A 72,089-nucleotide genomic window follows, 5' to 3' on the forward strand; every position below is an offset into this window, starting at 1 on the left:
GACGCGATTGTGTCATTTTAGCTCCGCCCCCTCCTCTGAGACCCGAGGATTGCGGCATTTTATTGCCGCGATCCGGGGGTCAACGGGGGTCCCCCCTAAATCCGGGGGGACCCGATTTTCGGGAGACTCCGGCAACCCTGGGCAAAGGTGCTATACTCATACTAGCTAGTAGTAAGGAGATAAGGAGTTAGGACCTTATTCTGGTTTAAACGGACCTCCGCGCCTTCGCACGGGGGGACCAATTTTTCGTGACTGCGCATATGCAGCTGCTGTGACGCGAGCGTCAATGGCAAATAGATTATTCGCTGTTCCTTCACACACAACAGTGCGGCCGGGGGGGGGGGGGGGGGCATGGGGCGGTGGGACGGGGGATTCGCCTATGGAAACTACCAACGTTTCATGGGATGTTCTCATGGTAATGAGCGCTTCCAAAATCATTCGATGGTCGGCGAATGGATGATTGGATGATTATGCAAATCATCTATTTGCATGCCTGCGGTGGATCACAGCGTACGAGGGGGCGGGTTGGGCGTCCGTGCAGGTGGTGGGCAGCATCTGGTGGATTCGCAAGGCTGCAAAATTCGAAGCCTTGCTAGTCAATCAGAATAACCTCCTTAGTGCCTTATAAGAGGGACTGTCACTGTTTCTGAACATAAGGGCCCCCATACACTACAACAGTTTTGCATGATTTCATATATTGTTTGTAAAGTGGAAAATTGTATGTGTTTTCCATCCGATCCAATGCGTGGTCCCGTGAGTGTCGGATAGGACCCCCTAGATTGCTCTTACTGCACCATTGATTTATCGGAATTGCATGGAATCAGATGGTAAAAGGAGTGTTTTTGTGCATGCGATATATTGCAGGAAGTTTGACTGGCATTTCCAGTCCCTCTAGTTCAGGCATGTCCAAACTGTGGCCCTCCAGCTGTTGTGAAACTACACATCCCAGCATGCCTTGCCATAATTTTAGCATTCACTAATAGCAAAATTGTGGCAAGGCATGATGGGACCTGTAGTTTCACAAGAGCTGGAGGGCCATAGTTTGGACGGGTTGGGATCATTTGGTCTATTGCATTATGGTAGAAAGTCATTAGGTCGAATCCATTAGGTCGACATGCTAAAAGGTCGACATGATTCTAGGTCGACATGAGAAAAGGTCGACATGATTCTAGGTCGAAAGGTCATTAGTTCGACAGGTCATTAGTTCGACAAGGTCATTAGTTCGACATTGTCTATGTCGACATTCACAAGGGCGACATGGGGTTTTCACTGTTTTTTTTACCTGAATGTCAACACAGTCGACATGGACACAGTTTAAAGTGCACTGCATCCCCTCGCATCGCTCGCTGCGCTCGCTATGCGTCGGGCACGGTGCCTCGCTACGCTCGGCACACTATTTTATTCTCCCACCACGCCCTAGTGGATGGTAGGGCATGAAATACCGCCTGTCGGCACATGTTGGCTCAAAAAACAGTGAAAAACTCCATGTCGACCTTGTGAATGTCGACATAGACAATGTCGAACTAATGACCTTGTCGAACTAATGACCTGTCGAACTAATGACCTTTCGAACTAGAATCATGTCGACCTTTTCCCATGTCGACCTAGAGTCATGTCGACCTTTTAGCATGTCGACCTAATGGATTCGACCTAATGACTGTCTACCATAATGCAGTAGACCAAATGACCGCATCCCGTTTGGACATGCCTGCTCTAGTCCATCAGATATATCTTATTGTACAATTGTATGCCATAAGATATATCTCATGCAATCTATCTCGGCTTGCTCAATCGCATGACATATATAATAATTGTAATCATTTTATTTATATAGCACTCTTTCTGCAATAGGAATCAAGGCGCTTAACAGATAGAATGAATGTAATACAGTACAGGAACACTGAAGTACAGAAAAGCTTTTCATAAACAGTAATTAAGGGAATTAAGGAAATGCTTGAGTAAACAGAAAAGTCTTGAGTCTGTTTTTGAAGGATTCCTATCGAACTGTGCGGGGTTCCATAGAGTTGGAGCCTCATGCCTAAAATCTCAACTCTCCAGATGAATTAAAGGAGATTCTAGGTATCTGCAAAAATTACCCCAAAATACAAAATCAGATGGAATCTCTCCTGGGATGGTCCAGGGGGAGTGCAAGGGAAATCGCATCCGACTTCAAGGTCCGTCATATCGTTGTAGTGTATGGGGCCCTTAAGTTGTGTTTTATTTTGTGTTGACAAGGTGAAATATAAATGTGTCCCATTTAGTAATTCAAGGGTCTATTTATCATTACTAAAGAGCTCAAATTAGGTGTTTTTTTAACATTAATCAAAAGGAAATGCTGGTGTCAGCTTCCACAGAGCACCTTCGGCAGAAGCCATGTCCAGCATTCCATTTCATGAGGAAGCTAGAAATTGCCAATTGGACAAGTACAGCAAGGAGACCGGTCAGAGGGGAGAACTGTAAATGAAATAATGCTGCATCAATAAGATGAAGTATATTTTCCTTATAAATAAATATATAAAAATATAAATATTTTTCCCCATTCAAAGCAACAATAGGCGGCCCAGCTGCAAGGGGCATGTGCAACTCTGACTGGCCTGACACTGACAAACAAGCCTATTGTTGTAATGGTGACATAGGGCAGGCCTCCTTTAGTGTGAGGTATACACTTGAGAGGGGATGCAGTCAATTTACCTTCAATCAAAATCCAGATGGTCAAAATCCCGACGGTCAAAATACCAACAACCATTGACCTACTGTCAAAATACCGACAAGGTCAAAATACAGACATTTAACTTGTTCATACTTTACCATCTTAGTGGACATGGAGGGGGAATATAATAGTGTGCTGCGCGCAGTAAGGCACCGTGCCCGAAGCATGGCAAACGTAGCGAGCCATGCGAGGGGACGCAGTACTACGTTTGACTGTCCATGACGCACCGACATGTGCCGATAAAAGGAATTTCATGCCCTACCATCCACTAGGGAGTGGAGGGAGAATAACATAGTGTGCCGAGCATTAGGTTTTATGTCGACCTACGTCAACATACAGACCAACAAAATATGAATAACTTGTGTATACTTTTTGACCTGTGTGTATATACATATATATATATATTTGACCTTGTCGGTATTTTGACCGTCGGTCAATGGTTGTCGGTATTATGACCATCAGGATTTTGACCGTCGGCATTTCATACCGAATCCCTTGATAGATGTGAGGACCGATTTAACGATGTCAGAAGCTATGTACACCAATGATATTGTACATACTTACTTACCAAATGGCACGATATGTCTTTTCAGAAGAACCTATGTAATTGAAAGCATCATAAAATCTGGGAAGGCTTATAAAGTTTTTTGCTGGTACAATATTGTGCGGCCGTTTGGTCACCCTTAACCCCTTCCCGACATATGACGTACATTTACGTCATATGTCGGTTGCGGGGGAATCAAGCCAGCTCACGGAGTGAGCTGGCTTGAAAGAGAGCAGGTAATGGCTGTATATTACAGCCAGGTCCCTGCTCCCACGGCCACGAGCGGCGAGTTCGCCGATCGTGGCCGTTTAACCCTTTAAGCACCGCGGGCAAAGCGACCGAAGTGCTTAAATAGCTGATCGGAGGGGGGGCGCCCCCCTCCGGCGCCGATCGGGGCCCCCCGCAGCGAGATCGGAGGGTGCCGATCGGTTGCCATGGTAGCCAGGGGTCTAATGTAGACCCCTGTGCTGGCCGTGTCTGCATACCTATCATATCCTGCCTGAGGCAGGATGTAATAGGAAGTGCATAAAATCACTACGTTCAGCCATAGAGCTCTATGGCTGAACCTAGTACAGGCGATCGCGCCCCCTAGTGGTCAAGTACACTAGGGGGCCTTGTAGTAAAAGTAAAAAAAAAAAAAAAAATAAAGTTTAAAAAAAAAAAAAAAAAATATTAAAAGTTCAAATCACCCCCCTTTCCCCATTTCCCAAATAAAAATAAATAAAAAATAAAAAAAATAAACATATTTGGTATAGCCGCGTTCCTAAAATTCCGATCTATTCAAATATAACATTAGTTATCCCGCACGGTTAAAGGCGTAAACGGAAAATAATCCCCAACGCCAAAACTACGTTTTTTGGTCGCATCGCCTACCCAAAAAAAAATAGCTCAGAAAGTCGCCCATATCCCATAATGGTATTAATTAAAAAGTACACTTCAGCCCGCAAAAAATGAGCCCTCACCCAGGTCCGTAGGTGGAAAAATAAAAAAGTTATAAGCCGCAGAACATGGCGACGCGACGCAAATTCGAAAAACCGTAACATTTTCTATTTTTTTTTTTAGTGGTAAAATGTAACGAAAACTATATAAGTTTGGTATCACCGGAATCGTAACGACCCATAGAATAAAGATAACCCATCATTTTAAACAAAATATGAACTTCAAAAAAACCGTAACCAGCGCAAAATTGTGGAATGGCGTTTTTTTTTTTTTTTACCCCACATTGAATTATTTTCTGATTCCCCAGAATATTATACGGTATAGTAAATGGTACCATTACAAAGTACAACTTGTCCCGCAAAAAAAAAGCCCTCATGTGTCTATATAGCCGGAAAATTAAAAAAGTTACGCTTATTTGAACGCAAGGAGGAAAAAAAAAAAAAATTACCATAAAAGGCAATGTCGGGAAGGGGTTAAACACAACAAGATAAGAATAATATATTTGAGCACCATATTGCACATGCTTACAGAGGGACGGGCGATATACGGTAGAGTTTATTGGTTATTTGGGGGGATATATCATTTTGGGCAGGCCTATACAGTCTGCGACTCTCCAGCTGTTGTTGACCTACACATCTCGGCATGCATTGTCACAATTTTAACATTCCTTAATAACAAAAGCTAATAGCAAAACTGTGGCAGAGCATGCTGGGACTTGTAGTTTTGAAGAGTTCTGAAGAGCTGCGGGTTGACAAATCCTGTATCATACCTAGCTTAACAGTATCAGTATAAGCTTCCCCATTGTTAACACATTAGGGAGGGCAAGTTCTAGACCCCATGAAGGCTTGTTAATGAGGTTTTAGTTCTAAACCCCATTAAGGCCTTTTAGTGAAGTTCTACTTCTAGACCTGTTAGTGAGGTTCCAGATATATACTGGTTGATGACGGATGGACTAAGGAGCCAGGAGCAAAGCAAAGTAATTTATCATCTGGATAAATCAATATTCACTATAGATATGGAGAGCGCTCAGGTAAGAATAAGCAAAAATATTGTAACAGCCAATGCACAGCTCTAAAAAAAAAAACACAATTATCTATTAAAACTACAGTAGCATAAAAAAAAATAATAATAATGCAAACCCGGTATGTTTATATATTGTTGTGAATTACCAGTCCAGCGGTATTTTGGGTGTCCAACGCTATGCTCATCCTCCCCACTGTTATGTAAGATACACAGATGTTAATAAGTTCACTGCTTTGAAAAGATGTTTTCAAATTTGAGTAGTAATTCGTTTTCCATTAAACCAGGGGAGTCAAACTCAAATTCATCGGGGGCCGCATCAGCAGTTTGGTCACCCTCAAAGGGCCACTGTATAATAATAATGCAATGACACCACAGGCTGCTCCCGCTGTATAATAATAATGCAATGAAACCACAGGCTGCTCCCGCTGTATAATAATAATGCAATGACAGCACAGGCTGCTCCCGCTGTATAATATAACAATAGTAATGCCATGACACAAATTATTATACAGGGGGAGCAGCCTGTGGTGTCATTGCATTATTATTATACAGAGGGAGCAGCCTGTGGGGTCATGGCATTACTTTTATAATATACAGGGGGAGCAGCCTGTGGTGTCATGGCATTACTTTTATATTATACAGGGGGAGCAGCCTGTGGTGTCATGGCATTACTTTTATATTATACAGGGGGAGCAGCCTGTGGTGTCATGGCATCATTATTATACAGGGGGAGCAACCTGTGGTGTCATGGCATAATGCCATGACACCACAGGCTGCTCCCCCTGTACAATAATAATGACACCACAGGCTGCTCCCCCTATATAATATAAAAGTAATGCCATGACACCACCACCAGATATATTGTTTTTTTATGTAACTTACTGTATTTTATCCCTCAGGCTCCTTTACTGCTGCTGCGGCTCCAGTAATTTCAATTCCACTCTCTGCGCCACGGCCTGTCCTGCTGCGCCCCCCCGACTCGGCCTGCCTTCCTTCCGTCATCGTCATGACGTCCCCACCCAGCGTCTTCCACTGCCTTGATATGAGGGAACAGGCTGCCGGGCCCTCCTCCACGTAGCCGTGGAGGCCGGCGGCCATGTTCCTGTGGCCGCAGACATCTTAAAAGTCCACAGGAGCGGTTACGGGGGCGGGGCCACGACGGAGCGGGAGTGAGGAGAGGTGTGTGAGCTCCCCAGCAGGTGGAAAAATCCGTCTCCCTACACAGCGCAGTGCTGCCTGATTCTATCCCCAATGAAAGCTGCACAGAGCGGGGTGGACGAGAGGTGAGAGACGGGAGACTCACGGTGACTCACGGAGCCTGGAGGTGCTGGGTCAGACGTTCCTCCCGCCGGCGGTGTATGCGCTTGGTGGACGCCGGGAGCTCGTGGAGTTCACTGTCGTGACGTCGCATAGGCGACAGGACGGCCTGGTGCTCATCCGGGGGTATTGCGGGCAGCGAGCAGGCTGTGGAGTGACGGCGCTGTCTGGACGGCTCGGCGCTTTACAGGGGAGCCGTCTGTGCTGAGTGGGCTGCGATAGATTGTTGGAGCTAAAGCTGGTTAAGACGCCCAAGAGCTGCCCCGTGTCAGCCGAGAGCTGAGTGTAGAAGACGCTGATACAATTGTCCCATTGAAAAATCTCAGGACGATGGTATTTTGACGTGCTGCAGACTAAGTTTTTTGTCACGGAGAACAGGAGAGTCCTGATTATAGAATCATTCTGATCTACCTGGCAGCTACAAAAGGGACGCAGTTCTAAAGCTTGGTGCAGTATAAAAAAGGAAGGGGGAATATTTTTTTTTTGATTATTATTGCATCTGCCTTCTATGCTCCACACCAGTGATATATAACCTACGCTTTTTTCCTTCACTGAACATTTCGCTATATAGAATAACAACTGCTGATACCCCTGAGTAAAGGTGGACTCAGGACTTTGCCAAAACTGCCGGGTATATTCAGTGCTTGAGCCGGGCCCAGATCATACATATTGTCGCAGTAATATCATTGCCCTATCTACACAGCAATATGGGTAAGACAAGCAACGCCACTGCTGCTGCTCGTTTGGAAAAATTTGCGAGATCCCAGCCAGGCAATGCCGCACAGACTCCATCCTCAACTCCCCAGGCTACCCCGACGAAGCATAAGAGTCCTGATAAAGCTGCTGACCCTACGCTGCAGCAGGTACTTGACGCTATCACTAGTTCTGAACAACACCTGTCCAGTCAGATTACAGTTTTGCAATCTGACATTCTCTGTATGAAATCCGATCTCAAAGTCATTAATGAGCGTATGGAGGAAGCTGAGAAGCGCATATCCCATTTGGAAGATATAAATGCTCAATGGCTCAAGAAGGTTGATAACTGTGTCCAACAGACCTCCGAAATAAAAGCTAAACTTACAGAGATGGAAGGGAGGTTGAGGCGTAATAATCTTAGATTCGTGGGCTTGCCAGAGCACTCTGAGGGACAAGATCCCAGGATGTTTGTTGAAAACTGGCTGAAAGACTCAATTGGTAAAACTGCATTTACACCTCAATTTGCAGCCGAGCGCGCCCATAGAGTCCCACCCAGACCCCCCCCTCCGGGGGCACCGCCGAGAACCCTCATTGTAAAATTCCTAAATTTTACCGATAGAGATGCTGTGCTGCGAGCTATACGCATCAATGGACCTTTGCTGTTTAACGGGAATAAAATTTCTGTTTTCCCGGACTTTGCTCTTGAGGTACAGCGGGCGAGGGCTAAGTTTGGAGAAATCAAGAAGAAACTTCGAGAGCAAAACCTGAGTTACTCCATGATATTCCCATCCAAACTCCGGGTTGTGGATAAAGACTCTACACACTTTTTTTCCACCCCTAACGATGCAGCCCAATGGCTGGACACAAAATTCTCAGGAGCTAGGCAGATGGCGCATGTGTAGAAACATCTATGGAACTCTAAATTCTAATTAGCCTGCTGGGGAGTCTCCCCGTTCAGGGGTGGTCCTTTAGGTTTTTCAGTCCTCACATTGTGACTTTTTTTTTTTTTTTTTTTTTTTTTTTCTTCTTGTTAGTATATTTGTTATTTCTTGTTTTTTTTTTTTTTTTTTTTTTTTTCTTCTTCTTTTTTTTGGGTGGGGGGAGGTTGGGTGGGTTTGGGTCTAGGTATGCCTATGGGACGTGGGTGTACAGGGTGGGGGGAGAAAGGTAACCATTGTAAGATTGATGATCATAGTAACCAAAGCCGTATTGAATTTAATACTGTATTGCCTATACTTTGTGTATCTATCATGACTAAAGTCTTGGTTAAAATATCTATTGAATTAACATGGTAAAAATTTTGACCTGGAACGTCAGGGGCCTAAACAACAAGGTCAAGCGCTCATTGGTTTTGAAGCAGATTAAATCATATGGGGCAGATGTTGCCTGTTTAATTGAAACCCATCTGGTCGGGGGAAAACTGCTGGCACTCAAGCAGCGTTGGGTGGGGAGGGCCTTTCACTCTTCATTCTCAACAAATTCGCGTGGGGTCTCTGTACTTGTTAAAAAGTCCATTAACTTTGTAAGTAACCGAGTGGAGGTAGACCCAGGGGGAAGATACGTGTTTATTGATTGTGTTCTTAACTCTCTCCCATTGCAGCTGGTGGTAGTATATATCCCCCCCCCTTATTCTTCTGAAATTCTAATTAAGGCCGTTGCGTTTGCAGCGCATAATCCATCTGCCCCTATATTATGTACAGGGGATTTTAATAATATCCTCGATCCAGAGCTGGACAGATGGCGTAGTACCACAAATACAGGCTCAGGGGGTAATGCAGGGTTTTCCAACTTTATCAAGGATCTGGGCTGGATTGATATCTGGCGAGAGCGGAACCCGAAGACCCTGCAGTACTCTTGTTACTCTACAACACATCAGACATTCTCTAGGATCGATCTGATGCTGACATCTTGGTCCCTTTCTCCACTGGTCAGAAATATAGAGTATAAGCCTCGGGGAATCTCGGACCACTCCCCCGTGGTTCTGGAAGTCTCCGAGGGTCTGGATAGGGGCCAGGGATTCTGGAGACTGAACCCAGCATGGCTTCAATATATGGGACCAGATGACAGCATGAGGGACCTTATGGCAGAGTATTGGCTGCATAATCGAGGTTCAGCCAGTGCTGCGGCTGAGTGGGATGCCTTTATAGCATTTATGAGAGGTGGATTTAGGAAACGTATAAAAGAAATTAGCAAGAGCAATAAAGATCGGATACAGGACCTGGAGGATAAATGTCTCAGCTCAGAGTCTGAATATCTAGTTAATAAATCCCCGGAAGCCCTGCAGAAATGGCAAATTGCCCGCCAGGTTTGGCTGGCTGCTGTTCAGGAGGATAACGCTAAACTGATGTTGCACCGCTCCCTCTCGGCATATCAGCTATCTGATAAGCCGGGGCGATACTTGGCTTACTTGGCAAAGGCCGAGGCTCCCCCCTCATGTATAGGTCCTATTAAGAATACCCAGGGACATTTGATTTCTGACACGGTTCAGATGGGTGAAATATTTATGGAGTATTTCAAAGAACTTTACACCTCCAAATTCAACATCTCCTTAGACCTGTTAGAATCCTCGCTAGAGAGAATAGACCTTCCCAAACTATCTCAAACTGACAGCCTAGTACTGGATCAACCTCTAGATATTGGTGAAGTCCGCCAGGCGATTAAAGAACTATCTGCCGGTAAATCCCCTGGATTAGATGGGATACCCATAGAGGTCTTTAAGAAATATACCGAGCCATTATCCCAATTATTGCACACTACCCTTATGCGCTGTTTTGAGGAGGGAGAACTCCCTGAGTCAATGGCTGAAGCCAAGATAGTATTGATATTAAAGCAAGGTAAAGAGGCGTGTAATATCGACTCATACCGCCCTATATCCCTAATATCTAATGAGGCCAAGATCTTGGCCAAAATTCTGGCAAAAAGACTGGCTAGATGCATTCTGAAAATCGTGCATCCTAACCAAAATGGCTTTATGCCAGGTAAATCTACTACTGCAAATTTACGTAGACTTCATACTCATCTACAGCTACCCATCGACCCGGAGAGCTCTCCCGCTGTCCTCTCCCTAGACGCCACTAAAGCCTTTGATGTTGTGGAGTGGCCATATTTATGGGCCACACTCAAGGCATTTGGGATTGGCGGCAATTTTGTTAAATGGATACAACTTTTGTACAAATGCCCCTCGGCTAGGATATCCCTAAATGGGTGGACCTCAGCGGCTTTTAGACTCTCTAGGGGCACAAGGCAGGGGTGCCCTTTATCCCCCCTGCTTTTTGCGCTCGCTATTGAGCCTTTAGCTTGTATTATGAGGACTCATCCAGGGGTTAGAGGATTAAAAATGGACCAGGGACAGGACGTGGTATCTTTATATGCGGATGATGTTCTGGTATATTTATTCGATTATCGGATATCACTTCCAATAGTTATCGAACTCATTGCGGATTTTGGTTCACTCTCCAGCTTTAACATCAACTGGAATAAGTCAACTATTTTATATCTGGGTTCAGATGATATGCAACCGCGTCCTCTCCCTTCGCCATTGGTGTGGGCCACTAAATTTAAATATCTGGGAATACAGATTACACGTCGCCCTGAGGATTTTTTCCAACATAATATCTCTCCAATTTTGTCCAAATTAGACGTAAAATTTAAGTCCTGGAGTAAATTACCACTGACAGTCTCCGGACGAATTAATCTGATAAAAATGGTAGTTCTCCCTCAGATGCTCTATATCCTTCAGAACTCCCCCATTTTTCTACCCAAAGCCCTATTTAGGAAACTAAATAGTAAGATATCATCGTTCATTTGGCATAATACCCGTCCTAAGATCCAACTGAGTAAACTTATGACGGACAAGAAATTCGGGGGCATGGGACTTCCCGACCTCCGCTTATATTATCTGTCTGCACAACTTTCACAACTGTGCCCATGGATAAGGGATGGGGAAGATTCTGACCTAGCCAAAGCGTTAACATCTCTGACTACACCCAGAATTAACCCCAGCAATAGAATTCTACAGCCAGGCATTTATCCTCTTGATCCTCCGCTAGTAAGACAGGCCATTTCAACTTGGCAGGAGGCTGACAAAATTCTAAATATACAGGGACTAGACCCCTCGCATCTCTTAGAGGATTATGTTACATTTAGGGAATTCGCGTCACTTCAAATTAAGGAAGTCTGGCACCGTTACTCAGTTACTACTCTCGGTCAAATCTATGTCTCGGGCCGAATCAAAACTTTCGCTGAAATGAAGGCTGAATTTGGGCTCCCTAAAAATTATCTATATCGTTACCTACAGTTGAAATCAGCAGCGGAGGCACAATTTTCTGGGAGGGTTCCAGAATTACGCGAGTTGCCCATTAAGGCTATTATCAGGACAGGTAAACATAAATTAGTCAGTAGGCTATATAAGCGGCTCAATGCAGGAAGGGGTGAAGCTTCGATTGAAGCACTGAGGGATAAGTGGGCCCAAGACCTGGGACCGTTGGAGGAGGGGGAATGGCGCGAGGCAGTTCCTTATACTTTAAAAGCCACCAATGCTATTCGGGTGCAGCAAGTGCAACTTTTTATTTTCCATAGAGCCTACCTATCGACAATTCGCTTGGTTAAATTCAATGGTCGGTCGTCAGTGCTTTGCCCTAAGTGTAATACATGTCCAGGAACGTTCTTCCACCTAATCTGGCAGTGTCAGTTGGTATCTGCGTATTGGGAAGAGGTGATTCAGATCTTGTCAGACTCCGGGATCCCCCGCGCGGCTCTAACGGTTAAAGGTTGTCTTTTGAATATTTTTGATAATAGACTCGCAGGACCCGGCGATCGGCAATACATTAGTAATACATGCTCGTTGGCTAAAGTAATCATTGCCAGAGGATGGTTGGCAAAAACCGGCCCGAACATTGCCTGCTGGAAAGCCTTAGTCAATTTTACGCTCAGACATGAGAAATTTGTCCATTCAAGCAGGAATACCCTGCATAAGTATCACAGAGTATGGCATCGCTGGATTGGGCTCTTCCCCAACGCAGAAATATAGTATCTGAATGTTATCGAGACTCAGTCCAACCAGGTGTCTTATTTATGACTATATTTTATCATTTAGCACTTTCTCAGCTAACGAGATATTTACACTATATGCACTTTATTTAGCATATGTATATTCATATTTATTATGTCACGACTTAACCTTTCTATTCGATGGTAACATGAATGAGTATGATTAGCAATAGTTACCTCTTTATTATCTTTCACTATGAGCTTTCTTTTTCTTAATTATGCGTACAGTAGGTTTCTTATATTAAATGGAGTACACACTTACATTTCACTCACTTTATAAGATTTATGGTTTGCACTAAGTAAATTTGTAATAATGTAATTATGTAATTTAACAATAATATATAATATGAAGAATACTTCTTATGGCCATACTATGAGATTAGCAGGATACCCATGAATGCACGGGGTTTTACTAAACAAAGGCTTAAGCCTGGATACGATTATTCTATCAATACGGATGTGTCTATTCAATACTCAATACAAGGGGTTACCGGGGGGGGGGGGGGGGGATCCTCTTTCTCTGTTTCTTTCTCTCCTTTTTTTTTTTTTTTTTTTTTTGTTAATCGCTGTGAGGTGTTTGTTGTATTTACGGTTCTAATAATTACAGTGATGCTCTTCTATGTAATTTTACTATTTTTCTGATATCAATAAAAATTATCTTTAAAAAAAAAAAAGTCCACAGGAACATGGCCGCCGGCAGTGCAAAAAAAAACTCTCAAAAAAGATCTAAAAAAAGAGAATAAAAGGTGAATCCTGGCGGCGGCTGCGCGGGCCACATGACGAGGTCTGTCAGGCCGGATTTGGCCCGCGGGCCTTGTGTTTGACACCCGTGCATTAAACTAAATGGGAGCTGCTCTCTAACTATATATTTTTCATATACTACTTTCTTTTTTTCTTCTAATATACAAATTTATAATAAATTATTTAGATGACTATATAGAGCAATTACTGATAAGGACTGTGCCAAATTGTTATTTGTTTTATTATCTATGATAAAATCCATTTTGATTGGGGTGATGTAAGTCAAAAAATATTTGGCAAGTGTAAATATTTGTATGAGATTTGCTGAGAAAGTCTCATAGTAGTAGAGAAAGTCTCATTCATAGTAGAGATGTGCAGGTTCTGAATTACTCTGATTTACTCTGATTTCAAAGCAGGATCTTAATGGCTATCCCAAATCACATGACAGTTGTTGACAGTTGATAGACAATAAGATGCTGCTTTGAAATCAGAGTAAATCAGAGACTGCACATCTCTAATTCATAGCAATAAGCAGGGTCCTAAAGGAAAACCAAAAAATTTGATATTTTGTGTGAAACAAGAGACATTTTTAGGAGAATTGGGGGCAGATTCATCACTTTGGGTTGGGTGGGCCCTGATAATGAAGTAAGCACCTTGTTGCAAGTACAAGCTATGGATACTAAAATATCAGAACAATTCAATATTGCTCTGATGTGGGGACAGCTGCTCTGAAAATCAGCTGTGCCCGTGGTCTGTATTACTGCTGCAGGACCGGATATTAGCTTTTCTGAGTCTGACTCCGCAATGCAAGTGCACATTTGTGAACTTGGGTTCATGTATGCGTGCAAATGGAGATCCAATCAGATCCCTCTTCACAACCCCCAGACCTCCTTCCTATAGAAAGGAGAAGGGGTCAGGGAGCCAACGTCATCTAAAGATGGCGTTTGATTCCACAGGTAAACTCTGTACAATAAATACTAGGTGACCACATTGGTTGCCTAATGATAAATTGGTCTGTTATTTAAAATATGTGGAAACTAGTGTCTGCGTGTCTAACAGGCCCATTAATGATGATAAATAGTCCCTTTCTTGTGAGTCTTCCTATCATCAGCAGGCTGTTCCTTCATGTCCTTTCGTTTACCATTTTTTACCATGTATATTTTGCAAAGGGAACAGAAATTCCTATTTTCTGGGGAAATTTCCAAAAGTGGAAAGACATTGGCCCTTATTCAGATCTAACCGCAGTACAAATTTGTTCTCAAAATGGGCAAAACCATGTGGGGCAGATGTAACGTATAGAGAGAGTAAGATTTCTATGAGTTATTTTGTTTCAGTGCAGGGTAAATACTGGCTGCATTATTTTTACACTGCAGTTTAGATTTCAGTTTCAACACACCCCACCAAAACGTAACTCTCTCTGCACATGTTACATCTGCCCCACCTGCAGTGCACATGGGTGCACACATTTGTATTGCAATCAGATCTGAATAAGGACCATTGTGCCGCTCTGCACTGTATGAGGTAAGAACATTTGTGCATAGTAAAATATGCGAATGAAAGGTTGGACTGGGCCACAGGGAACAGGGGAAAGCCCAGTGGGCTCCTCTGTCTGGGAGCTGGGAGTCCACCTCCCTCTAAAGTTCAGGTTCCAGACCTTGAATTATACATTATATACCAGTCCGACACTGCTTGCACATATGTATATTGTGCTTTGCCTTTAATAAATCGCCCTTATAGATAATTGTTCAGGTCCAAAATTTGTGTGGGCCTTCAAAATAAGTAACATTTGGCAGTGCCAGTCGGTGAGTTACCAATTATTCTTTTTTTTTTTTTTTTTAATCAATGCACACATTTTATTTAATAGTATTTGTTATAGGTATAAATGTAATGTTTTATATGCTTTCAACCTTTCCATTCATGAGAATTTAAGCCCAGATGTGGAATAAGTGCCTCAATCAGTAGTAACCTTATACAAGACTTTATAAGCAATGTGTGATTCTCAGTTTTGTAAAAACACATTTTTATTATTTATTTCCTCTTGTAACTAGAGTGATTGCTAGGCACCACAGGACAGATCTGCCTGTATTTCAGTGTTTATAGGGTGACAAGAATGGTGATATCTTCTCTCACAGGACATAACAGATTTTTCTGCCTAATGATTAAATGTGTGCTGAACTGATCCTCATAAAACAGAAAAAGGTGTTGAAATTTTCTTACAATTACGTTCCTGTGTTTTTGAATGTCTATTTCTTGCCAATAAATACATCTCTACAAAAACCTCTGCAGGTGCAAGACTAGATGTGGCCATACGCACAGAGATGATGTCAGACCATTTGGCAGTTTCCATCCAAATTAGGTGACATCACAGAATAGATGACTCGTTGATGATCATTCTGTGCAATGAAATCTGATCCGGTGGATCAGCACAGATCAGACACTATGGAAACTCTGCTCTGCCAATGTATCAACAAACCCAAGGAGAAAAACATTTTGGTTACTAGGCCCTGAATTTTTTTTAGGGGGAAGATGGCTTTGACGAGCATGCTAGGTCCGGAAAATTAATAAATGTCCCCTTGAGGGCCATCTTAACAGCAGTGTAGGCCCCTGGGCAAAGCAATGCACTGGGGCCCTTACCCATTCTGCCCTCCTAGGGGTGTGGGGTGCTATCAGCAGCAGCTTTGATGTCCCACGGGTGGCAGGGGGTGCTCTATCTTCCACTTAACATGTAGGACCTGGAGCAGTAACTTCTGATAATTACTCCTTTACTGGACAGGTGATGGGAGGGAGAACACTAACGTGTGGAAGGGGGCACTGAGCTGAATGAAGGGTCCCTTGTAAATGACTTCCAGGGAGGTAGGGGGTGTTTTATACGCAGTGGAGGGTTGGATAATGGAGTGGGCTTAATATTCGTCATTTTCCGGTGGAAGGGCAGCTTGTTTGACTGCAGATATCGCCATTATCTGGAAATAAATTTCTTAGCCTTCAATAGTATAAAAACCTAGAATCCCAACTTTCAGGAGGTGCTGGGAACTTGGGGATCAGAGATCAGGAGCCAGAGCAATCCATTGACAAAAATATAAAACTGTACACCAGACGTTTGGAGCTGGAGCAGGGTCTGGCTACTGGAAAACTGATATCTCTGGTTCTGGGCAAGATAGAGACAAGTGGCTAGTGTCGACAGAAAGGGGAGAGTCCCAGCTTTTGGAATATACTCTCAGAAAATCTCTAAGTAAGACAGAACCTCAGAAAACTGACTGGGAATTGCAATTTACAGGTCGGATCTGGACTGCTGCTTTGAAGTTGGATATCTCCATTTCCCCAGGGCCGATTTTCAAAATTCTGGTATCCCTGGAAAAAGGGGATCCTCAGCTATCAGCATAGGACCCTTATACATCTGGGGCCCCTGGGCAATTGCCCATTAAGCCCATACAAAAAGTCGGCCCTGGTCCCCTCCCCTCATACCAAACCCCCACCACCACACACATACACACACAAACTAATTTGACACAGCTCATTGCAGAAAACCATAGATGAAGAGTATGAAGATACTACTGGCTCCATAACAGCCACATCCATGCAACCAAGCTATGCAAATATGGCATCACCAAGGTATAACATATAAGTGAATTACCAGATTTGAGGCAGCATTTGTGACAATGGGCCCAATTCATGTTTATATGCAAATGCAATTGTGATTTTCTAGGCTACAGAGCTACTAATGTTAGCAATTTAAGCTGACTCGCCAGAGCCATTGCAAAATCATTCACAATTGCATACACATGTGCAACCTATGTTAAAAAGTGAGGAACAATGGATAAATTAGCCTTTTGGAGGGCGCAATTTACACTTGTGACTTATACCCAGTGGCGTAACTATGAATTGGGCGCCCCCCCCCCGCCGTTAATGGGGGGCACCCCCCGCCCGCAGCCTTACCTGTCTTGCTGGTCCCGTCCCGGCTCCCTTGCTGGCTTCATTCTTCTGCTAGTGAGACGGACCAACACAAAATGTCCGCCCCCATACAGCAGACAGTTTCAGAGAACTGTCTGCTATATGGGGCGGACATTTTATTGTGGTCCGTCTCACTAGCAGAAGAATGAAGCCAGCAAGGGAGCCGGGACGGGACCAGCAAGACAGGTAAGGCTGCAGGCGGCGGATTGGCGGGCGGCAGATGGGAGGACGGGAGGGGGCTAACTATAGCACCACAGCCCCCCGGCGCCCACACATGCACATCGCCGAACCCCCCCGGGGGGGCTGCGGTGCTATAGTTACGCCTCTGCTTATACCGCTTTCAGACAGTGGGCCAGATTCTCTAAGCTTAAAAAGTGATACAATGGAGTGTGATAAGCAGCCAGCCAATCAGCTCCTACCTGCCATGTCACAGACTGTGGGCCTGATGTATCAAGCATCAAAAGTGATAAAATAAACAGTGATAAATAGACAGCCAATCAGCTCCTACCTGTCATGTTACAGGCTGGGTTTGAAAAATAACAGGGAGGAGCTGATTGGCTAGCTGTTTATCACTCTCAATTTTATCACTTTTGAAGCTTGATACATCTGGCCCTATGTTTGAAAAATGTCAGACAGGAGCTGATTGGCTGGTTGCTTATCACTCTCCATTTTATCACTTTTGAAGCTTAGAGAATCTGGCCCAGTGGCTGTTGAAAAACCCAGCAATTACCCGGCTTTTGAAGCACCAGGTTATTCGGCCACTCACTGTCTGACCCCACTTCACATAGGAGAGCAAATCTCCAGGTCTAAAATTTAGACCCGGAGATTTGCTATATTACATTGGGTTTTCGCCTGTGTGAAAGGGTCGATCCGGATCTTAAACTCTGGTCCCCAACCCTAGTCATTTGCAGGGTCGGAGACCCAGAGTTTAAGATCCGGATTGACCCTTTCACACAGAAAAAGGACCAGTGTATTTATTGAAATTCCTGGGTGGAACTGCTTCACTCGGGAATTTCATTTTCTGTGTGAAAGGGGTATTAGTGGCCTGTTCATCATCAGGCATTAAGTGGCCCCTTATAATTAAGTATCCAACTGTGAGGTGCAGCGGTAGATGCTTACATACCAGAGCAATTATATAGTGCTTCGGTGCAGGGAGAGTTTCTTCAGAAATTTTTGATCTGGCCCACTGGCGGAGCGCTGGGTGATCTGAGTTCGTGTAGGTGTATTGCCACTGGTGTATGGCGGTTTGTAACACCAGACGTCCTTTCCAAAGGAAGAAGCAGGTCTCAATACCAACTGAAAATAGCAATGGTTCCTTGAGAGCTCTCTCCGGAAACTTTTTGTTTTTTTAGAGTCTGCTGAATACTGGGAAGCCCTCTCAGGCTCCTTACACAAAACATGTGGAAGTTAGCACTTTCCGGGAGGATGAAGTATAGACCATTTAAATATAAATTCTGTTCTACTCTCCATTGGTCATTATATGTAGAAAATGTTGTGACTAGAGATGCAATTTACCACATAAAGTTATCCATGAAGATTCAAATGGTGATTTATGTAAAGCACAGTTTCTACCACCGCCATGGACATGGAGAAAATATAGAATTTCTTGGGGACAAAGACTCCTGGGAACAAACCAGATAAATGCAACAACTTCAACCCTTATACCTCATTTAAATACTTTGCCCCACCCCCAAACTAAACTTTCTTAAGGGGTGTACACACGGTGCGATGTACTTTCTATTCAATCCTAATTCGATCCCAAAGTGTATGTAAGCAAAATCGAATAGAAAAATAGACTAAATCAAACCGTGTGTACGCCCTATTAATCCAGAACCGCTCACTTGGCCTTGTGATTAGGCTGGGGCCTAATTCCTAATAGATGATCTGAAATGAGTTTCCGTAGAACAGGGGAGCGGCAACCCTGCTGCTCTGGAAAACCTAGAGAAGACCAACTGAAGAATATAGTGCATCCGCCATGTTTGCCTACATTTACCAATAATACTCTTTCTTTAAAGCGAGTATACAGAAAAAAGACAAGAAAAAGAAATGATTTACATCACGAAAGAGAAACGATTTACATCAGAAAGTGACTTTTTTTTTATCCATTCCGTATACTGCACTCTTATGAACCAATTCCAAGACCTCCTGGTGGAAGAAATATTGAACAAAAGAAGTGTATCTCCAGGGATGGATTTAGTAAGACAATGCTTAAATCAATGTATTGAGTCTTATTTCCATGTTTGGGTTGAGGATGGAGAAATCTCATTTCACAGCAGCCCTCATATTTTCAAGAAAAAAAAAAGTAGTGGATTCATAAAAGCATTTAACTTTTCCCTTCTGGTTTTAAATAAGAACATATGTCTCTTGCTTCACTCGGTGCAGAAATCCTGAAACTCCTGGCATATTAACTTTGCTATTTTTACCCACCCCGAAGCTTCTTGTTGCTATGGAGATTCATCATAACATTGGATCGCTGTCTGCACTGACATAACTGTTCCTTCCTCTGCTCCAGTCTGCTGTTCACATTTTTTTAATATTACATCTGCTTAACCCCTGTAGAGGTCTTAAATGCACTGATTGCGGATAAAAACTACACTGTGCACATTAAACATAAGCACAGAGCAGGAGACAACTATGTCATGTTGTGATCCTTCGCAGGATAGTCCTGCTAAGCCCAGGACTGGAATACAGCAAGATTTCCAGGGCTGGGTCCATCCCACAGCGGCTCTGCTTGTTGTTCTTCCTGTGGAAGAGTCCATAGCCAATCCAGTTCCAGTATATCAATGCTGAGGGCAAGATAATGTATATATTAGTGCACACATACTTTGAACCATAATCAATTAAATTTATTACTCACATTTTGCTTGCATCAAAATTATATCATAACTCCGAACTGTCCCGTTTTTCGCGGGAATATCCCATTGTTGGGACGTTTCCGCGTCCCTCCCGGGGCCGGCAGTGCCCGTGGCAGGGGAGGGGGGGCAGTTGAATGTCCCCAGTGAATAGCAGCACAGCGTCTATTCCTGCAGCCTGACGGGCTATGGGCATAGCTAGCAGCTCCCAGACCTTCTAGCCATGCCCCCGCAGCGGTGAAAACTGGGGACATGGCCTCATGACAATAGACCAAGCCCTCTTTTCACGAGGCCATGCCCCCATATTTTCGGGACCCCGGCGCGCACAGCGTCCCTCCTCCCATTGACAGAATGTTGGGAGGTATAATCAGGGCCGCCACTAGTAATGTGCATGCGAGGGGGGTGCCGCTGGGGGCCCCAAGCGGCACCCCCTCACACGCGCTGGTGCAAGCCCCCCTCGCACACCGGCACACACACCCCCTTGCACGCCAGCACCCCCCTCCCCCCCCCCAATTACTATTACTTACCAGTGGTGGTGGCGGCGCAGCACCTTCACCCTCCGGGACTCCTTCTGTATCCTAGGCTCGTCTTTGCTCTGCAGGCTGCACTGTGTGTTGTGCACGCCTGCCCGCCGGCGCCAGGTGGGGGGATTTGTGCAGGTGCGGGGGGGGGGGTGCCGTGCCACTGTGGGCAGCTGCTCAGGCCCCTCCAGAGGCCGGGGCCCGGGACAGCTGCACCCCTGGCACCTCCCTGTCGGCTGCACAAGACAATGTGGGTAGGCATTCACATCATTCACATGTGCCCACCCAGTTGTGCTATCAGCCACTGGCAGTATGCACTCAGTGCGATGCACCACTATATCTGCAGATACACTCTCGGGCTGACACGCTAAATGCACTAAACTTTAACCCCTTCCTGACGCAGCATGTTTTTGCCTTCCTGACAGAGCCCTTTTTTTCAAATCTGACATGTATCACTTAAGTGGGGATAACTTTTTTTTGCTTTTACTTATCCCAGTGATTTTGAGATTGTTTTCTCGTGACACATTGTACTTCAAGTTAGTGGTAAATTTTGGTCGATACAGTCTGTGTTTTTTTGTGAAAAATACCAAAATGTCGTAAAAAAATTGAAAATTTTGCAATTTGCAAAATGTTAAATTTTCTGCTTGTGAGACAAATAATCATACCACTCAAAATAGTTAATAACTAACATAGACCATATGTCTAATTTATGTTTCCATCATTATTTCATCCTCCTTTTAATTTTTTTGGACACTAGGAGGCTTAAAATATGAATAGCAAATTCTCAAATTTTCAAGAAAATTTCAAACACTGATTTTTTTAGGGACCAGTTCAGTTCTGATGTGACTTTGAGGGACTTGTATGTGAGACACCCCCATAAATGATGCCATTTCAAAAACTGCACCCCTCACAGTATTCAAAACAGCATTTTGGAAGTTTGTTAACCCTTTAGGTGTTTCACAGGAATTAAAACAAAGTGTAGGTGAAATTTCAAAATTTCATTTTTTTTGCAGATTTGCAATTTTAATACATTTTTCTAAGGAACACAGTAGATTTTACTAGAGAAATGTGACTAAAAATTGATTCCCCCAATTCTTTTGTTTTCATAAATATCCTATATGTGGCCCTAGTGTGCATGTTGACCAAACCATAGGCTTCATAATAGAAGGAGCACCTACTTGATTTTGGAGCCTCCTTTTTATGAGATTATTTTTTAGGCACCATGTAGGTTTCTAGGCACCATAAGATGCTAAAAGTTAGGAACCCCCCCACAAGTGACCCCATTTTGCAAACTACACCCATCAGGGAATTCATCTAGGGGTATAGTGTACATTTCAAACCCCCAGGGGTTTCACCAATTGTGGTACAACTGGGCAGTGAAAATGAAAAATTATTTTTTTTACACAAAAATGCAGTTCTGGCTCCAAATTTTTCATTTTCACAAGGAATGAAGGAGACAAAGCACCCCAAAATCTGTGCCCCAATTTCTCCCGAGTACGGCAATGCCTCACATGTGACCAAAAAAGACCATTTGGGTGCATGGCAGGACTCAGAAGGGAAGGAGTGATTTTTGGATTTTGCAGCTCAGATTCTGGTGGAATGTTGGTGGGTGCTATGTCGCATTAGCAAGACCCCCGAAGCACCAATACAGTGGAACCCCCCCACAAGTGACCCCATTTTGCAAACTACACCCCTCAGGGAATTCAACTAGGGGTATAGTGTACATTTCAAACCCCCAGGGGTTTCACCAATTTTGATACAACTGGGCTGTGCAAATGAAAAATTACATTTTTTACACAAAAATGCAGTTCTGGCTCAAAATTTTTCATTTTCACAAGGTATGAAGGAGAAAAAGCACCCCAAAATCTGTGCCCCAATTTCTCTCGAGTACGGCAATGCCTCATGTGTGACCAAAAAATGGCATGACTCAGAAGGGAAGGAGTGATATTTGGGGTTTGCAGCACAGATTCTGGTGGAATGTTGGTGGGTGCTATGTCGCATTAGCAAGACCCCCGAAGCACCAACACAGTGGAACCCCCCCACAAGTGACCCCATTTTGCAAACTACACCCCTCAGGGAATTCAACTAGGGGTATAGTGTACATTTCAAACCCCCAGGGGTTTCACCAATTTTGATACAACTGGGCTGTGCAAATGAAAAATTACATTTTTTACACAAAAATGCAGTTCTGGCTCAAAATTTTTCATTTTCACAAGGTATGAAGGAGAAAAAGCACCCCAAAATCTGTGCCCCAATTTCTCCCGAGTACGGCAATGCCTCATGTGTGACCAAAAAATGGCATGACTCAGAAGGGAAGGAGTGATATTTGGGGTTTGCAGCACAGATTCTGGTGGAATGTTGGTGGGTGCTATGTCGCATTAGCAAGACCCCCGAAGCACCAATACAGTGGAACCCCCCCACAAGTGACCCCATTTTGCAAACTACACCCCTCAGGGAATTCAACTAGGGGTATAGTGTACATTTCAAACCCCCAGGGGTTTCACCAATTTTGATACAACTGGGCTGTGCAAATGAAAAATTACATTTTTTACACAAAAATGCAGTTCTGGCTCAAAATTTTTCATTTTCACAAGGTATGAAGGAGAAAAAGCACCCCAAAATCTGTGCCCCAATTTCTCCCGAGTATGGCAATGCCTCATATGTGACCAAAAAATACCAGTTGGGTGCATGGCAGGACTCAGAAGGGAAGGAGTGATTTTTGGATTTTGCAGCTCAGATTCTGGTGGAATGAATGGTGGGTGCACCCCCAAAAAGTTGCTGATCAGTTAATTTATACTGATCAGCACAAAAGGGGGGGCAGCAGGGGGGGCAGCAGTCAGTTGCACAGGCAGCACAACCTTTGGTGCAACTGACAGGTATATATATATAAAAAAAAAAACTGCACCCCCAAAAAGTTGCTGATCAGCACAGATATACTGATCAGCACAAAAGGGGGGGGGGGGCAGCAGACACAAAATATAGCACTCTCTGTCACTATCTGTCACTATCTGTCACTATCTCTCACTATCTCTCACTATCTCTCACTATCTCTCACTATCTCTCACTATCTGTCACTCTATGACACTGCAGCAGCAGCACACAGGAAGTGACAAGATCCAGGAAGCATCCAGCTGCTGGTAAGTATCAGGCAAGGATCAGGTATGTATATCATGACAGATTGGTCGGTGACCGCTCTGCACGCAATTCCAGACCGGAATTGCGTCTGCAGCGCAGTCACTGTTAGTTTAAATCACGCGCCATGGCTGTGATTGGTCCGTCGGACCAATCACAGCCTTGGGGGCAGGTGGGGTGAGGTGTGGTCATCACCGGTGACCCCCTCACGCCCCCTCACACCCGGCGGTGATTGATCCCTGTGTTACCGAGCGTCAGATTCGCGTCTGATTCGCCGGTAACACAGGAAAACGCTGCGATTGGTTGTTCACATTGAACAGCCAATCGCAGCGATCGCATCGCCGCCCCCCCTGGGCATGCTGGGACATGTCTGCTGTCAGGGAAAGCAGACATCGTCCCTCTGTCACCGCGTCCCTAGACGCGGTGACAGTTTAAAGTCATGACGTATATATACGTACATCCCGGCCATGACGTACATCCCGGCCATCCCGGTACATCCCGGCCATGACGTATATATACGTCAAATGTCGGGAAGGGGTTAAATGTGATAAAATGAAGAGTGATAAACAACCAGCCAATCAGCTCCTGCCTGACATTTTTAAAACACAGTCTGTGACATGGCAGGTAGGAGCTGATTGGCTGGCTGTTTATCACTCTCCATTTTATCACTGTTGAAGCTTAGTGCATCTGGCCCATTGTCTGAATGACGTTGTTCACATATATATCACTTGTACACATCCGCTGATGCGCCCACAATACATTGGCAGTGTGTACCTTAACCAAGATGTTTTTTAAGTTGGGGGGGAGCAGGATTTCAACTAATTTTGGCACCCCTAAATTGTTAAATGTTTCCCCCTCTGGATTTCTGAAAGATTCAGAATTACATGAAATTCATTCAAAAGCCAGATCTACACTAAGGGCCTAAGTAGGGTTACAACCTTGGTGTTGAGAGATTCCCGGACAGTGGCCCGCCCCTTGACACATCCACAGCCCACCCATTGACCCACCCCCAGCTCCGTTCCTTGACCCGGCTTATGTTTTTTAACCTTTGCTTCAATTCTATTCTTGATTTTGCACACCGTAAAGCCACTTACACGTTACGCCACACACTGCGATGCCCATTACATGTTATGCCACACACCACGATGCCCATTACATGTTATACCACACACCGTAATGCTCATTACATGTTATGCTAGGACTCAACACTTTTGAAAAAAAATGGATAACATTGACAGTGCGCACCAAAATTTACACCGTAATGCCTATTACATGTCACACACTCATTACATATTATAGCACATGCCATAATGCCCATTACACGCCATGCCAGGGCTCTATTTTTTTTTCTAAACAGGGACAATGCGCACCACAAATTTACACCGTAATGCCTATTACATGTCACACAACCATTACATATTATACCACACGGCATAATGCCCATTACACGTTATACCAAACAACATAAGGCCCATTACACATTATGCCACACTGTTATGCCCATTACATGTTATGCCAAACACCGTAATGCCCATTACATGTTATCCCAAACACTGTAATGCCCATTACACATTATGCCACACACTGTGACACCCATTACATACACCACACCATAATGCCTATTAGATATTATACCATATAAATGCTGCTTACCTACATGTTAATTGATAGTGGTTTCATGCTTGATGCCAAGGCCTTCATGCTCGATGCCACTGGGGAGTGCAAATGCATGTTGCCAAGGGGGAGTGCAAATGCCTATTGCCAAGGGGGAGAACAAATGCCCATTGCCAAGGGGGAGTGTAATCAATGCATGTTGCCAAGGGGAGCTTAATTAATGCTTGTTGCCAAGGGGGAATTTAATTAATGCTTGTTGCCAAGGGGGGGAATATTATTAATGCTCATTGCCAAGGGGGGATTATTATTAATGCTCATTGCCGGGGGGGGGGGGGGTATTATTAATGCTCGTTGCCAAGGGGGCAGAATATTATTAATGCTCGTTGGCAAGGGGGGGGATATTATTAATGCTCGTTGCCAAGGGGGGGATTATTATAAATGCTCATTGCCAAGGGTGGAGGGGGGGGGAATTATTAATGCTCGTTGCCAAGGGGGGCGGAATATTATTAATGCTCGTTGCCAAGGGGGGGAATATTATTAATGCTCATTGCCAAGGGGGGATATTATTAATGCTAGTTGCAAAGGGGGGCAGAATATTATTAATGCTCGTTGCCTAGTGTGTTGTGGCGCTGCTATACTTAAAGGGTGTCCCAACCCCTTTACATTGTAGATAATGAAAAAATAATGTACAGCACTGTCAATGGCCTGAGTCTGTGCCGTACAAAGTGTGGCGAGCGCAGCGAGCCACCGAGCCCGAAGCGTGGTGAGCGCAGAGTGCCCTGCGAGGGGATAGTGGGGGTATGAAAAGGTCGTAGGACACGTCGACTAGTGTTGCATCGACTAGTGCCACTGTGGACAGGTTTTAATAGTGTACCCCTAGACCCAACTAAATTTAGATGCTTTAGCGTCTCAATTCAGATGTACCCCATGTCCCAACTAAATTCAGAGGCTTTAGCGTTTAAGTCCAGAAACCCTGGCTTCTAAGTGGCTAGCAGGTAGTCGGGTTTCAGACGCTTTAGCGCCTAAGTCCAGAAACCCCGGCTTGTTAGCGGCTAGCAGGTAGTCTGGTTTTCAGACGCTAAAGTGTCTTAAATTTTAGCGTCTGCATGGGGGACACGACCCCTTCAACGCTTTATCGTCTGAATCCTGACTCCCCCTTCCTAGCGGCTTGCAGATAGTCCGGGTTTCAGACGCTTTTGCGTCTAAATTTAGCAGCTGCATGGGGGACTCCCCCTTTGATAGAGGTGTGCAGGGGTGTGCCTGGGGTGTCCACTTTTAAATGCCCCCGTTGTCAGCGGTGCGCAGGGCTGCCTATTTCACTGTGGAACTACAAGTACCACAGTGACCTGTCAGCGCCTGGGCAGCGCAATGCTGCTGCTGCCCGGCGCTACGCTGATAACGTAAGCTGACAATACGTAGCTTACAGCTAGAGCGGCACGCGCACAGTCAGACAGAGCTAGAGCGGCACGCGGACAGGTAAACAGATCCTCTGGCAGGCTGCCAAGTTTCAGAGACAGAGTGTGCGCGCGGCGGCGCCGTGAAACTACACAAGTACCGAAATCTCCAGTTTTGTTTAAAGCAGCAATCATTTAAATGTCAAAATCAAACTGGTTTTGCAGTGCAAATGATTTCCGCTTTAAAAATACTGGAGATTTATTACCAATTCTCTCACTTTTTGAATCTCCGATCCTATTAAATTTCCCCCGTAATCTACATCTTAAACCGGATACATAACTAGACAAACGTCAGCTTATTCTTCTTTTCGTTTTTGTTTTGGATCTGGATCTCCGTTCGTGTTTTGGATCTGGATTGTTTTTCCCAAAACCACCCTTCTGGGTTTTGGTTTTGGATCTGAATTTTTTTTTGTAAAAAATCATAAAAAACGCTAAAATTACAGAATTTGTATTTTTGTTTTGTTCCTACAGTATTATTAGCCTCAATACCATTCATTTGCACTCCTTTTCAGTCTATTCTGAACACCTTACAGCTCACAATATTGTTTTTAGGCCAAAAGGTTGCACCAAGGTAGCTGGATGACTATGATAAGCAACACAAGTGTGCGGCACAAACCTAAGGCACATCGAGGAGTGGGTAACAATTCATGGTTTCCTCCAGCTCACTGAATGGTATTAGGAACCAGTCTAGAACCCTACATGATAATAGAATTCAGATTACATATATTTGCACAAATTTATGTGTGAGCCCCCAAGCCGTTGTCATGGCTTCTCTGTATATTGGGGGTCCCTACGGATTTATCCAGGTGCAGGGTGCGGCACCCCAAAAAACATCTAGGAGTGGCACTGCAGTAGCAGGTAGGATGGCAGTTTTAAAAACTGTGCAAAAAATCATCCAAAAGAACACAAAATGCAAAAAAAGGAGGTGCAAGATGGAACTGTCCTTAGGCCCTCCCTTCCACCCTTATGTTGTATAAACAGGACATGCAAACTTTAACAAACCATTCATTTCAGTGACATGGTCTGTGATACGACTGTGGCTGAAATGATTGGTTTGTTTGGGCCCCCTCAAAACAAGCTGCCAATGCTCCAAAGAGAAAATAATGCAAAGAATAGAGGTGCAAGATGGAATTGTGTGTGGGCCCTATCCTTATGTTGTTTAAACAGGACATGCAGAGTTTAATAAAACCATAATTTCAGAGACAGGTGGTGGAAAAAGCTCGCTAAGTTCTCCGGATCATACTGCCTCCATATTTGATGACTTTTCACATTATGAGAAGAGGTAAGAAGATGATGACAGTGATGACAAAACAAGCTGCCAATGACAAGAAGTGGCAAGAAAAGTTTTTTTAGGCCTTTAGTCTAACCCCAGGATTACGGACCGCATCTTCAGTTGACACGTGTGATTTTACTTCAGTCTGTCTTCACCAGCTAACTAGTTTTTTACACAGAAAAGCAGTCAAGCAGCAGCACCCCAGGACTGATAGGGCACAGGGACACCACCACTGGACTTATATGGCAGACTTATACGGCAGTACAGGGCAGCACCACTGGACTTAAATGGCAGACTTATACAGCAGCACAGGGCATCAATGCTGGACTTATAAGGCATACCGGGTAGCACACCTGGACTGTTACGGGACACTGGGCAACACCCCTGGAATTATACAGCACACATGGTGCTACCGCTGGAATTATACAGCACACATGGTGCTACCGCTGGAATTATACACAACACGTGGCGGCGCCCCTGGAATTATACAGCACACATGGTGCTACCTCTGGAATTATACACAACGCGTGGCGGCACCCCTGGAATTATACAGCACACATGGTGCTACCTCTGGAATTATATAGCACACATACCTGTAGCTGCACCCCTGGAATTATACAGCACACATACCTGTACCCCTGGAATTATACAGCACACATACCTGTACCCCTGGAATTATACAGCACACATACCTGTAGCTGCACCCCTGGTATTATACAGCACACATGGTGCTACCCCTGGAATTATACAGCACACATGGTGCTACCCCTGGAATTATACAGCACACATACCTGTTGCTGCACCTCTGGAATTATACAGCACACATATGTAACCCTGATAAAGGGGTTAAATTGACATGAGCAGAACTGTAACCCAATGAAGGGGTTAAATAATAAATCCATGAGTAAATATATGAGTTAACAGTATGTATTTCATGTATATTTATATTTATGAACATGTATTATACAACATGTATATATGTGGCATAGGGAGAGGCCGTAGTGTATAAATACCTATATACATTAGAGGCAGTTATTTTAGGGTTAAATCAATTACTATGTACATTGATGACAGTGAGAGAAAGTACTAGATACTTCATGTGCACAGCTGACTGTGAGGCTGTCACTCATCCAGTCAGCTGCAGTGAGAGGGAGGCAGAAGGCGGGAAAGTGTTGTGGGTGTGGCCAGCTGAGGAGAGGGGTATAAATAGAGCAGCTGACAGAGAGTCTGGGAGACTGCTGATCCCCTGGCCAGTGTTGTACACCTTATCTGTCCCCGCTGCTGCTTGCAAAGTAGCTGGCTGTAAACAGCAGCAGCGGCGGGGGACAGTGGAAGTGAATGAGCAAGTGAATGGAGAGATCCTCCTGATCTGCTGGCAGTGTCTTGGTGAGCCAGTTTTCAGAAGGGGAAGCAGGAGCAGGAGCAGTTGCCATAGTGATAGTAGAGGCCTGTTCATGATTAAGCAGTGTCAGGCCTGAGGTAGGAGGAGAAAAAGTGACAGAGGAGCAGAACAGAGTTAAACCCAGGAGGGGAGGAATTGTCTGGAGTGGTGAGCCTGCTGCGTGGTGATAGAGTTCAGTGCACATCACCCCTACATATATGTGTACTTCACAACTGAGCACTAAGTGTCATTAATATAGACGTACTGAAAGCCCTTACAGCAGGAGTGGGTTGTGCTGCGGAGCCTAGTACAGTAAGGAATAGCCACAACAGCAGCCTGTCAGAGAGTCTGGGGGAGTGGCTGCCTGTCAGAGAGTCTGGGGAAGTGGCAGCCTGTCAGAGAGTCTGGGGAAGTGGCAGCCTGTCAGAGAGTCTGGGGGAGTGGCTGCCTGTCAGAGAGTCTGGGGGAGTGGCTGCCTGTCAGAGAGTCTGGGGAAGTGGCAGCCTGTCAGAGAGTCTGGGGGAGTGGCTGCCTGTCAGGAGCTGAGCTGAGGAGACAGAGCAGGCAGCCGAGTAAAGGGAGCCAGAGCCTTATATTACACAGCTTGCGGCCCCAAGCATTTCTGCTGTATCCCAAGTGACCAGATAAATACTCACTATCAGTTGGTGGAAAATACTTTATTAAATAATCTACTTGATGCTGCATATAGGGGGATTAGGACCCTCAATTAAATTAGGTTGCAGTTGGATGTATTTACTTCTTGAGCAAAGTTGCAAGCTAAAAAGAGACGTATCTTTATAAGTGGCAATAAATACAAGTCCCCGATACTTGGTAAAGACTACTGAGGAAAAGTGGATAAAAGATCCCTGTCATACTTGGTTGCAGTTAATAAGGGATTGCTGAGGAGAAGTTACAAGCTGATTGTTGTATTCTAGCAGTACATACCTGTTCTATGACACCTAATTGGGGTGAGCTGTAGAGAGCAAGAGAGAAAGGACATCCCTGCTGGGAGATTTCCTCTGTCATATATACTAAGTACTTTACAGTATACTTTTACATAGACTCTATAGAGACTGAGTATCACTTACTATAGAAAACCTGGACTCTGCTATATTGAGCCGCAGCTTTATCCTAAAAAAAGGACAGTGCAGATTCAAATGCAGACTGTCAAAGTACACATCATAGAGATTTATTCAAGTTTACCTTGGTTACATCCTAAGAAATAAGAGAATATGGGAGCTTGGATGTAAATATTGCTATTATTATAATATAAATACCTGATATATCACATCGCTGGGAGAAGAAGGGCGGTATAATTTAAATACAAGCGCCATTCAAGGAAGGAAGCTACCTATGGATGGTTATTAAAGTTACCGGAGGGAACAGATTTCTATAATCCTTCAGTATTTAATTGTCCGATTATTCCCTGTGAGGATTACAAAAATTATTTTGTTGAAGTTTCAACTTTTTATTAGCTAACATCTGACAGAGAGTCTGGGAGACTGCTGATCCCCTGGCCAGAGTTGTACACCTTATCTGTCCCCGCTGCTCTATTTATACCCCTCTCCTCAGCTGGCCACACCCACAACACTTTCCCGCCTTCTGCCTCCCTCTCACTGCAGCTGACTGGATGAGTGACAGCCTCACAGTCAGCTGTGCAAATTAAGTATCTAGTACTTTCTCTCACTGTCATCAATGTACATAGTAATTGATTTAACCCTAAAATAACTGCCTCTAATGTATATAGGTATTTATACACTACGGCCTCTCCCTATGCCACATATATACATGTTGTATAATACATGTTCATAAATATAAATATACATGAAATACATACTGTTAACTCATATATTTACTCATGGATTTATTATTTAACCCCTTCATTGGGTTACAGTTCTGCTCATGTCAATTTAACCCCTTTATCAGGGTTACACATACCTGTACCCCTGGAATTATACAGCACACATACCTGTACCCCTGGAATTATATGATGGCACATACAGATGAAGCCCCTCTCAGCCATGCTGCCAGCTCGCCATGGCGATGTTTCTGGCAGAGCTGGCAGCATGGCAGGGGTGGGGATGCACGAGTGTCTCACCCACGCGTCCCACTCAGCTGGGTGGCAGGGAGTGGGGACAGGGGGCTTCCCTACCTGTGTATGCTTCAGGGAGACGTACAGGGTGTGGGCAGACCTGGAAGACGGGCAGGGAGTGGGGACAGGGCTGCAGTGCTTCTAGAAGAATGGGGCACGCGTGCGTCTCTTGGCACACGGCGGCAGCCGGCAATGGTGATAGCATTGCCATGAGCCACTCTAATGAGACCGGTTCCATCTGTATGGCAGCAACACTGGAATTATACATGGCACATGGTGGAACCCTTGGATTGATGCAGCACATTTAGCAGCACCCCTTGAATTATTTAGCACACTGCAGCTGCAGTAATAAAAAAAATGGTACTCTTTACCTAGAACGGCGCCCGCGATTGAAATCGCGGGCGTCGGGGGTAAAAATCGCGGTGATCGCGGTCATCGCGGGCATCGCGGGTAAATCGGGATGACCGCGATGGCCGCGATCACCGCGATCACCGCGATTTTCCCATAGGGAACAATGTTAAAACGGCAGATTGACCGCGATTTTACTATTAAATGCCTCAATGTACCCGATTTGGGCCCAAATAGGTCAAATTAACCCTTAAATGGCCCCCCAAATTTGTAACGCCACCCCACGATCCACGCCAACCCGAAGCGTGGCGAGCGCAGCGAGCCCGCGAGGGGCGGCAGTACGCGTCCTCCGACCTTTTCATGCCCTACTATCCACGTCGGCGTGGTGTGAGAATATAATAGTGTGGCGAGCGCAGCGAGCCACCGAGCCCGAAGCGTGGCGAGCGCAGCGAGCCCCGCGAGGGGCCGCGGATACCTTCACAGGTAGACGCGTCCCCTCGCAGGCTTCACAGGTGTCCGCGTCGCCACGGACACCTGTGAAGGCCGCGAGGGGACGCGCATAACTGTGAAGGTATCCGCGTCCCCTTGCGGGGCACGCTGCGCTCGCCACGCTTCGGGCTCGGTGGCTCGCTGCGCTCGCCACACTATTATATTCTCACACCACGCCGACGTGGATAGTAGGGCATGAAAAGGTCGGAGGACGAGTACCGCCGCCCCTCGCGGGCTCGCTGCGCTCGCCACGCTTCGGGTTGGCGTGGATCGTGGGGTGGCGTTAAAAATTTGGGGGGGCATTTAAGGGTTAATGGGCTCTGTGGCCCATTTAACATTGATTCCTATGGCCAAATCGGGTGGATTGAGCCATTTAACAGTAAAATCGGGTCCATCGCGCCTTTTAACATTGATTCCTATGGGAAATCGGGAGCATCGCGTCGCGGGCATCGCGGGTACATTTATGTGCGGCCGCGACGCGACCGACACGATTTCCATGTTTAACATGGGTTTCAATGGGAAATCGCGGGCATCGCGTCGGTCGCGTCGCGGCCGCACATAAATGTACCCGCGATGCCCGCGACGGGCGCCGTACTAGGTAAAGAGTACCAAAAAAAATATATATTTTTTAATTTTTAAGACTTTTTTTTTTATTTTTTCATTATTAGTTCCCAATAGTAATCCCCATAGTATGTCCCCCATAGTAATTCCCCACAGTATGTCCCCCAAAGTAACCCCCCTTAGTATTTCCCCATAGTAGGTCCACCACCGCCTTTCCCTGCAGCTCCCACACACACACACGCGTGTTTTGTTGCTATATCTGGTATTGGGGATTTTGGGAAAATATCCCTTTACTCTGAATAGGCGACCCAGAAATCATATTAGCGCCGGGAGATTCATCCAAAACCCTTCGAGACACACACACACGCGCACCCCCTATTTCACATTCAGCAAATAGACCAGAACTAAAAGTTGCAGAAGAAACTTTGATTTAACTATACAGGGGGGATGTTCTAACATCCGCACCCCAGCTCCGCCCCCTACCGCCGCCCATCACATTCATAATTATCGCATATGCACTAACATATGCGATAATTATGGCAAAGGACAGCTTTTGCGTTAAGAGCTGTCGTTTGCGGTGAGTCAGCGTGTCCCATCAGGACCCGTCGGCTCCTCCCTCCCTCCCATACCTGGCTGCTGCTGCTGCGGGGGGGGGGGGGGGGCTGGCTCTCCTCCTTTTCCTCCCTGCACCCGGAAGAGGATCAGTGCAGGGAGGAGGAGGTCACAGGTCAGGGCAGCACAGCTCTGTGCTGCCCGGACACAGGTGTGGGAGGGACGATGCGGGGCGGTGGGGGTCCATGTGGGGCGGTGGTGGGTCAGTGCGGGGCGGTGGGGGGGGCCACGTTAGAAGTCCATAGACTTCTATGGGGCATAGCCAGATTTTTAACCTGGCGGGGGATGCTTAGTGCATCCCAAAATGCGGTAAAAACCCGATAACGGGGTTTTTACCGCATTTTTAGCTTAGAGAATCTCCCCCACATTATGTTCAGAAAAGTGCGCAGATCTCAGAATCATTTCAGTTGAGGTAATGGAGGGGATTTTCGGGAAGTTTAGAGATATGAAGTGCTGTACACTATACTATGGCATTTGCTTCCTGTGCATGTGTGTATATGAAGATAAACAAACATTTATCTGACATCAAACAATAAGAGGAATAAACAGAACGATGAGGATCAGTACTAGAAAGCCTTTGTTCTTTCTCAGTTTCCTTAGATGCTCTGGGGGTCGCTGCAAAGAAACTGCAATGAACTCTCATTGACTTATAACGGTCACATAATTACTATCAAAGCAAACACAGAAAAGCTGACAAAATTCTGCAGATCTTCATACAGTCACCCTGGTCTGATAGTTCTTAGCATGAAGCATGAACCACTAGGAGCGTGAGGCAGAAGTCTCAGCGGGCAGCACAGCAAGCTCCCCCATACCTCCCAACTGTTCTGATTTTTTGTGATTGCCCATGTGCCAACTGTGGGCAGCAGTGTCCTGTGGAGGGGGGCAGTTGGGATTTATCCAGACCGAGCAGCACTTGTTAGACCAGAGGCGTAACTCTGGGAGGCTATGGAGTCATCTGTCGCCGGGCTCCTGCTCCCAAGGGGGCACATCTCCTTCCCTTTAAGTTTGAATCAGTTAATTGAAAGCAGTTGATATTGCTAATGTGGCTTACTTCCCCTTCTAACATCATTTTTGCAAGTGTCACACCCTGTATTAGACCCATGACCTTACTGGAGACAGACACCTTACTGAATGAGCTATTTGGGGGGGGGGCACCAGTACTTACCTTGCCTCCAGGCAACTGGGATGAACTTACGTCACTGGGTTAGACGCTGGGTAATTTAAGTAGGAGGCGTGGCTCAGGGGAGCATCATCCCCACAAAGCCATGCCCCTTTTTGCTCGGCCACTCAACTTTTCATTCCAAAGTTGGGAGGTATGGGCCCTACATGAGAGCCCTGCTAGACCTTTGGCCAGATGATTCCTTTTTTTATTATTTGTCATTACAACTTATATTTTATTTAGCAACTGGTAGTGAAGGATGGCAATGGGCAGTAAACCACTATGAAAGTGGTAGAGGGTGTGAGTTTGGTGCTACTTTGGGGTTCTGGAGGCATAAGGACTGGCTACGACATGAAGGAGGCAGTGATGTGATGGGGGAGGAGCAACCAATCATTTTTAAGTTAAACATCTTGCATGCATTCATTCTATTCCGGAACAAGGTCTACACAATTAAGAGGGATGCAGAGTCATACCAGTGGTGGAATTCCATAAGGCAACGGAGGTATTTGCCTCTGGGCACCATGTGTCGGGGGCAGCAGCAAGGGTGCAGAGAGGGTGGAAGGAAGGGTGCCTCCACAATACTGTGGCTCATTATTACTATGGTGGTAATAGTAGGAGGGAGGTAGTGGGAACTGGGAGGCACATGTGTGGCGCCCACTCCCCCGTGTGATGCTACTGGTGAGTGCCTATACACTTGGAGTCCTATTATGACCATTTGATCTTTATGGTGCACCACCATGTCGGCATACTTTTACCTTTGAGTGCAGACTGCCCTATTTTATATACAGGGTTTGTATAAAAAGTAATGAGACGTATTTTTTTCTGACACGACGTTGACATGACGTACATGGAGGGGGAAGTCAGCTTCAACATGCACTAGTGGTTTTAGTGGACTCCTGTCCCTAGGCTCGGTTGAAGTTTAAAAATGCCACATTCTATCAAACAGCACTGCGTCATTAAATTCTGTGTGGGACTCGGAAAATCGGCTATGCAGATGTAAGCCATGATCCAGAACGTGTTCGGGAGTGAAAGTTGCTGTTTCATGACAATGCACCAAGCCATACAAGCTTCAGAACTACCTGCCCGGGACGGCATCGCATCGCTTCCCCAGCCCCCTTACAGTCCCGATCTGTTCCCCATAGTGAAGATAGTCCTCAAAGGACACCGCCATGGGACCGTAGCAGAGGTCAAAGCACCTTTGATGCGCTGCTTGGAGAACATTCCGGAAAAGGTCTTCCAGGGAGCCTTTCAAGTGTGGACAACTTGTTGGCAGAAGTGTGTCGATGCACAAGGGTCTTATTTTGAAGAATTTAAATTTTTTGTAGCGATTTTTGTAGCGAAATTTCACAAATCTGCAACCTCCGGCAGTAGTCTACATGGGGGTTGCCCAGCACAGAACAAGGCCCATTCGTCGGGTCCCTCACCGTGATGTGCTTACAAAATTGTGTCCCTGGCTGGTAGTGGTGGGCTGTATGAGTGTATTAGCTTAGGGTGGACAGAACCTTCATCAGGCCCTGGCTATAAACACACCTGCTTAGCCATCTTATCACTGCTCATACAAGAGTATTGCCGCATACAGGGGCATCAAGTCTACGTTTGAGGAAAATGGTTGCTGAATTAAAGGTGTGGGAGAATTCAAAAATGGGTATTAGATATTAGTAAATGTAATGTTATGCCGGATTAATGAAATGTTAAATCACAGCTCGTAAAGTAATGTATTAAAATGAAGCAATAAACAACCGCGGATCAATCGGAGCACAAAGTAAACATTTCCACAAGGACGGCCTTTCTTACAACGCGATATGTGATGGACCCTATCATCTCCTCACTTGCATAGTTTACCTCTGTGTCGTGCCAAAGCATGTTGTAATTTCCATGTGTAATTATTTAACTTGGAAGGAACACAACCATGTAGTAAATGTTAGCAACAAGCTATCCGTACGCGAAACATGAATAAAATGTCTGAGCAAATGCAGCAGTGATGTAAGAGGGCCTGCTAAGAGCAGGGATGATAAAGTTTGGAAACAAACAGCATGGAGGGACTAGGAGCAAGCTTGTTTGAGGCATGCTTAAACAAAAACACATGCTCTATCAGAGTGTCGTCTAGGTATCAGAATTCAACGTTCATTGGGTAGTATTCAATGACAATAATCGCGATGTGCAGTGAATCCTGTTTAGGATTCGCTGCACAGTCGCCGTGTTCCGGAGGGCTGGAGCCTTCGCTGCCAGCCCTCCCTGTTGCTCTATTCAATGCCGCAGGGGCTCGCTGCCCCTGACGGCGAATTTTAACTCCTGTGGCAAACACCGCAGGGAGCCAGGGGATGGCGGCAGGCAGGGAGATGGAAGCCTTCCTGCCTGCGCCGGACACTGTAGGGCAGAAGCAGAGCTCCCGGTGACTCAGGCAGCAAAAGGAGAGCTGGCGTGGACTGGGGTAGCGAGCCGCTGCACTGCTCTCGCTCCTGCATATGTAATGAGCGGGAGTAGTGAAATTATGCATATGTAATGAGCGGCTCTCGGCCCCCTGCTGGCTGTTATGTGTAAAATAAAATTAAATTAAAAATTAAATATATATTCATGTGCAGTAAGCACATGAAAAAAAATAGCATGCCCCTTCACAGAAAAAAAATAACAGATTTTTTGACACCAAATAATTTTTAAAAAAAAACGTTATTTTAAAAGATCACAGTTCAGTTCACCATAAAAAGATGGTGATTGCTACACGGCGAAAATCATTTAGAAAGCTATTCGCCATCTGATTATTGAATACACTCACGGCGAATCACATTGAAAAACCCATTGAAAAACCGAATTACATTGACTATCAGACGGCAAATTGTCCGTCATTCACTGTTCGCCATCGGCCAATAGTGCATGTTGAATAGGGCGAATCAGTTTTTCAGTAAAAAGATTAACCTTAGAGCACGAAAATTGCACACATTCGCCATAGAACATGGCGAATCAGCCTCATTGAATACTGCTCATTGTCAGTAGATAAACAGACATATATGCACTGCACTAAATATGTAATTATAGCCATTTGTTCACTGTTATTGGGTAATGATGTGCGTGCGTACATAGACTTAAGTTTGGTTCAGCAAGCATGCATGGTTGGATGGTACATTTCACAGGAACCATCCCATTGCCCGTTCCTATCTAATACTGGCGCTTATTTAATCCTGATCACTGATGGGCGATTTTCAGAGCCCTGTGATCAGATAGTCGGATGGTTAGCATTACTGCCTTAGCTCTGAATAACCACCACTGTTCTTTTTCCTTTAAAAGGAATTATCCCTAATAAGGTGGTAGTGTCAGCAGCGCTGACAAGCGTGCTGCTGCGGCATCACCGCAGCAGCGTCCCGGCGCCCTTAGAAGGGCGGTTCGGGCACTTCCGCCCGGCGAGCTCCGGGCAGAGGACATGACGTCCGCCCGGCTGCGGCCGCGTCACCCGGGGGTTGCTAGGCAACCAGGGGACGCCGGGCGGCGCGTCACTTCCGCACAGCCGGGGGACAGCGCAGTAAGTCCGGCCGCGTCACCCGGGGGTTGCCAGGCAACCAGGGGACGCCGGGCGGCGCGCGCCTGGACAGCTGAGAGATGTTAGTGCAATTTGGAGCCTGGTCCTACGGCGGAGGCTGATTGGCCAGCACCACCCTTTTAAGGGAGCTGGCCTAACACAGCCCCGCCGGTGATATTGTTTCCCTGCAGAGGGTCAGCTGACCTCTGGTATCCCGGTCCCTGCTTTTCAGCTGTCGTGCACCGGTCCCGTGCCATACCGCCTGCCGTGAGGTCAGCCGTATCCGACCGCCCTTTCTGCGGTCATTTCTTGGTCAGCTATATTGTCATCTGGTCCTGCCAAGTTACTCCAGACGGGCGCTTCTCCATCTGTTGCCGCTGGAGTTTCCTATCCGGTCATGTAAGTGCTCCAGTGGAGCCCGGCTCTTTACTAATTACTGTTTGGGCGAGCTGCCCTTTATTCCTTAGTTGTTCGGTCCCTGCACTGCCTGGCTCTCCGAGGTTCGGAGAGGCTCACGCTAGGGGATTTACGCCCGTTTTGGGGTACCGTTATTGTACCATTTTGTGTTGGCGTGTTTGTGTTTGGTGGCACCCCGTTACTGGTAAATACTGGTGCCTGTGACTCGGTCACATTCCCCGTCCTTGGTCTGGTGCCGTTAGGTAGGGTGTTCTGTTCAGTTAGGCCCTGGTAGTCAGATCCTCCTTTTGGTCCAGTCCCTGACAGTCGCCGTGGGTTTGTCCCAACATAAAACCTGGTTGCATCGGGGTCGGAGCGGGCTTAACTCGCTCCTTCGGACGCGGCGACTAAAGGAGAAGTCTAGCACCTTGCAGCCTGCGGTCACTTGTCCGGGATGGCCAACAGAGTCAGCGTAGGGCTTTGCCGTGGCCGTTCTAAACAGCGGTCCCGGCTGAGGGCTCAGCCCACCACCATCGCTGTATTCACCCACGCACGTTACATTATCACCGGCCTAACAGATTATATAAATCTCATTTATATAATACACCTGTTTTGTCCGTGGGTGTTAGTGGTTGTGCGGAGCCCTCATTATGAATCCTACCTCCCCACCGTTAGACGCCCAGGTTGCGGGTCTAACACAAATGGTACAGGAATTGTCGCTCCGGGTAACTAATCAGGAGAGAGGGTCTCGTTCCTCCCCGGTAGTAACACCTGAACCGAAGATGAATATGCCGGACCGGTTTTCCGGTAATAGAAAGGAGTTTTTTAACTTCAGAGAGAGTTGTAAATTGTACTTTCGGCTCCGACCAAAGTCTACTGGGTCGGAGGCTCAAAGGGTGAGTTTGGTAATCTCCTGGTTACAGGGGGACCCACAGACGTGGGCTTTTGGCTTGCCCTCTGATAGCCCTGTGTTGGCCTCAGTGGATAATTTCTTCAAGTCCCTAGGTTTACTCTATGATGACCCCGATAGAGAGGCGTCTGCAGAGTCTCACTTACGGGCATTAAAACAGGGAAAAGATCCTGTGGAGGTGTATTGCACGGAGTTCCGCCGCTGGGCGAATGATTGTGGGTGGAACGACCCAGCTCTGCGTAGCCAGTTCCGGTGTGGATTATCGGATACCATTAAAGATAGTTTGATCCAATACCCGGTGCCTGGTTCGCTAGATAGACTCATGGAGTTGTCTATAAAAATAGACCGCCGACTCCGCGAACGCAGAGCTGAGAGAGCTTCACTCTCTCATCCGATCCCATACGTTGCGGATTCCTCGGAGGATGCCGAGGAACCCATGCAATTGGGGTCCATTCGAATAACCCCCGAGGAGCGAACTCACAGGATCAGTGCTGGTCTATGCCTCTACTGCGGACGTAGAGGTCATCAGTATCGTGCCTGTCCAAACAGAGCGGTAAAAGGTCAGGCCAAGTGAGTGAGGAGGGGATTCACTTGGGCCTGAAGCTGTTCTCCTCTAGTAACTCCCTATTGATCCCTGCCACCCTAACCTATAGAGAGATTTGTTTTGATTGTTCAGCTTTTGTTGATAGTGGCGCAGCCGGTAACTTTTTGGATGCTGCGTTAGCGGAGAGACTCGGTATCCCCGCTGTTCCATTAGGTCATTGGATTACCATGAGAGGATTAGATGGTAGTCCTCTGCCCAATGGGGAGATTTTTTCTTGTACTCCTAAGGTACAGCTCACTATTGGTTCTCTGCATAAAGAGGACATTTCTTTTTTTTTGGTTACTTGTCCAGCAGTCCCGCTGGTCTTGAGTCACCCTTGGTTGGTCCTCCATAACCCGCAGGTGGATTGGAAGACGGGGGACATTGTGCAGTGGAGTTCCACTTGTTTTGAGTCCTGCATTAACACCTCTTTTCTTCAGGCCTCAGTGTCGCTGTCGGCCGTACCAACGGCATACTGTGATTTCTCGGATGTTTTCTCCAAGGGTAAAGCGGATAAGCTTCCGCCCCATCGCCCATATGATTGTGCCATTCAGCTTATACCCGATGCCCCCTTGCCTAAGGGGAGGCTGTACTCCTTGTCTATCCCGGAGACCTAGGCCATGAATGAGTACATTAAAGAAAGTTTAGAGAAGGGGTTCATCCGCCCGTCTAAATCGCCACTTAGTGCAGGATTCTTCTTTGTGGCCAAGAAGGATGGGTCTCTACGTCCTTGTATCGATTTCTGGGCTTTAAATAAAATCACAGTAAAAAATGCGTACCCACTTCCCCTTATTTCTGTCCTCTTCGACCAATTGAGGTCCGCCACAGTGTTTTCCAAAATTGACCTTAGAGGGGTGTATAACCTCATTCGTATAAAAGCAGGGGATGAGTGGAAGACGGCATTTAGTACACATTCTGGGCAATACGAGTATTTAGTTATGCCCTTTGGGCTGTCCAACGCCCCTGCCGTTTTTCAAGATTTTATTAATGATGTTTTACTAAACTTTCTGGGGAGTTTCGTGGTCGTTTACCTTGACGACATCCTTATTTTCTCCAAGGATCTTGTTTCACATAGAGCTCAGGTAAGGCAGGTTCTGCAAAAGTTGCGGGAGAATAATTAGTTTGCCAAACTCGAGAAGTGTGAGTTTGAGGTACCCGAAATCTCGTTTCTTGGGTACATTATTTCTGCTAAGGGCTTTAGCATGGATCCCAAGAAGCTTCAGGCAATAGTCGATTGGGTACAGCCGACCAATCTTAAGGCAATCCAAAGGTTTCTTGGATTTGCCAACTACTATCGACGATTCATCCATTCCTTATCCTCTATTGTGGCCCCCCTGGTTGCTCTTACCAAGAAGGGTGCGGACCCAGGGAATTGGTCTTCACAAGCCAAACAGGCTTTTCAAGCCCTCAAACAAGCTTTTGTCTCTGCTCCTATCCTCAAGCATCCTGACCCTGAGCGTTCCTTCGTGGTGGAGGTGGACGCCTCCGAGGTGGGTGCAGGAGCAGTACTCTCACAAGCCAACCCTAAAACTCAGATTCTGCACCCTTGCGCATATATGTCAAGGAAATTCTCTGTGGCTGAGACCAATTATGACGTTGGTGACAGAGAATTATTAGCCATCAAGTGGGCCTTCGAGGAATGGAGGCATTGGCTAGAAGGTGCGAATCATCAAGTAGTGGTTTTAACGGATGACAAGAATCTGCAGTATATTGAAGCTGCCAAGAGACTTAATGCTCGGCATGCCCGCTGGGCGTTGTTTTTTACCCGCTTCAATTTTATTATTTCTTATAGACCCGGTCCTAAGAATGTTCGAGCGGATGCCCTCTCACGGTGCTTTGATCCGCAACATTCCACTCAAGAGTCGGTGACCTCCATTCTTCCTGTCTCCTGCATACAGGCCGGTCTCAGTTTGACTCTAGAGGGGCTCATTCGTCAGGCCCAAGGCCAGGCCCCAGCTCAGACTCCTAGGGGTCGGTTATTTGTCCCTGAGACTCTTAGGCGAAGAGTGCTTACTGACTTTCACGATAGAAGGACTGCAGGGCATCCCGGGATTCATAAGACCATGGACTTATTGGCCCGAGTTGTCTGGTGGCCAGGAATGTCCAGGGATGTCAAGGAATTCGTGCGGTCATGTCTTGTTTGTGCCAGGCATAAAGTGCCCCGGTCCAGGCCTTTTGGTGAGCTTATGCCGTTGTCCATCCCGTCAAGGCCATGGTCACACATTGCCATGGATTTCGTGGTGGGCCTACCGGTGTCAGCCGGCTGTCAAACCATTTGGGTTATCATTGACAGGTTTTCCAAAATAGCACATTTTGTGGCCTTGAAGCAATTGCCTTCGGCCAGAGAATTAGCATCGTTATTCTTGAAGCATGTCTTCAGGCTGCATGGATTACCCACTGACATTGTGTCCGACAGGGGTCCGCAGTTCGTGGCACAGTTCTGGAAATCTTTCTGTGCTTCTCTTAAATCAAATTGAGTTTGACTTCAGCTTTCCACCCTCAGTCCAACGGACAAACGGAGCGGCTGAATCAGTCTTTGATACAGTATCTGCGTTGCTTCATCTCTAAGCTGCAGAACGATTGGGTAGAGCATCTTCCCATAGCAGAATTTGCATATAACAATGCGGTACATTCTGCTTCTAAAGTTTCTCCATTTTTCGCGGTCTATGGTTACCATCCCCAGGCCAATTCATTCTCTCAGGCTTCACCCTCGACCCCATCCAGGGTCTTTCATTTTAAGGCCACATGGAAAAAAATTCATGACGCCCTTAAAGAGACAGCCTGCAAAGAGAAGGTGTTTGCGGATAAGTCTAGACGTCCTTGCCCATTTAAAGTTGGTGATTGGGTCTGGGTATCGACCCGGAATATTAAACTGCATCAACCTTCGGCAAGATTTGGGCCAAAGTTCATAGGTCCATATAAGATTATCAAGAGGGTTAATCCGGTTGCTTTTCGCTTACTGCTTCCTAAGTCCCTCAAGATTGTTAACACCTTTCATGCGTCTTTGTTAAAGCCTGTCTTCTTTTCTCATAAATTTCCTCGTAAGGTCATCAGAGGAGCCCCTTCAGTGGATGTACAGGGGCAGCAGGAATTCTTGGTCGAAAGAATTCTGGACTCCAAATTTGTCCGTGGTTCTCTTTACTTTTTAATCCACTGGAAGGGGTTTGGGCCGGAAGAAAGGTCATGGGTCCCCGATAGGGATGTCCATGCTCAAAGCCTTAAGAGAAAATTCTTTCTGGAATTTCCCCATAAACCTGGGGGTAGAGGTTTCAAAACCTCTCCTCAAGGGGGGGTACTGTCAGCAGCGCTGACAAGCGTGCTGCTGCGGCATCACCGCAGCAGCGTCCCGGCGCCCTTAGAAGGGCGGTTCGGGCACTTCCGCCCGGCGAGCTCCGGGCAGAGGACATGACGTCCGCCCGGCTGCGGCCGCGTCACCCGGGGGTTGCTAGGCAACCAGGGGACGCCGGGCGGCGCGTCACTTCCGCACAGCCGGGGGACAGCGCAGTAAGTCCGGCCGCGTCCCCCGGGGGTTGCCAGGCAACTAGGGGACGCCGGGCGGCGCGCGCCTGGACAGCTGAGAGATGTAAGTGCAATTTGGAGCCTGGTCCTACGGCGGAGGCTGATTGGCCAGCACCACCCTTTTAAGGGAGCTGGCCTAACACAGCCCCGCCGGTGATATTGTTTCCCTGCAGAGGGTCAGCTGACCTCTGGTATCCCGGTCCCTGCTTTTCAGCTGTCGTGCACCGGTCCCGTGCCGTACCGCCTGCCGTGAGGTCAGCCGTATCCGACCGCCCTTCCTGCGGTCATTTCTTGGTCAGCTATATTGTCATCTGGTCCTGCCAAGTTACTCCAGACGGGCGCTTCTCCATCTGTTGCCGCTGGAGTTTCCTATCCGGTCATGTAAGTGCTCCAGTGGAGCCCGGCTCTTTACTAATTACTGTTTGGGCGAGCTGCCCTTTATTCCTTAGTTGTTCGGTCCCTGCACTGCCTGGCTCTCCGAGGTTCGGAGAGGCTCACGCTAGGGGATTTACGCCCGTTTTGGGGTACCGTTATTGTACCATTTTGTGTTGGCGTGTTTGTGTTTGGTGGCACCCCGTTACTGGTAAATACTGGTGCCTGTGACTCGGTCACATTCCCCGTCCTTGGTCTGGTGCCGTTAGGTAGGGTGTTCTGTTCAGTTAGGCCCTGGTAGTCAGATCCTCCTTTTGGTCCAGTCCCTGACAGTCGCCGTGGGTTTGTCCCAACATAAAACCTGGTTGCATCGGGGTCGGAGCGGGCTTAACTCGCTCCTTCGGACGCGGCGACTAAAGGAGAAGTCTAGCACCTTGCAGCCTGCGGTCACTTGTCCGGGACGGCCAACAGAGTCAGCGTAGGGCTTTGCCGTGGCCGTTCTAAACAGCGGTCCCGGCTGAGGGCTCAGCCCACCACCATCGCTGTATTCACCCACGCACGTTACAGGTAGAGGGCGACTCCAACCGATTAATTTAGACAAGACAACGTAGTTAATGGGCCAATAAAATAGGTCACAGCTTTATTGAATAAATCTATAATCATAACCAAACAATTGCAGGGCAAGGAAAAAGGGGAGGGGTGAGTCAGGTTCTCACAATGTAGTACCCCCCCCCGGGGAGTGTTTGTTCCACCACCATGGGTATGCGACCACGCCCCCTACAATTAATGTACCGCCTGGGATGTGCCTGTCAGCACCATGTGGTTACGCGACCAAGCCCCCTACCATTTTAGGATCAGCGACCATCCACACAGGGTATATGGGATAGAGTACAGGCCGCAGGGTGAGGGATTGCTTCAGTGTGATAAAGCGCAAGTCACAGGTTGAGTTAGTGTGTCAGTGTGATAGAACACAGGCCACAGCGTGAAGGAGTGCGTCGGTGTGATAGAGCACAGGCTGCTGAGTGAGGGAGAGCATCAGTGGGATAGGGTGCAGGCCGAGGGGTGAGGGCGCGTTCCAGTGTGATAGAGCGCAGGACGCAATGTGAGGGATTGCGTCAGTGTGATAGAGTGCAGGCCGCGGAGTGAGGGAGAGCATCCGTGGGATAGGGTGCAGGCCGCGGGGTGAGGGAGAGCATCAGTGGGATAGAGCGCAGGCCGCGGGGTGAGGGCACGTTCCAGTGTGATAGAGTGCAGGACGCAAGGTGAGGGATTGCGTCAGTGTGATAGATCGCAGGCTGCAGGATGAGGGAGCGTGCCATTGTGATAGATCGCAGGTCGCGGGGTGAGGGAGTGTGCCATTGTGATAGATCGCAGGCCGCATGGTGAGGGAGTGTGCCAGTTTGATAGAGCGCAGGTTGCAGAAATAGGACTGCTCCCAGAAATTTCCTGTGATAGTTTTCTATGCCAATCCAACCCTCCCAGCCTGCTCCCCAGCAATCCAGTAATGGGCACATACAGTAAGTGCAGCATAGTAAAAGAGCTGATACATTTTACAGAATTAGTGACTAGGGGCAGTGCACACTGCATAATGGGTGCAGTGTGCGCAGTGCACATGGACCAATGAGTCCCAGGGGGCCATGCTGCAAACGATGCACCCATTGCTTTGAATACTTACCCTCTGGGGTCCGGCATTGCTGGCCTCTGCACTTCTGAACCCCCTGGAAAAATGGCAGCTGCACCATTTTTCTGGAGATCTGCACATGTGCAGTAGTGTCTGAGCACTCTAGACCCTCTAGTGCTCAGATCATTGTGGTGCTGCAGGGAGGAGGGTGCTGCACATGGGCCTCCTCCTCTCTTAAAATGCCTCTGACTAGGGGAGTGAACACTTTTCTGTATGGCTGCAGAAGCCAATGTACTAACTAATGCTAATTCATACATCTGCATGTGGAATACCTTCCAGCAGCTGTAGCATCATCGTTAGGGTCAGGACTTGCCAACACCCCATGCGGTATGCTGAAATGCGCATGATGCTTCCCAAATAGAACCAGCCCCCAGGGGATTAAAGAATCGATTCTCCAACATGTTCCTGGCGCAAATGAGTGGATGAAAAAAAAGACGAAAGAAGCAATCCAGAAAAGCAAAGGATAATAAGGTGGATTTGACTGTGCAGACTTGGAATTTTTAACAGATACATATCTGCTTTTTAATATCAATTGACGAGTCTTCTCTTAACCCTTTGAGTGCCAACATCTCTGCTATAAATGCCGGCTTCGCTCACATTTGTTATATAAATTCAACTAAATTATTTAAAAAAAAAAAGATTATTTTTCCTTTATAAGATAAACATTACAGGTCATCATGTTGAATAAAAATGTTTGCTTGCCAATTTTCACATCTATTTTGACAAATTCACTTGGCACTGAAAGGGTTATTACCAAAAACCAACATTTTTGAAGAACCAACATACAAAAAAAAACCTTTAAAAGAAAAAAAAAAAAACACTTGCCTATGTTATCGGTAGTAAATTAGTCTCATTTCACCCTAATTACAAAGTCCATGAAAGTACATTAATGGGTGGAGGAGATAGTCTGGGACCATGAGAAACTCCTGGTGTAATGGTTAGCATTACTGCCTCACAGCACTGAGGTCATGGGTTCAATACCCACCATGGCCCTAACTGTGCGGAGTTTGTATATTCTCCCCGTACTTGCGTGGGTTTCCTCCGGGTACTCCGGTTTCCTCCCACAATCCAAAAATATACTGCTAGGCTAATTTGGCTCCCAACAAAATTAACCCTAGAATGTCTGTGTGTGTGTACATGTGGTAGGGAATATAGATTGTAAGCTCCACTGGGGCAGGGACTGATGTGAATGGTCAAATATTCTCTGTAAAGCGCTGCGGAATCTGTGTGCGCTATATAAGAAACTGCTAATAAATAAAATAAATAAATATATCTAGAAGGATCACCACCAATCAGGGTCGGATCTAATATCCTTGTTGTACATAATACAAGTGGCGGCTACAGACACCACATCCACACTTTCGCTTGAGTGGGTATTGGTGGCAGTGGTAAGTTTTGCCTAGGGTTCCAAGAAGTCTTACCGATATCAGTAATGACTATTGTACATTGCAAACGTGCTGGACCTTCAACAAAGGACGCAGAATGGCACCAGACTGTGATTGACAGTCTGATGACATTTTTGGGCTGGGAGGGGATGTGTGTGCTACATGGAAACGCAGCCAGTATTTACTCTGCATGCAAAAATAATAAATGTTTTTGCACCCCTTGCAGTACAACATGGCTTTTCCAGGTGCACAGTCACTTGCCTATTTTTGCTATGCTCCCAAATAGAGTCACCATGTGGCACGCTCCTTGAGGGTTTAGGTAAGGAAGGGTATGTTCAGGCAATGTTATCCTAAAGGTGCCCATACCCTAGTAAGATTTATCTTCAGATCTGGCTGGTTGGAACAAAAACACGGTTATGGATGAGTGACAGTTTGTCCGTTTTCCAGCATTTCCAAGCAAATGGTCAACTGTCATTTGCTCTCATCCATAACCATGTTTTTGTTACAACCAGACAGATCTGCAGATAAATCTGCGTGTGTTTGGGCACTTTAAGATTGACAGTTTCTTTAATCCGTTATCCAAGAGGAGTACATTTTCCAATGTTAAAATGCATCATCTAAGGTTTCTAATGTTGTGGGAAACATAAGTGAGGTTGTTAGACAATGTATTGGGTAGGATCCACAATAAGTTAGCATTGCTTTCACCTAATTATAATGGAAAAGTAGATAGGTAATATTTAGAGTTCATTCAATTTATGTATGGAATAAATTATGTAATGACCTCATCAGAATATGCCCTGCCCAAGTTGGTTATTGCTCAGGCCCAAGAGTATGTATTTCCAATTATTCAGAGGTGGCTTTAGGTTACTGGAAGCAAATTTAAAAAATGTTAAATGAAGTCATTTTATTATACGTCCTTTTTGAACAAAAATAATTGACTTCTTGAAATATTTAAGCTTTTCCAAATGTTCCCAGAGCTGGCTACAGGAATTCTTTCTAAACTCTAAAAATGTACTGCGAAACATTGGTTCGCTCCAAGTACCATACTCCTGTGCATTATATGTTTTAACCCTTTGAGTGCCAAGTGAATTTATTCAAATAGGTGTGAAAATTGCCAAGCAAACAAATGTATTCATCGAGATCACCTGTAATGTTTACTTTCTACAGGAAATGTAATCTTTTTTTTTTACACATTTTTTATTTGAATTTATATAACAAATTTGAGCGACGCTGGAATTTTTTGGCAGATATTTGGCACATGTTGGCGCTCAAAGGGTTCAGTAAATCTTTTGAGTTCATATTTCACATGCACACTAAATGATTAAAAGCATGGGTGTAGATATATGTCATGTACACACTACACATCCTACGTAAAACAATTGCATTTCCTAGCCTAACAGGATTCTTTCCACTGCACATGTGCACAGTATTTTAACTTTTGTAGTGTCTTTTAGGGCACAATTGGTCATATCTAGATCAATCTGCATCAGAATATAGAAGGCCCGTACACACAGGAAGCCGCCCGTTCTCTCGATGAGGGGCGTGCTTAAGCAAGATCGCTCCGCACACCTTGCGGTACCCCCGTGATGCTGTGTGCTAAGCGATCTTGCTGAGAGGCTCTTTGCCTATTTTCTATAGGCTAAGCCCCACAATCTAGCAGGAATGCCAGTGCAAGCCCTACGGGCGATAGCGCCGATCGGCACCTTGCGTCACCATCGCTGCAGGGCATACACACGGACCAATCAATGCTCCATTTCTATGCCATCTACTCAAATTGCTTAGAAATGGGATTGAAATTGCCCTGTGTGTATGCCCCATAAGTCTGACCCTTCCGCAGCTCTGCAACAGAGACAGGCTGATCGGGGCCGGCGCTGGTGTCACACACCCACCCTTAAAATGCCCGGGGATGCCTGCATTTTTTCAGACACTCCCTAAAAACAGTGCCCATATGCATTCACTCAGAACAATTCAGACACCATAGGGTCTTTCTTTATTTTGGGGCATGTGCAGTAGTAGTCACTTAATTACGTAAACCTTGACATCCGTGCGATTGTGCGCCCCTCTGAATCAGGCCAGTAGTGCTGTTGGAAAAGAGCATAGATGGAATCCCAGGATTCTATTTTCTTTTCAGACTTTGGGGGGTCATTTATAAAAGTGGTACAGGTGCAAATGTACCCTTTGTCAAACCCATAGCAGTAGGGGTTCTTTCTTATTTTGTAGACGTTGCTCATTACTCAATAACCTGTAATGTGACTGATGGCTATGAGCAAGTTTTATACTTTCTTTAAATATTGGAGATTCATTTGGCTCCATGCTCTACTTCTCTACTTTATCTCATTGTACACTAATGGCGGTATTCAATGTAGCGAATCCTTTTTAGGATTCGCTGCACATTCGCCACGTTCCGGAGCCTCGCCGGCTCCGGTATTCAACGAGTCAGGGGCTCGCTGCCCCTGACCGGCGAATATGAGCTCCTGCGGCGAACGCCGCAGGGAGCCTGAGGACGGTGGCAGGCAGAGAGATGGAAGTCTCTCTGCCTGCCCCAGAGCGTATGTGGGCTCCCCGGGTGCCAGGCAGCCTGTGCCAGGCAGCACAGGCTGCCCCCCGGGGGTGCCAGCAGGGGACCGCATTTATTCACTACACCCGATTGTAACGATCGGGTGCAGTGAATATATGAATATGTAATGAGCGGCTCGGCTCCGGCGCCCCCTGCTGGCTACTGTGTAAAAAAAAAAAAAAAAAATCTTTTTTTTTAAATTAAATATATATTCATGTGCTTACAGCACATGAATAAAAGTAGCATGCCCCTCCTCAGAATAAAATTCCAGATTTTTTTACACCAAATGTAAAAAACAAAACACTTTATTTTAAAAGTTCACATTCCACTTCTCCATAAAAAGATAGCGATTGCTACTCGGTGAATCATGGCGAAAAAAACCTTCAAATGTATTCGCCATGTGGTCATTGAATAGGGTGATTCACTGTTTTAGTCAGAAATTCGGCAAACAGCACAAATTCGCCATAAAAACATGGCGAATGAGGCTCATTGAATACCGCCCATAGTAGATTTACCGAGAGTACCAGCAGGGTGTCACTCCCAGTGGAAAGTTCCAGATCTGCAAACACTACCTATGCCAGGGTTTCCAAACGTCGGTTCCCAAGGGGCACTAACAGTCCTGGACTGGTTCTAAGTGTATCCCTGCTTGTGCACAGATGGTATAATCAGGCTTACTAAAATACCTATTAAGTCACCTGTACTTAAGCATGAATATACTTACAGTAAAACCAGGACTGTAAATGCTTCTTCAAGTTTGGTGACCTCTGGTCTATATATACACAGGAGAAACATTAAACATCAAAGGAGTTTGCTCAGGTCAAGGGGAGTTGATTTTGCATGACTTCTTCATATAGTACAAGTCTAGGCTGATAAGCAGATACCTCTACAAGGGATGTGGTCATTTGGTCTACTGCATTATGGTCGACAGTCATTAGGTCGAATCCATTAGGTCAACATGCTAAAAGGTCGACATGACTCTAGGTCGACATGGGAAAAGGTCGACATGATTCTAGTTCAAAAGGTCATTAGATCGACAGGTCATTAGTTCGACAAGGTCATTAGTTCGACATTGTCTATGTCGACATTCACAAGGTCGACATGGAGTTTTTCACTGTTTTTTGAGCCAACATGTGCCGACAGGCGGTATTTCATGCCCTACCATCCACTAGGGCGTGGTGGGAGAATAAAATAGTGTGCCGAGCGTAGCGAGGCACCGTGACCGACGCATTGCGAGCGCAGCGAGCGATGCGAGGGGATGCAGTGCACTTTAAACTGTGTCCATGTCGACTGTGTTGACATTCAGGTAAAAAAACAGTGAAAAACCCCATGTCGACCTTGTGAATGTCGACATAGACAATGTCGAACTAATGACCTTGTCGAACTAATGACCTGTCGAACTAATGACCTTTCGACCTAGAATCATGTCGACCTTTTCCCATGTCGACCTAGAGTCATGTCGACCTTTTAGCATGTCGACCTAATGGATTCGACCTAATGACTTTCGACCATAATGCAATAGACCAAATGATCCCAACCCCTCTACAATGATATGCATGGACGTCTGCCCAAAATCATAGGACTTTCGTGCTTTACAAATACCTCTCAGTTCAGATGAGGAACTGCAGCCACAAAATGAGCCATAACACAGATGTTGCTATGGTTCTCTCAAAAGACAAACTTACAAAATACACTAAACTAAACCAGTTATGTAACACTACCAACATGAGTCACCAGTTTATCAACAGCCAGGAACTATGAAAACATACACCCTGTATACAGCTCAATACACTACTAGGGGAGCAGAAACAATGCATTTCAGCACAAAGACTACAAAGTCACCTGCAGCTGCTGTGTAGGGTTCTAGAACATGTACAGTACTTTGTATTACACTTCATGGTTCCGAATCCGATACCAAGTTTATTAAAGGAAGAGACAAGAATCCTATACCTTTTCCAAAGCCCATAACCATATCACAGACACATCATACTGTCAATGTAGCCTATTAGGACTGTGATTGCAAATGAGTTTGAAGAAACTCAGGAGCCCGAGGTGTGCTCCCTACCACCAGTGCTGTGCCTAAACACGTGCAAAGGGGGCCGTGCGATCGAGTGGGCTTATCTCCCGAAGGAGACGGGCCCCGTTTTTCCCCTTACCCCTCTCAACCATAAGGCCGAGGAGGGGAAAATAGGGAACGGTGGGTCCTCTTCGCCGAAGCTTAGAGAGACCCTCTTTCCTCAACCCCCGGAAGGGTTAGGACGGTGGGTCCTCCGCACCCAAAGGTTTGGAGAGACCCTCAGTGGACTTCCCTCCGCCTTGCGGCTCGGGGTCGTCCTCGGGGGGACCGCAGCTCTCCCCAAAAGGCGAGAGCTTTGGCACGTTGGGGAAATGGAAGGCCCGTAAAGGTCGACCACACTACCCAAAAAACTGTGACAAACTACAGAAAACAGAAAACGTGAAAAGTGCACGAACGTGAGAAGAAGAGAAATAAATAATAAAGAGGACCCCAGCCAGAAGGTCGGGGTGATTGCAAATACTGTAGGTGCAGATGTGAAAGTGACTGTTAGGTTACACAGAGTCGTTAACCAGGGAACTAGGATTATCAGCAGTACAGGGTAACAGGTAATGGAGACGTTAATAACAGACAGTACTGGTAATGCAAAGTGGTATCAGCAGGGGTTAACAGCCATAATAACACGCATAGAAGTATTGGTAATGCAGTGTGGCAATCTGGTGCGTACAGGGGTTTGCTGGATATTGTAGTGCGCCTGGTACAGAATGCACCTACAGGCTGTCCACTTACTGTGTAGCAAGCAGAGTGCTTATATACACTGAAGGTTAGTGGCCGTGGTAAAGCGGCGATTGTCAGCTATTGGGGCAGAGAGATTGGTATGTGTCAATACACACAGGACGCTGCAGGAGAAACACACCGACATCTAACTCTCTATGCACATATTAAATTTTTCCCACCCCATTTCAGATGGTTTTGCCCATTTTGAGAACATATTTGCATACCTCCCAACTTTTTGTCATGGAGAGGAGGGAACAAGGCGCATGCCCGGTATTAGGGGTCGTTGCTTGCCGGGGAGGGGGTGTGGTTTATAATTGTGATGTCCCGCAAGGCCATGCCACGTTTTTATGCTGTGGGGGCATGGCCCAGATGCCAGAAACTAACACGGGGGGTTCCCAACTGCCCACCTCCCCGCCGCGAGACACGCGGGACTGTCCCCAAAAACCGGGACGTTTCCGTGGTTATCGGGACAGCCTGGGAGGTATGAATTTGTCCTGCAATCAGGTCTGCCTATGTCAGGCTTACCAACTTTTAGAGTCTCCTCTCCAGGAAGCAGCACTTTGGGGGGTGGGGCCTGATCTCGATGTAATCAAAACCCCAGTACTGCAAGAACCTTGATTTGAGGGTCTCTGGGGAGGGGCGGGGTTAAAATGTCACAATTTGCATCATTTTAGCCCCGCCCCCTCCGCAAAACTCCAGAATCCCAGTATTTATCCCTTGACGCCGGGGAGATGCAGGTGGTGTAGGGGGGTCTGGTGGAATGCAGGAGACTTGCCCACCTTTCTGGGGGGCCGGAGGGGGACCCCATTTTCGGGAGACATTTCGGGAGGGTAGGCTACCACGCCCTGTGTACTAGGGTATCCTGCATACATTAAGAAGGTAATAAAAAGGTTTGATATCCAAGAGAGGATATCGAAAAAAGACTCCCGGGTGGGGCACAGCCTTCTAGTGAAAATAGATTACTGTTAATACAAACTTTATTAGTTAAAACATGGCCCTAATAATGGGTCAAGAGAAAACAAAAGACAAAGGACAAACAGATAACACTAATGGACAATGTACATGAGAAAATAGTGAAATATTTTTTCAAAATATATCTGTCTGGGGAAGGTTCCAATCAATCACGGTATATACCTATACATATATGGAATCCTAATAGACAGTAAAAAGCCTCAAATACCAATATATATTGGAAATGAAATCAAAATTAGCTAGGTTCAGTGGGTAATCGTATTTCCTGTAAGTGACAAATCGGATAGGTCTGAGTGACTGGACAATGACAGCATAATGTTGATATAGAGACACCTGAGTATAGGTATGCTAAGGGAGTCGCTGCTGCCTGTGCATGTGACGTAGATCAGTGAATGCACAGTTGAGCGGACTCCGAGAGCGTCCCAGGTGTCAGAATATAGATAAGGGAGTTTCTACTGTTTCCAGGGGTGACCTGTCTGGCTCTGTTATACAAAGTACAGCGCAGAGTCGGATCCAGGGTCCCCCAGAAATGAGAGAACCCTGAATAAGAATAGAGTGTAAGGCACTCCTTCTCCCTGTCCCTGGTGTTTGCTGCTATCCTCTGTGTACAGAATTATCTGTAGTGAACAGAAGTTGAGCGATACCACCCGGGTGGTGAAGTGTGGAAGGAAGTCGAATATGCACGTAGATGGGTGGTAACACGGTTGCTTGTGCAAGATACAATGAAATCAGAGACAGTTTAGTAAGGAGAAGGACGTCCAGCAAACTCAGACTAATGGTACTGATATAGATATTCAAAATATCATGACCAGACTATCAAATTCAAACAAAGTTGTAATTGGTTACACTAGGAAGGTGTAATACAGAGCACAAGTGGACACAATGTTGCATACAACGCTGGGATTTAAACATGCAAAGAGGTAATTACCACAGCCTTTTCTGGTAGAATGTCCTGCAATATAATATTTGGTAATAGTGCCCAGGCAGTCATAAATACTAGTACGAGTGCTAAGGACTGCTGATTAGGGCTGTGGGTAATATTTCTGGTTTTATGTCATAATAATACAAGATTAGCGGCAAGTGTGAAAAGCAGCGATTGTAAGTTCAGTATAAATTTCCACTAAATGTCACAGGTAATTAGATTGATGCACTGAAAATTAATTTGGCAGATTCAACAAAAGTGTAACATGCCTGCAAAGGAGGATTAATAATCAATGTGTCCTAGTTGGGCTGTAATTGGTTACACTAAGAAGATGTAACACAGAGCACAAGTGGACACAATGTTGCATATAACGCTGGGATTTAAACATGCAAAGAGGTAATTAATGTTCCTGGTTTTATGTCATAAAAATACAGGATTAGCGGCAAGTGTGAGGAGCAGCAATTATGAGTTCAGTATAAATATTCACTAAATGTCACAGGTAATTAGATTAATGCACTGAAAATTAATTGTCAGATTCAACAAAGTTTAAACTAGAAGAATTTCCTGTAACAAGAAGCATAAATAAATACATACAATATTAGCTTCAACACTGGGATTTAGACATGCAGAAAGGTAATTGCCACTGCCCTTCCTAATAGGGCGTCCTGCAGAATTGTATTGATATTATTATTTAAGCAAATACAAATAATTGAGTAAGCGTAAATTACACTGTGTGAAGAAGCTAAGATGAATATACCGAGTTAGGCAGACAGATAATATTGCGCTATACGATAGCGCTCTGTTTTTACACTATATGGAAATAATTAATTAATCTGCGCAGATAATCAATTGGTAGCCACTGGGGCTGATACACTCACGGTACTTGGACCCTCAGTAGTCGCGTTGTGGGTGATCTGTCCAGTCTGACAGATGCATGCAGGTAGGGAAAAGACTCTGTGACAGAAAAGACGCAGGTACAGCCTGATTGAGAAAGCCTTAACGGTGAAACGTACGTCTCGTGCGGTTCCCGCTGTGCACAAGCGGGACCCTTACTGCCTCATCTACCCGCTAGACAGTCTTCCTGTAACTGCTAGATTGCACCAGAATACGGAGCACATCATCCACAGACTCCAGATACCATTGGAGCAGACAGCTCACCTCTTGGCGCACCGCTGATTCTTCGCGGCTTGTCACTCAGACTGTGCCCGCCTCGGGATTGACACCGGGCCGACAGCCCACCTTCAAGTACACTGCCGGCTTTGGAATCTAACAGCCTTGACTATGCACCTGCCTTAAAAGAACAGACACTACGCAGCCCTACCTACGGGTTCTCGCTGACACTCTGTGCCGACATATTGACTTTTTGGCTACCCGGACTTTAGTGCTCGCAGAGCACACGCTCTACCTGCCGGCTCCCGCTGACTCCCAGCGCCGACACACTGACTATCGGGCACCCTGACTTCAGTGCTCGCAGAGCACATATTCCATTTGCTGGCTCCCGCTGACTCCCAGCGCCGACACACTGAGTGTCGGGCACCCGGACTTCAGTGCTCGCTGAGCACACGTTCTATCTGCCGGCTCCCGCTGACTCCCAGCGCCGACATACTCACTATCGGGCACCCTGACTTCAGTGCTCGCAGAGCACACATTCCACTTGCCGGCTCCCGCTGACTCCCAGCGTCGGCACATTGACTGTCGGACACCTGGACTATAGTGCTCTCAGAGCACACAGCGCCGGTTCCCTCGACTACAGAGTGAGATCCCGACATCGGTAAAAGTTAGAGGCACACGTCTCTCCTGGCTGTACCTGCGTCTTTTCTGTCACAGAGTCTTTTCCCTACCTGCATGCATCTGTCAGACTGGACAGATCACCCACAACGCGACTACTGAGGGTCCAAGTACCGTGAGTGTATCAGCCCCAGTGGCTACCAATTGATTATCTGCGCAGATTAATTAATTATTTCCATATAGTGTAAAAACAGAGCGCTATCGTATAGCGCAATATTATCTGTCTGCCTAACTCGGTATATTCATCTTAGCTTCTTCACACAGTGTAATTTACGCTTACTCAATTATTTGTATTTGCTTAAATAATAATATCAATACAATTCTGCAGGACGCCCTATTAGGAAGGGCAGTGGCAATTACCTTTCTGCATGTCTAAATCCCAGTGTTGAAGCTAATATTGTATGTATTTATTTATGCTTCTTGTTACAGGAAATTCTTCTAGTTTAAACTTTGTTGAATCTGACAATTAATTTTCAGTGCATTAATCTAATTACCTGTGACATTTAGTGAATATTTATACTGAACTCATAATTGCTGCTCCTCACACTTGCCGCTAATCCTGTATTTTTATGACATAAAACCAGGAACATTAATTACCTCTTTGCATGTTTAAATCCCAGCGTTATATGCAACATTGTGTCCACTTGTGCTCTGTGTTACATCTTCTTAGTGTAACCAATTACAGCCCAACTAGGACACATTGATTATTAATCCTCCTTTGCAGGCATGTTACACTTTTGTTGAATCTGCCAAATTAATTTTCAGTGCATCAATCTAATTACCTGTGACATTTAGTGGAAATTTATACTGAACTTACAATCGCTGCTTTTCACACTTGCCGCTAATCTTGTATTATTATGACATAAAACCAGAAATATTACCCACAGCCCTAATCAGCAGTCCTTAGCACTCGTACTAGTATTTATGACTGCCTGGGCACTATTACCAAATATTATATTGCAGGACATTCTACCAGAAAAGGCTGTGGTAATTACCTCTTTGCATGTTTAAATCCCAGCGTTGTATGCAACATTGTGTCCACTTGTGCTCTGTATTACACCTTCCTAGTGTAACCAATTACAACTTTGTTTGAATTTGATAGTCTGGTCATGATATTTTGAATATCTATATCAGTACCATTAGTCTGAGTTTGCTGGACGTCCTTCTCCTTACTAAACTGTCTCTGATTTCATTGTATCTTGCACAAGCAACCGTGTTACCACCCATCTACGTGCATATTCGACTTCCTTCCACACTTCACCACCCGGGTGGTATCGCTCAACTTCTGTTCACTACAGATAATTCTGTACACAGAGGATAGCAGCAAACACCAGGGACAGGGAGAAGGAGTGCCTTACACTCTATTCTTATTCAGGGTTCTCTCATTTCTGGGGGACCCTGGATCCGACTCTGCGCTGTACTTTGTATAACAGAGCCAGACAGGTCACCCCTGGAAACAGTAGAAACTCCCTTATCTATATTCTGACACCTGGGACGCTCTCGGAGTCCGCTCAACTGCGCATTCACTGATCTACGTCACATGCACAGGCAGCAGCGACTCCCTTAGCATACCTATACTCAGGTGTCTCTACATCTATATTATACTGTCATTGTCCAGTCACTCAGACCTATCCGATTTGTCACTTACAGGAAATACGATTACCCACTGAACCTAGCTAATTTTGATTTCATTTCCAATATATATTGGTATTTGAGGCTTTTTACTGTCTATTAGGATTCCATATATGTATAGGTATATACCGTGATTGATTGGAACCTTCCCCAGACAGATATATTTTGAAAAAATATTTCACTATTTTCTCATGTACATTGTCCATTAGTGTTATCTGTTTGTCCTTTGTCTTTTGTTTTCTCTTGACCCATTATTAGGGCCATGTTTTAACTAATAAAGTTTGTATTAACAGTAATCTATTTTCACTAGAAGGCTGTGCCCCACCCGGGAGTCTTTTTTCGATATCCTCTCTTGGATATCAAACCTTTTTATTACGATTACCCCACTCCCAGGGAGCACCTCCACAACTATATCACATACAATTATACTTCATCATATTGATTGGAGTACGCCTTCTTACCCTCCGTCATTATAGCCCAGTGCCCTCGGCCTCTCCCCTCTTCCCTTCCCTTTTTCTTACATTAAGAAGGTGCAAGCCCAGAACTGCGAGCAAAATGATTTGGTTGATTGCGCCACTTATGCCCGCCTGATTTGGGCTGAGAAAATCCAGGAATTCAAACATAGGTCAAGCCAATTATAACATGCTTGTGCGATTGTGAACACATGCAGCCCAGGAAAAGACACATACAGTAGGCGTATTCCTCAGATCGCTGCATTATTTATCAGGTCCAAATAGTGGATGCTGATGACAGGACACTGGAACCAACAAGCAGGGCTGGCGCTGGCCACTCAGCAGCTCCTGCAAAGCAGGGAGGCGCCATGCTGAAAAGGCGCACTCTCCCTGCTCTGCTAAAGCTGCCTCAGCCCGGCCCCTCGCCTTCACTGCCTGCATGCCGTCCGCAGAGCTTGTCTGACAGCGCCGGGCGGCAGTATGGAGAGTATGGAGACGGAGTACGCAGTATGGAGAGATGGATGCTGCTCCCTGCGCCCCGCTGTGTGCGCACACAAACACACTCCAAAGTCTGCCTCCTGCCCTATGTAAGTCCGCCTCGTGCCCCCAGCAAAGAGCGGTGCCTGGCTCAGCTGTTTCCCCCCTGCGCCAGTCTCCGTACAGTAGTACAGCCTGCGCAGTGCGACGCGCTAGGCTTCAGTTTGTATTTATTTTAATAATGGCTACTGGCTGCCGCAGCCTGTCAAATACTATGACAGGCAGACAGCGGCACCAGCAGCTAACTCATTCACTGACACAATGCCTTGATGTCATCATGGCCGCCCGCCCCCTACCCATTGCTCCCCAGGCTGTCAATCAAATGAGCAGCAGAGCCTTCTGGGTGTGTGAAGTGGCCAGTGTCAGCCATCTACACTCCGCCCCCTCTATCACCTCCTTCTCTCCCCTCCTTTCCCCCTCAGTCACGAGAGGGGTGTAATATAATGGCGTTCTCTGTGTCCTGGTCCTGTCCTGCCTACGCAGATAGAAGAGGAGGGCAGTCCCTCCTGTTTATGCTAAACATCCATTTGCAGCCTGTGCGGGCGAACCTGCAGTGCGACGGGGGGGTGGGCATTCATTCGCCGGGAGGGGTTTGGTGGACTCGCAAGGCTGCGCTGCCTAGCTGTGAAACCAGACGCAGGCGGGCCATGTGTTGGGTTGTGTGCAATGTCACCCAGCTGTTGAGGCCCCCCCTGACGTGCCTGAGTTGTCTTGATCTCTTTGTTGTACTTTATTACATCAGTTGCATACATACACATTTAAAGTGTAATGAATGTTAAACGTCACAGGAGGGTGCAAAGTTTTTTTTTTAAATATCATTTTATTGGAGCAATAAAGTGAGTATAAATATGAGTGAAATCACTTATTTCACAAGATACTGTACTGCACATTACATTACAACTATGAATCATTACAAAGAGACATGTCAACAGGATAAACATACAGATGGGGCAGGTCCCATCCTGGCTGGCGGATCGCCAGAACGTCCGCGCTGGCGACCCGCCAGCAGCCGCGCCAGCGAATACACTGAGACGCGTGTGCGTCTCACGCGCATGCGCGTCTCAGTCTCCGTCGCCAGCGCAACGGAAACCCTGTCCGTCTCCGCCTCAGGGAGACGGACAGGGTTAGGGGGGGGTTAGGGGGGGATGCGGGCAGGCGGCGGGGACCCGGGGGAACGGATGGAAGCGCCGTCGGAAGGGGACGCGCGCGCCTCTCGTGCGCGCGCGTCCCATTCTCACCATCGCCATGGCGCTGGCGGGGGATGGCGGCTGGCGACGCCAGCGCCATCCCCTGCCAAGATGGGACCTGCCCCATCTGTATGTGTCCCTTCTTCAACTTAAAGGCTTATTGTGGCAAACTTACAATTAGCGTGCAAGCAGGTGTATGCATACATGTACATGCACCAGAGATCCTCCATAGGATCGCATGTTGCATACGCTCGCACAAACGGGCTGCAGTTTGTTGCAATGGCAATGTGAAAAGGCGCAAAATTTATGGTTTGCAGGAGGGCGCCGGACACCCTAGCACCGGCCCTGCCAACAAGTCACTTATTATTGGCTGTCTGCAAATGCTGACATTGATTACTGCGCCCTTCACCTTTTCCACACACATTATGCTTTCATGAGTGGGTTTTGGCACAAAAGACACAAGGGACGGGGAGTTGTTTCTGCTTGAATAGAAAGGTTTAGTAGTTTAATAGCTGTCTGCCTTTGCTGTGGATAAAATAAAAGATAACTGCCTGTAATATGGGCCCTAGAGAGACGTAATTATTAGCGACATAGGGGGTTGCATCACCATTATCCTGTGATAACCGCCATCCAGCCAGAGTGAAATGTCACCCTGTGCGCGGCTTGCGAATTGCTTGAGAAAATGACGCCGATCAGTGATAAGCAGCAAATCCACAAACAAGCCGCTTGCCATCGAATGATTTCCCCACTGTGTGCAGTGTGTGCGTAGTCCAGGACTTACTCAGCGAGTGCGATAGATACAGGCCGGAGGGCCGGAGCTGACATCACATGACCACCCGTCACACACCTGGCCACGCCTACGTATTACCTGACACTCCCAGATAACAGCCGCTCACCATGTAATGATTCCCCAGTGTGCGCAGTCTGTGCATAGCGAAGGACTTACTCAGCGGCTGTGATAGAATCCGGCTGATCGGGGGCGGAGCTGACGTCACATGACTTCCCCTCACACACCTGGCCACACCTGCGTATCACCTGACACTCCCTGATAACAGCCGCTTACCATGTAATGATTCCCCAGTGTGTGCAGTGTGGGCGTAGCCCAGGACTTACTCAGCGGCTGTGATAGAATCAGGCTGATCGGGGGCGGAGCTGACATCACATGACTTCCCCTATAACACCTGGCCACGCCTGCGTATTCCCTGACACTCCCAGATAACAGCCGCTCACCATGTAATGATTCCCCAGTGTGTGCAGTGTGGGCGTAGCCCAGGACTTACTCAGCGGCTGTGATAGAATCAGGCTGATCAGGGCGGAGCTGATGTTACATGACTTCCCCTCACACACCTGGCCACGCCTGCGTATTACCTGACACTCCCAGATAACAGCCGCTCACCATGTAATGATTCCCCAGTGTGTGCAGTGTGGGCGTAGCCCAGGACTTACTCAGCGGCTGTGATAGAATCAGGCTGATCGGGGGCGGAGCTGATGTCACATGACTTCCCCTCACACACCTGGCCACGCCTGCGTATTACCTGACACTCCCAGATAACAGCCGCTCCCCATGTAATGATTCCCCAGTGTGTGCTGTCTGTGCATAGCCCAGGACTTACTTAGCGGCTGTGATAGAACCAGGCTGATCGGGGGCGGAGCTGACATCACATGACTTCCCCTCACACACCTGGCCACACCTGCGTATTCCCTGACACTCCCAGATAACAGCCGCTCACCATGTAATGATTCCCCAGTGTGTGCAGTGTGTGTGTAGCCCAGGACTTACTCAGCGGCTGTGATAGAATCAGGCTGATCGGGGGCGGAGCTGACATCACATGACTTCTCCTCACACGCCTGGCCACGCCTGCGTATTACCTGACACTCCCAGATAACAGCCGCTCACCATGTAATGATTCCCCAGTGTGTGCGTAGCCCAGGACTTACTCAGCGAGCGCAATAGATACAGGCTGGAAGGCCGGAGCTGACATCACATGACTTCCCCTCACACACCTGGCCACGCCTGCGTATTACCTGACACTCCCAGATAACAGCCGCTCACCATGTAATGATTCCCCAGTGTGTGCAGTGTGGGCGTAGCCCAGGACTTACTCAGCGGCTGTGATAGAATCAGGCTGATCGGGGGCGGAGCTGATGTCACATGACTTCCCCTCACACACCTGGCCACGCCTGCGTATTACCTGACACTCCCAGATAACAGCCGCTCCCCATGTAATGATTCCCCAGTGTGTGCTGTCTGTGCATAGCCCAGGACTTACTTAGCGGCTGTGATAGAACCAGGCTGATCGGGGGCGGAGCTGACATCACATGACTTCCCCTCACACACCTGGCCACACCTGCGTATTCCCTGACACTCCCAGATAACAGCCGCTCACCATGTAATGATTCCCCAGTGTGTGCAGTGTGTGTGTAGCCCAGGACTTACTCAGCGGCTGTGATAGAATCAGGCTGATCGGGGGCGGAGCTGACATCACATGACTTCTCCTCACACGCCTGGCCACGCCTGCGTATTACCTGACACTCCCAGATAACAGCCGCTCACCATGTAATGATTCCCCAGTGTGTGCGTAGCCCAGGACTTACTCAGCGAGCGCAATAGATACAGGCTGGAAGGCCGGAGCTGACATCACATGACTTCCCCTCACACACCTGGCCACACCTGCGGTGTCCCTGACACTCCCAGATAACAGCCGCTCACCATGTAATGATTCCCCAGTGTGTGCAGTCTGTGCGTAGCCCGGGACTTACTCAGCGGCTGTGATAGAACCAGGCTGATCGGGGGCGGAGCTGACATCACATGACTTCCCCTCACACACCTGGCCACGCCTGCGTATTCCCTGACACTCCCAGATAACAGCCGCTCACCATGTAATGATTCCCCAGTGTGTGCAGTGTGTGTGTAGCCCAGGACTTACTCAGCGGCTGTGATAGAACCAGGCTGATCGGGGCGGAGCTGACATCACATGACTTCCCCTCACACACCTGGCCACGCCTGCGTATTCCCTGACACTCCCAGATAACAGCCGCTCACCATGTAATGATTCCCCAGTGTGCGCAGTCTGTGCGTAGCCCAGGACTTACTCAGCGGCTGTGATAGAATCAGGCTGATCAGGGGCGGAGCTGATGTCACATGACTTCCCCTCACACACCTGGCCACGCCTGCGTATTCCCTGACACTCCCAGATAACAGCCGCTCACCATGTAATGATTCCCCTGTGTGTACAGTGTGTGCGTAGCCCAGGACTGACTCAGCGGCTGTGATAGATACAGGCCGGAGGGCCTGAGCTGACGTCACATGACTTCCCTTCAAACACCTGACCACGCCTGCATTTACCCTGACACTCACAGATAATGGCCGGTGGACACCCTCCAAACAATCCTGACGATCAACTTACAGTCATTGATGAAAAACGTAGCTGGATTTCATCGCAGGTAGGCACTGCCTATTATTGGGCCATACACATGAGTAATCAGTGCGAGCAGGTCTGAATAACCCCCATACTACATGGACGAATGCTGCATATGGGCTATAAGCATACACACAAGGGGCCTGATTCACATTTGTTCGGTCACGTTTTGGCCCTGTGGGCGATTATGCGCATGTGCAGACCCCCTTTGCAAACGCCTTCGGCGAGTATCACACTCACCGTGGCGTACGCTTTGTTGAGGGAGCGAAGGGAGGCGGGCAGAGGCAGTGTCCCCATGAAAACTCTGGGCGTTTCCCTGGAAGCGCAGGCGAGCTGGTGCCTGTTAGGGGGCGGGTGGCTGATGTCACATGACGTCAGTGCTCGCCCCCTTTCTGCGATCTACGACGGTAATAAAAGTCAGTTCTTACGGACTTTTATTATAAAAGCATTCGATGGTCAGGGATTATCGAATGATTTCTCTCTCCTTTGGCCGCATGTGAAGGGATGTGTATGCGTACACATGCCCTCGCATGCTAGTGAGGGAATGAGGATGGTGTGGGTGGCGCAGGTGGCGGGCGGTCGTTGGGGTGGCGGACGGCACTGACCTGTTCGCTAGACTGCAAGCAAACAGGTCTCAATAAGGCCCAAGATAGACACAAGATGCCATTTTCTGAGGGAATTTGCTGCACATTTGCAGCCTTGTAAGTCCACCAAACCCCTCCTTGTGAATGGTTGGCTTCCCCCACCCATTCGCAAGCACAATTCGCACAAAATGGATGTTGCTGTGCAGGCCAGGGGGATCCACCCACATCTTTCGCTGGGCGTTCCCATATGCTAATGGACCACCAGCCGCCACCCCTCTCCGCTCCCCCCCGCCCCCCCCCCCCCCCTCCTGCCCACCATCCTGGGTGCGTGCACCCGGCGAACAGTATGCACGCACCCTGCATATGCCCATGCACGGAAATGCGCAGTAAAACAACATTGTTCCCCGCGCGAACGCACCCCTGCTGCGAACAGACTTGAAAAAGGGCTATAGAAGCAAAGTAATGTTTCATTTTCTTAGAGGGAAGATGAAATCTAAAACATACAGTTTTGTCTAACATTTCTTGCTGCAGCCTGTACACCTTGAAGACATTATTTTCCAAGGAGAACGGTCCAGCAAACAACAAAACTGCATCAATGTAAGTACAAACAGATGTCGCTGAGGCAACAGTTCACAGATGCGTCTGCAAGCGTCTTTTCCCGAATACTCGCAGCTAGAGTCATAGACGTTCTAAGCAATCACAGCCACCTCTGGCACGGCCAGATGTAGCTGGCTGCATCTCTGATCACACCATGCCAGCCTGTGTCGCTGAAGAGGATAAGCAATATACAGTAGTATATAGAGTCCAGTAACAGCTTCAGGACTTTCTGGTTTATAGTCATATCACTAATTACTGGAATGCTGGAAGTACTATTAATCAGGGGTTACTTAACCTGATGATTTATGTTCAGTTTAGGGATTTGATGAAGATATAGAATGTCATTTGCATTGTCAGCACTGTCATAGATACTGACCAGCCCAGGGATGTGCGGTGAGGTAAATGGCTGAGGAGTCCCTGGCAAGTACCAGAGTCAGATCTGCACACAACATATGAGCCCAGGGGTACATACCAGCATTAGACACATGTGCAGCAGTATACACTGCTGGAGATTCACTGAGTTTTGATAAGAGATGTACAGAAAAGGTAGCCAGGTGAGGCACTGCCTCACCTGCCATAGACTTTTTACTCCAGAGTTTTGACTATAAAAATGATTAGAATAATGAAAATAAGATTTTTTTAATAGATTCTTTGTATTTTTGACATACTTTATAAACTCAAAACTCTGTCGTATATGGTAGTATAACAGGAAAGGCTTGCCTCACCTGCCTCATCCCACCGCACGCCACTTGACCAGCCTTTCTCTTCTGTATTCTAGGGCATGCCAATTTGGATATTTCATCTGTATGTTTTGTGAAGAGGACTCGAGGCTAATACCTCAGGGTTTGCCAAATTTATAATAGGGAGAAAAGCAACTAAAATAAATGATGAAAATAACAGTTTTTGCCACTAAATAATTAATAGGCAAATAGATAATTATGTTTGAATTTGATGTGTATCTCAAAAGTTTTTGTTTTAAAATGATTAGGAAGACATACTGTAAATCGGCATATATATCACAATCCGCACCTCTGATGCCAGATGGGCAGGGCCACCGGCAGCTCTATGGAGCAGATGTATTAAGCTTTAACAAGAGATAAATGCAAGGGTGATAAAGAGAGATAAACGTCCAGCCAATCAGCTCCTTACTGACTTTTATCAAACACAGCCTGTAACATGACAGTAAGGAGCTGATTGGCTGGATGTTTATCTCTCCTTATCACACTTGCATTTATCTCTTAATACATCTGCCCCAGTGTTCGACCAGCGTAGGAAGAGGTGTGATCGCCTCAACACCACATATAGGAGAGAGGCTGACTGCTGCTGCAGCCTCCTCTCTCCCGAAACCAGCACACAGCAGTGTGTACTCAGTGCCAGATTAAGCCTTTGGGGGGCCCGGGGCACTTTAGACAGGGGGGCCCCCTAGCACTTGTCATTACTGGCCACAAACTGCATGGGAGAATATTACACTGTCAAAACACAGAGTAAAGACAGTATAAACTTGGTCAATGGGTAACTGCAGGGGGAGATATATTTTTGATTGAAAAAGCAGGTTTTTATTGTACATAAAGAATGCAAAAAACAGACGATAACAAATATCACACATATACCGTGTCGCAGCACAGCCAAAACACAGTACACATGCATACAGTATAGTACATATTATAAAATACAGTACAAGATAAACTCACACTATAGACTATACTATGCACTATGCATTCTAACGGTAACATTTACACAACAGTATACAAGACTATGGGTGTGGAGGGTAGGGGGTGAGGGAGGAGGAATCACATGCCCGAAGCTTTATTGACCAGACAGACACATATAAGGGGAGGGCAATAAATAGAAATACATCAACAAAACAACAGACATTGTGAAGTGAGGGGGAAGGGGCCACGGTCCCAAAGTCTTATAAAACAGTCCAAACCAGGGGAAAGGACCAGAAGAAAAGGGGTTTAGTCCTCTTCTTCCTCAGGGCTATCCCGAATGGAATAGTCTCTGAGCAGGCTGTAAACCAGCCTGCGGCAGTCCTGAACGGACAGTATATAAATATATATTACATACACAAGCATACATACATACCACATGAAAAGCCTGTGTTTGTCCCTCTGCACCTTACTCTGTAGGACTATAGGAGACCTCACAGTCCCAGTGCTGCCTCTGATTAAAAAACCTTCTCATGACTAGGCTGCTGCTGTCCTGCATGGGCCTGAGAAGCATGTAATGAGATCCACCAATCAGAGCTCAGCACAAACTTCTCAGCCTCTGCACTCTTATGCAAAGTGTCATGGGACTTAGTCAACTCCCAGTAATGCACTGCACACTTGTGCAGTCAGTGTGCCTTGGCTCCTGATGCTCAACACAATTAATCATTGTCACATTGGCAGATAGGTGAAGATGCAGCACTATCCCACTCCCACGCACAACACCTTTAGCTGATTTTTTTTTTAAACACATGCCAACCACAAGGCGCCCCTAGCTAGAGGGGGGCCCAGGGGTACTGACCCCTTTTGCCCCTGCTTTAATCCGGCCCTGTGTGTACTGCACCGGGAGAGGCCGCTGAAGTAGAGATGGGTCGTTCGCGATCAAAGCGGATCTATTGGACGGATCCCATAAAAGAGTGAGTGAGCCGCCGATCCCAAAAAGGTGAACCGTCATTCTTTTACTTTCAGTTTTGTTTTTCATTACAATGCATTTGCCTGAGCTCAGCACTGCCACCTGTGGCAGCTGAGATGTACTAACCCTGGAGACTGAGTACAGTGCTGCGACTGCAAGTAAAAGAAAGAATAACAAGGCTGCTGCTGCTAGGGATGGCCATCGGCGCAGACACCATCGATGGTTGCCATTGATGGTGATTCTGCACCCAGCCATCGATCAGTGTTTTACTTGGTTATGTATGTTCTTATTTGTTCAGCTCACTGTTTAAAAAAAAAATAGCAATAAATGATTGTAAAGGTGCCCACACACGCACCGATCCCGGCGGTGCGATGCTATACGATGGGGTGCGCGCTCTTGCGGCACCTCATCGCACAGTACAAAAAGTATGTGCTACACATACTTTTTGTACTAGCTTTTTCTAGCATAGCATCGCATCGCATGCACATCGTATGCACAAGGCATACGATGCAATGCTATGTGTGCTAGTTAAGCCCACAACACACGCCGGGATCGGTGCGTGTGTGGGCACCTTAAAACAAATTATGCTTCTTTATTATCATATTAGCCTTTTTTCCCCCAAAGTGAACCGATGACCCGTCTAAAAGATCTGGATCTTTTCACGGACTGATCCGCTGGATCCCGGCTCGTCGTAGTGACCCATTTTGCCCATCCCTGTGACCATGTGACACTGTCTACGACTCGAGGTCAGTCTGAGAGGAGGCAGAGCTGCTCCCCTGTCTGCCAGAGGCTGCTATGTCAGCACCACAGATCTGCAGCTGCGCGGACTTAATTTATTCATTGCACTCCCTTCCGCCCCCATCGACGCTGGCTGAGCTACATGTGTCTGTGGGTATTATAGGTGTGTGGTAATATTGCGGGGGGTGTAGTGCAGGCAGGCAGGGGCCAATATGTGTGTATTATCTCATATATTTGGCTACATGTATGTGTGTATTATATGTGTGTGTGTATAAGGCTGGGTGGGGGGTGGAGTTTCATGTGTGACCCCGCCCAGCGTTATAGACACACTCTCAGGATGATTGACACATGTAGCCAAATATATAAGAGTTAAGCAACCTAAAACTGCCTAAAACATACAGTGGACTCCTATCCTATCTGTACTTACAATACAATACATCTATAAGATATAGGTACAAATCTCATAAAATACATAAATTGCAGATTATTAATAAACCCTTTTGGGCTTCTCCACCAGGTTTTTACTATTACCAAACCCGCCATCAGCGGAATTGGGACCGGAAGCGGAAGTCCATCCCCTGCACCCTCTGTAGTTGCGCCACTGTCCATGTACCTTCATCATATGTTTGGAAAATAAGGGGGGGGGGGGGGGGTTATGGGTAAGAGGGCATGGTTTTGTATACAGGGATGTGGCTTTGCCATCCAAATCCCCGTTTCATCACTCCATATATAGTTCCCCGAGATGCAGTCCATGAGACCAGTGTGAGTGCAGTGCCGGAAGTATCACTGAAGATTGGTCGAGACTTTGGCCCTCATCCCCACTGTGATGTCACTTCCTATTAATGCCATCTAAAGGTAGCTTTATTATTACAGGGCTCCCTCTGGTACTGGTTTACAATTATTATTTTTTTGTAAAGTCATGCAGATCATTTTTCCCATTACAAGTATGGCAAATACAATTTACTTACTAAAAAGATGTGGTGAAACCAACTTCCAGATGTGCCAGATGTGTCAAAACAGGACTAGTACCAGTATTAGACAAATGGAAAAATAGAAATAGATAAGGATGGTCCCCAAATCCCAGAGGTAACCAGCTCTGTCATGAAAAGTAGCCTCATTCTATATTTAAGAAAATGTTCTTTACCCAAAATAAATATATGGCATGGTTCCCAACTTCCCTTTAGTAAGTAAAATAGGGCACAGCAGGATCTTTTGCTGTGCATCCATTTAAAGGAATGAGGTGAAGGAGAGTTCATTTTGTGAATACTGTCTAAAATAAAACAGTTGGGGAATCAAACAGAAGTTATTTGATTACTTTTATTACTAAACTTTAAAAAAAATGAACGAAAAAGTAATGTTACTTATCGTCTTGACTCTGTTGAGTGTTTGTTTGTATTGTATATCTGTAAATTAAGCAAACTACCCAGTCACTGGGGGACATGGCTTGGCTGAGTATGAGATCAGGATTGAGGCAGGCTTGCCTACCCTCCCCAGGTAAAATCGGGTCCGCCTCCCGCCCCCCTGGGAAGGCGGGCAAGTCTCCCACTTGCTGGCCAGAGCCCCCGCACCCCCATCCCCCAATGGTTCAATTAACGCAAATCGTGGGTCCGCGGAGAGGGGGTGGAGCTAAAATGATGCGGTAGCGGGATTTTGTCATATTTAAGCTGCACCCCCTCTTCGCGACCCACGAATCACGGAGCTTTATGGGGTGGGGCCAAGTGACATGTTTCCTCTCCGGACTTAAGGTGAAAATCAAAGTAGGCAAGTATGAGTCAGGTATGAGAGCTCTGCCGAATATCCAGAAAATATCCCAGGGCAATAGGCGTTCTACTCTCTCCCACCCGCTGCCTCTTACTATTGTGATCACTTTGCGCTCCACAGGGCCGGTGCAAGGCACCGGAGCGCCCCAGGCGAGTCGGGGTGGGGGCGCCCCCGGTGCCGGGGGGAGGGAGGGGGGGTGGTACCTGTGTAAAAAAAATTGCTGCCCCGGCGTCCCTGCAGTGCTGGGGCGGTCAGGGGTGTCCGTGCCATAGGGGTACCTGCGGCGCCGTCATGTGTATAAAGCTGGCTGCGGCCGGCGGGGTCCCTGTAGTGAATAGCAAATAACTAGCGCTTCCCGCGCCGCTGCGCGCATAGCGCTAGTTATTTGCTATCCACTACAGGGACCCCGCCGGCCGCAGCCAGCTTTATACACATGACGGCGCCGCAGGTACCCCTATGGCACGGACACCCCTGACCGCCCCAGCACTGCAGGGACGCCGGGGCAGCAATTTTTTTTACACAGTTCGCTGGGGGTGAGGGGTGAACTGCCGCCCTCCAGGTGCCGGTGCCCTAGGCAAATGCCTAGAGCTGCCTAGTGGTGGAGCTCCGGCCCTGGAGCTCCATTTCGGCCAGGTGATCCCTCCGGGACAGTTAAGTGTTGAGGGTGGGGATACACTGGGCCTCCTGCTGCTTGGAGCCAGAAATGAGTCGCCATCTTCACCTGGGGGTGGGGGCTGCCCTGTCTGTAGTGCTCAGTCTCCTGTCTGCACTTAGCACCCGCTACCGCATGGCTCCCTGTTTTTCCAGGAATATTTGGCCCCTGGAGGCTGTTGGTAAGACCCACTGACCCTTAGTGACCCCTGTGACGCACGACTGCCCAGGCCCGCCTGAATTTAGACATGCTGTGCCTGGGGATGATCCGCCTGTGCTGTTGATTGTGGCCATTGTTTAGATCTCAGTGTATTTCTTTGGCCACCCGTATACCTGCCTTCCCAGGGGGCTACAAGTGGGAGTCATTGTTTGATGGAGATCTCGTCTATTTAATGATTAATCTCGCAGCCACTGAGGCCGCCATTACAGAAATTGCATCCACAATTTCCTACAGAACACTGGAGCCTGAATTGATCTTTGAAACTTCTAGGTTGCTATTATAAGAATCAGTTGTCTACTACTTCTGTCTGAATGTACTTATTTCCATCTAGAGTGTTACTTTCACATAATACATGGGTGATGTCTGGATATCTGCTTACACTCAGAGGATCCTTGCTAAACTTAGAGATGTGGAAATCGTGTCCTCGAATCCTGCATCTATGATTTTCATATCGCCTAAGTCAGTGGTTCTCAAACTGTGGGTCCTGACCCCAAAAGTGGGTCCCGACCTTCTCAACATGCGGTCACAACTCCATGTTGCTGACCATCAGGCTGATGACTTTTCTATTCTCAGTCAGTCATTCAAGGAGTCTAAAAATTGTGTTGAATTGTCTGTTATTTTAGGCACCTCCCATCACTCTGTGCCTCCACAATGCTGCCATGTATGTGCTGTCTGCTGACTACACATGTGATGTGATGGGTTATGGTATATCAGACTCCTCCCATCACTCTGTGCCTCCACAATGCTGCCATGTACGTGCTGTCTGCTAACTACACGTGTGATGTGATGGGTTATGGTATATCAGACTCCTCCCATCACTCTGTGCCTCCACAATGCTGCCATGTGTGTGCTGTCTGCTGACTACACGTGTGATGTGATGGGTTATGGTATATCAGACTCCTCCCATCACTCTGTGCCTCCACAATGCTGCCATGTACGTGCTGTCTGCTAACTACACGTATGCTGTGATGTGATGGGTTATGGTATATCAGACTAATCCCATCACTCTGTGCCTCCACAATGCTGCCATGTACGTGCTGTCTGCTGACTACACGTGAGATGTGATGGGTTATGGTATATCAGACTCCTCTCATCATGTTGTGCCTCCACAATGCTGCCATGTACGTGCTGTCTGCTAACTACACGTATGCTGTGATGTGTTATGGTATATTAGACTCCTCTCATCACTCTGTGCCTCCACAATGCTGCCATGTATGTGCTGTCTGCTGACTACACGTGATGGGTTATGGTATATTAGACTCCTCCCATCATGTTGTGCCTCCACAATGCTGCCATGTACGTGCTGTCTGCTAACTACACGTATGCTGTGATGTGATGGGTTATGGTATATCAGACTCCTCCCATCACTCTGTGCCTCCACAATGCTGCCATGTATGTGCTGTCTGCTGACTACACGTGATGGGTTATGGTATATCAGACTCCTCCCATCACTCTGTGCCTCCGCAATGCTGCCATGTATGTGCTGTCAGCTGACTACACATGTGATGTGATGGATTATGGTATATTAGACTCCTCCCATCACTCTGTGCCTCCACAATGCTGCCATGTATGTGCTGCCTGCTGACTACACCTGTGATGTGATGGGTTATGGTATATTAGACTCCTCCCATCACTCTGTGCCTCCACAATGCTGCCATGTATGTGCTGCCTGCTGACTACACGTGTGATGTGATGGGTTATGGTATATTAGACTCCTCCCATCACTCTGTGCCTCCACAATGCTGCCATGTATGTGCTGTCTGCTGACTACACGTGTGATGTGATGGGTTATGGTATATCAGACTCCACCCATCACTCTGTGCCTCCACAATGCTGCCATGTATGTGCTATCT

The sequence above is a fragment of the Crinia signifera genome, chromosome 19, assembly GCF_055691185.1.
Source record: "Crinia signifera chromosome 19, ASM5569118v1, whole genome shotgun sequence".
Classification (NCBI taxonomy): domain Eukaryota; kingdom Metazoa; phylum Chordata; class Amphibia; order Anura; family Myobatrachidae; genus Crinia; species Crinia signifera.